The sequence below is a fragment of the Stegostoma tigrinum genome, chromosome 11, assembly GCF_030684315.1.
Source record: "Stegostoma tigrinum isolate sSteTig4 chromosome 11, sSteTig4.hap1, whole genome shotgun sequence".
Lineage (NCBI taxonomy): Eukaryota > Metazoa > Chordata > Chondrichthyes > Orectolobiformes > Stegostomatidae > Stegostoma > Stegostoma tigrinum.
This window is the reverse complement of record NC_081364.1, coordinates 61756823-61828911: the sequence shown is the minus strand read 5'-3', so window position 1 is coordinate 61828911 and position 72089 is coordinate 61756823. Positions and strand designations below refer to the sequence as shown.

General features: G+C 42.6%; 1 protein-coding gene across 1 annotated transcript; it reads left to right on the top strand.

Annotated features, from left to right (window-relative positions):
• The first annotated feature begins 49436 nt into the window (after positions 1-49436).
• nicn1 (nicolin 1) lies at positions 49437-71425 on the top strand. The gene is made up of 7 exons (XM_059649496.1): positions 49437-49587; positions 52858-52994; positions 58341-58526; positions 66084-66203; positions 68963-69025; positions 70391-70495; positions 71145-71425. Exons 2-7 carry the CDS (start codon positions 52863-52865, stop codon positions 71184-71186), a joined length of 648 nt encoding a protein of 215 aa, XP_059505479.1. The 5' UTR covers positions 49437-49587; positions 52858-52862; the 3' UTR covers positions 71187-71425.
• The last annotated feature ends 664 nt before the right edge of the window (positions 71426-72089 follow it).

Genomic DNA, 72089 nt, shown 5'->3' with positions numbered 1-72089 from the left:
CTTTTTGTAGTTCATATTCAAAGCAGGACTTTCCTCTTAATGGCCATGTTCTTGGTACTTAAGATTTTGAGGGTCTGTAATGCTTAACTTTTTAAACTTGTTTTACTACCTTGTAAATAGGTTCTTTTATACCTAGGCATCTTTACAGCTAAGATGGTGCCATGTGTGGCAACGTTGTTCACTTAACTGTGCTATCATCCCTGTATTTGATAACGTGACAAATTCTAAACTTGAAATCGAAGAATCTAATCATCCAGTGAAAACATATGAGTTAAATTAGAAATAAATGTATCACCTGGATGGGTTTGTATCTGCAATAAGGACCTCTCCCCTCCCCCATTGGAGCGAAGATGAAGAACAAATCTGAGAGATCTCAGATAATGGTAATAGATTCTTAACAGTAGGTGATTTTAATTTTCTGAACATTGGCTAGGTCTTAAAGTAGTGTTAAAACTTTGGGTGATGTGAAGAAAGTTTTTTGATATGTAGGGAAGGGCCTAAAGACAGGGCAAGACTAGGAAAATACTTGTGATCTAAGTTCTATTTGATTTAAAATAGTTACGGAAAATGGTAAGAGGCATCTGCAGTTTTTTTTTGTCTAACCAAGTCTGTATCACTGCCAAGTCTCTTCATAGGATACTCACTTTGAATAAAGTTCTCTGCCTCCCTCAGACATGTACTCAGGTAAATTGGTTGGCTGTTGGTTTGTTTGCCGAGCTTAGGGAATGAATTGCAAACGTTTCGTCTCCAGTTGAGAAGACATCAGTGCATAAGTGGATGATTCCTCTGCTGCTCGCCTTTATATAGGTTGCCTAAGAGTAATTAATGTTCTCGATTTTGATTGGTAGATATTTTAGTAACCTAAATCAAGTTTGTGTTATGGTTTGTCAAGTCACCATTTGATTGGCTGTTTGGAGGTTGTTTGAGAATTCGCACAGCGACAATTCCCCAAGACAACACGAAAACAGGAGAATTGTCCTCCCCTATATCAACAATATCCGAGATGACAGCAAGACTATTTCGACAACATGGAGTAACCATTGCCTATCGACCCATGAATACACTCAGGAGCAGACTATCAGAACCCAAAGGGAAACTGGATTTGATGAAAAGTAGTAACATGATCTACCAAATTCAATGCAACAACTGCACCAAGCACTACATTGGTCAAACCGGAAGAAAGCTGTCTACGAGAATCCGTGAACACCAGCTCGCCGCCCGAAGGCACCACCCAATGTCACTGGTATCCGTCCATGAGGACCAAGAGGGACACCAGTTCGACTGGAACAACGTGAAGGTACTGGCACAAGGAAATACCAAACAAGAACGGGAATTTATTGAGGCATGGCACTCATCCGAAAACACAATAAACAAGCACATCAAAATCGATCCAACTGTCACGGACAAGGGAACAACCGTGGAAGAGACCGAACGCTACGAACCCAAGGTGCGCAGAAACAATTCAAACAACCTCCAAAACGGCGACTTGACAAACCATAACACAAACTTGATTTACGTTACTGAAGTATCTACCAACCAAAATCAAGAACATTTACTAAAATATCGACCAAAATGAAGAACATTAACTACTCTTAGGCAAACTATACGAAGGCGAGCACCAGAGGAATCACCCACTTACGCAGTGATGGTGTCTTCTTGACTGGAGACGAAGCGTTTGCAAATCATTTGCCAAGCTCGGCAAACAAACCAACAGCCAATGAACTCAGTGAGCCCCTTTCTTACTGTCACACTGCTGTGACCTCCGCCGTCCTTCAACCAGACCACGACACAAACCTGCTACTACAGCCGTGTGACCTTCCTCAGCTCGTCTTCACCATCTCATTCTGTAACACCTCCAGGTACACTTTAAACCATCACAATTCAGATCCTCCTCCAGAAACAATTCTCTCTGAATTCTCTGCTGAATCCTCTCTGCTATGTGCCAGCACCTCCACTCCCTCCCTCAGCTTAAAGCCTCACCTTTCCCAAACTTGCAGAGGACCTGCTTCATATCTGACTTTAAAAATCTGAAGTTCACAAGAAACTCTCCTCCACTCAAAAGTATCAGATAATTCAACACCCACATCTGCCATTACGCACATGCAGACTTCATCCAGCAGCAAGCCTCTCCAATCTGATACCATTTCTGGTTTGGACACTGCTTCCAGCTCCAGCCCAGCACCCATCAACCGGGATCCACAGGAACTTACCTTCACAATGGAGTTCTCTGATTTCAAACGGCCTTCCCCAGACTGCCTTCACAGCCCAGCCTCCAACCAGATCATACCTGCTGTGTCCAGTTATCACCAACATTCCACCTGCACTCCCTCCCTTTTCCCTGCAGCTCCCGCTACGCCCACATCCAGTCCTGAAAAACAATACCCAAAACATTGGCTGCTTCTTTCCTCCAGATGCTGCCTGGCCTACGTAAGACTGAGCAAAAAAACCCTACCATTTTTAAAGTACTGGATTTTATAAATTCTGTGTTGACAGCAGGCCTAACAAAAGGCCACTGCACAGAGAAAATCCTCTCAGCCATCGCCAGCCGACAGCGAAGACTAGTCAACCAGAGACATCCGCAAGTGCCAACGCCCAGCAGACCACCCCACTGGCCTCAGGAACCTGCCGTCATGTTTTCTCAGGGGTGAGCTGAATTTCATTGAGGCCCTAAAAACGCAACCTAGTAATAAGTTGGGGGGAGGGTTCAGCCAACAGTGAAGGGCATCCAATGTGAGGAAAACAGTAAGGATCCAGGATAAAGACCCTAAGTACTAAGTTCAAACTACTGTTTCAGTGTATTGCCATAAGTTAACCCATACTAAACAAATAGGACAGTTTACTTCTGGCATGTCAAGAGTATTAATTTTCACTGACAATTTGCCTTTTGTTTCTTGTGTTTATTTTGTAGATGTACACATTCCTTTTTTTTTCCAGTAAATATATTCAATCTGGTGTTTTAATAAAGTGGATACCCTTTCACCCCTGAAACGCCTGCCTGATTCATTACTCTACGTTCACGGTCCGAAGTCCACTGTCAGAAGCAGGGACCTGCTCACTGAGTTGGTGGGTTTTTCTATAGACGTTTCGTTGCCCTGCTAGGTGACATCAGTGCGCCTCCAGTGAAATGTTCGTGTTCTGTCCCAATTACTTATATGCCTCTGTTTGTTCCAGTGGTCGGTATCACTTCGGGTTCTGTTTTTCAGTGGTTTGTATATCAGGTCCAGTGCAATGTGTTTGTTGGCGGAGTTCCAGTGGAATGCCAGGCCTCCAGGAATTCCCCGGCATGTCTCGGTCTGGTTTGTGCCATTGTGCATGTGTTGTCCTGCTCAAATTCGTGTCCTTCTCTGTCTGTGTGTACTGGGACCAGTGAGAATCGGTTGTCTCTCTCAATGGTTAGTTGATGTTTTCATGTCCGCATTGTCAGTTTTCTTCCAGTTTGGCTTGTGTAATGTTTCTCAGTCCTTTTATTTTGTACATTGTTAGTTTTATTGGTTTTGGTTAAGGGATCTTTTACGTGCATCAGTAGCTGTCTCAAGGTGGCTGTTGGTTTGTGGGCTACTTTGATACCCAAGGGTCTGAGTGATCTTCTGATATTCTCTCTCGACGTACAGTAGGGTCATGAGTGTGTCTGGCCGTCTTGTGTCTTCTTGTTGCGGTCTGTTGCAGATTAACAGGGGATTGTGCTCTTTTGGGTATCCATTCCCTTTAAAAACTCTATTCAAATCATATGTGCAGTCAAGATGAAGGGTACGTGTCTTTTCCCTACGCTGAGGTGTTTCAAGACTAGAGGGTGTACTTTTAAGGTGAGAAGAGTGAGATTTTAAAAGCAAAGGCAACAATTTTTATTGATCAGTTTGAGAACAGAATGAAGTTTCTGAGGAGTGGTAGATGCGGGTACAGTTGGTACATGGTTAAACATTTGGACAGATACGGGCCAAACACACGCAGGTGGAAATGGGACTAGTTAAGTTTGGAATTATCGAGTTGGACTGAAGGCTCTGTTTCCATGCTGTATGACTGAATTACTCAATGTGAACTGTGGCCTGTTAATGCACATTGACAGACAACTTTGTGGGTCTGTGGATTAAGAACAGAATTCAGAAGAGGATTTACGTAGAGAGAAATCTTCAGATTGTTTGAGAATTTCGTTTTTAGCAGGTTTTCATTCGCCAGGGTGACCAAGGGAATCTTGGAGAACAAAAAGCTGACTACAAACACCAAGATTGCAGTCTACAGCGTGTGCATCCTCAGCACACTGCTTTACGGCGAGAGCTGGAGCCTCTCCTCGGACAACAGCAGTGTCTCAACACTTTCCACCTTCACAGCCTCAAACGCATTCTGGGCATCAAGTGGACCGATTGAGTCACTAACACCGAAGTCCTCACCTGCGCCCAGGTACCCAGCCTCTTCACCCTACTCCAACAACGCCACTTCCGCTGGTTGGGTCACATACATCGTACGCCGGATGGGAGGATCCCGAAAAATGTGCTGTATGGGGAACTGGCAATCGGCAAGACAGCACGAGGGTGATCTCACCTTCGTTTCAAAGACGTCTGCAAAAGAGGCATGAAGTAAATGGACCCGGATGTTGAGAGATGGAAAGACGTTGCAAACGCTCGCTGACGCTGAAGACAGGAACTACGCAGAGGACTGGAGCGAGGAGAGAAGAACCCGTGGCTTGCCGCTGAGGAAAAAGCACGCTCGATGCAAAGACAGCAACACCGGAGGAGAGTGTCTTCAAATGCAGTCGCTGCAACCGAGGCTGTCACTCCCGTGTGGGACTGTACAGCCACAACAGACACTGCGCTATCAGCGGCTGAATCAAACTCTCCAGGCGCAGATCCAGTCTCTCGAGACTGACAGATGCCACACACGTATAAAAGTAAGTCTGCTAAAGCCCTTTAAAAACTTACTATTGAAGAAATGCATAAAGACTGTACTGCGTTGAAATGTTCTATATAGGTTAGACTACACCAGTACTGTTCAAATTTATAAACGTGTATAGAATTAATATGAAACCCCTAACTTTAAATTACTAACCTTTGTGTTTCATGCTAATAATGTCAAGAGATGGAGCAAAAGAAAAACGAAGCCATTTTTTCATGATGATTGTTCATTTTTAAGGGATGAGTATGTTGCAACGTTGTGGAGTAATCATGAACTGGAAAGCAACAAGATAGAAAGTTTGTAAATATAAGAGGGAGAGAGTGTGGTTCCTTTAAGAGGTAAAGTGCTCTTCTGTGCTTAGACACTTACACAGCAAGAAAGGGTCTGTATGTAACTGAAGATGCACTGCCAGCTCTGAAAGATAAACACATTATCAATTGGTTGAGAGATTGGGAACTTAGTTGGAATCAGCCTATTAATTTAAACTAAGCACTCAGCAATTGTAAGACAACTGAATGTGAATCTGATTGTTTCGGCAACCTCGGACCAATGCTTTTGGAGGAAAACTGATGTCATTCAAGGTATATAAGGAGGGGTTTTTTTTTTTGAAAATTGGGGTGCGTGCCATGAGAAATAAGCACCCAGCTCCCAAAGAAATCACTAATCTGTGGAAGGCACCATGGCACTTCTAGCTAAAAGGCCTTTCAGAGAGAAAATATCCCCGATATCTCAATCAGCAAAAGAAAGGTGTTCATAACTTAATAACAGAAGGCAGCCACAGACTTCTGAGAGACTGAAATTTTAATTTATTTTATTACTTAGGTTTATCTAGGTGGGACTGGTGCTAATCTGAACGGCACACCAGTCGAATTATATTAGGGAATAGTCAGTCGTGTGGGAGAAAGCTTGAATACATTTAAAACACGTCTACAGCTGACTGCATATTGCATCAAGTGGAAATATATATCAAGTGGGGAACGGGAAGCTGTGAGGGAGTCAAAGGCAAGGCACACATGAAATACCGAAAGAAAGGAGGTTCTAGAATGAGGGGCTGGTGCTTGAATGAACTTATTGGAAGCCGAGGGGTGTGAGATTTAAGTGTCAAATCGAAAGAATACAAACCCACTGCAGACAATTAGAAGCGGTAGCGTGTTACTGCTTGTACAATAGTCTACATTGGTGATTGTTAGTTTGCTCACTGTTAGGGTTAATTTGTTACTTGTCACTGGCCAGACATTTTCCTTCATGTAACAACTCTCCTTGAGCAGATTATTAAGGCGAAACAAGATTCTCTAGGTGTTTTGGGTTTGATTATTAGAAAGGAATCTCTACTCCTGCGATAACAGATTGGGGGCTTGTCTTTTTGATTAATTAATCAGACTGTTTAAAACTCTTCGCAACAAGTCCAATATAGAAAAAAAACTTCGAAATTGCTGCTGTAATATTACATATACATATTATCAGGAAAACCAGAATCTTTGGGAACTAATGATATGAACTAGGCCTTGTTTAGAAAAGGTACCAATCCCATCTTGCCAAGCGAAATATGTATGGCAGATTCTCCTGACCATCACAGGCTAATCTGCTCTATCAGCTGGGAGCCTGCGTTTGTACTTTTGTTCCGATGACTTCCTTGAGATTTACGGTCACGCTGTAAAACCCTCAGTATTACAACACTGCATAGTAGTTCATTTAAAACAAGATACTGGTTGTGGCAAATGGGAGATCATCGGGGCTCCAAGGAGGGGAAGGAACTGTGGCAAATGCTTGCAGCCAGTAACTTGGCAGGGATGCAGTCGTCGCAAGTTACTGTCACATTCAAAGCCATTTCCAAGGTGGCAGCGGAGTAAGGCTCCCAGGCCTGAACTCATCCAACTCCGACTGCTTTTCTTTTCAAAGCTGTATATGGAGGGAGCGCCGTCATGGAGCAATGGCCCACAGCACGGACTTTGGCCATCGGTGGCATCAAGGAAGCTGCTGGGCAGCATCAGAAAAGCCTCTGGCAGCCCGTGAAGAAGTAGTTAGTGACTGTTGGCGAGACATCAGCACGGAGGTGTGGCTATCAGGTGATTGAGCCCACCACAGGAGACGGGATGGCAATCACACAGCAATGCCGAATTAGAGCCCAGCATGGACCAACTGCAGGCCCGAAGACATAATAGAGGACCGTTTCTACTTCACACTGACTAGAAGCGTAATGTTGAACTTGTAACTATTTAGTACCGAGATACTTTGTAACTAAGATGGCGCTGCGAAGCGGTGACAATGTCAACTTTTCACCGTACCCCTGTACTCAATACGCAACAATAGAACCTAAGCATTAATGCTCTGCAATGGACACAATGTATGCACACAAGGACAAGGCAAACACTATCTACTGGCTTACACAACGTATTACATTTGTTGTATTGTATTTATAAACACTGCTTCAAGTTTTAGAAGTGCCATTTACTCCAATACCACTGATGACAATGTGACATCACAGAAATTGTGGTTAAGTTAGTGAAAGGCTAAGATGGTGCTACTTCCCTGATGGGAAAATTGTATGTCATTATTTATGTTGCCAGGCACTGGGAATAGTTCACAAAGAATGTTAGGTGTACTAACTCCTGAGAAATTACATTAACTGTACTTTCAAAGGCAGGATCAACATATTTGTGTTACATTATCCATCATTGTTAGTGCTCCTGTGTGCGCACATTTCCAAAGATTTGCTAGCAAACCCAGCTATTCTCACTCCCGTTGAGGGAAGAGTGTCAAGACACGGTATGAGGGAGACACTGGGCGAATTTGAGGCATGATTCTTATCTCCCAATGTAACTACACATGACTCAGACAGCTCTCTGTATTTCACGATAAACACACACCATTTAGCTGCTAGGGAACCAGCTGTAAACTACTGCCATCGTATTCACTAATACAAAACAGACCTTGGGCTAGGCTACTCCGTCCAGAGGGATTTGCACACTGACAACAGCACACTTAAGCTTAAGACCAGCTCAAATGAGAAGCAGTGACACTCTGTGCATGGAGGTGAGCGGGGTACAGAGCCCCAATCTGACAGTGGTAAGGCTGAGGGCTGTCTAACAACCAGCACGCTGGAAGTACACTGAACTAGGTGAGGATGTAGCAGATTCTAAAAGGGATTTTGCACATTTCCAGAAACTTGTGGCATGTCCTCATTGGGCAACATTGTCAGTCTACACAGCACGCTTTCCTCCACTGAGACACTGGTGGCTCATCTCGGTGCGGTCACCGACCCGATCTCAATCGCTACCTGGGCTTAAAGGCAGAACCAGTGTGTGTCTAGGTGGTGATCAATTGAGTCATTGCTTGATATCTGCCCTTAACTTTTCAAACCAGGTTTGAGTGGATCACTTTCCCATTTGACATCAGGAGCTAGACATTTGATGGAAAAACACTTGTATTCTTCACATTTGGTGCAATACAATGGCTTTGAATCAAGCTGACTAAATATTGCAGATGATGTTTCAGGGGTTTCCCAGTTCTCAGCATTGCTTGAGCATTTCCTGTAACGGCATTTTGAGTGCAAACCGATGTGAGACTGTTACAGCATCTGCCTCAGCAACACTCCAGCTTTACTCCGTCAACCCTCAGTAACACCTCACATCCCTCTGACCCAGAGAAACAGAATTCAGGCCTTCCTGTTCCTACTGTAAAAAACAATTGAAAAATCATGCAGTCTGAAAGCTCACAGCGTCTCCAAGGTATGCACATTGATGTTGCTTAGAAATGTTGTCACTGGTGTAATGCAGAAAACATTTCAGCAAACAGGCACAAAGAAAGCTCTCACTGCAGATCTGACAGCAACCTACTGATCCAAAAAGGGTAGAATCGCTCCACGGTCATCTAGCCACAGACCACTTCAGTTTGTCTTCAATGCTACCATCTCCACTCCCAGTCATAAACTCCACTCCCCAAATTCAAGCAACAGACTTCACACTGTGAAACTCAAGGTACATGATATTCTGAAAATCATGCATTTGTGACAACTTTTGTACCTTAGTTTGCAAGCTTAGGAACTCAAGTATTACATTAGGATGCTACATAAATGTACTCTGCCCCCTAGCTCCAGTTTAGTGTTCACACTGCCACAGATTTCCAGTGGGATTCTCAACAATGTTCACTGGCTTGGACTAGCATGGGATTCAGGCACTGGAGCCTGCTATCAGTGTTGTTTGATTTTAATGATTTGCAACTGATTGAATCTTTGGGGTCATGGGGCAGGGCATGCACATAGTAGTCACCAAACTTGGTGCTGTACTGTCTGAAGCAGAGATTTAGAAATCCTGTAACCCTAGCATTTTGAGTGAGAGCAGCAGAGTTCAGTCGAACCCAGAAGACTGCAGCTAAAGTAAGGCAGCTTTTTAAAATTACTTACCGGTAGCAGGCAGCGGCGTTTTCTCTTTCACAGGAGGAGGAGCAGCAGCGGAGGAAGCAACGAGGACCAGAGGGGCAGCCGGGAAGGAAAGCAGCGACCATATATATCAGCAACGCGGCTAAACCCGAGACTCTACAACTGTAGTGTCTCCCACCCGCCCTCCTCCTCTAACCTAGTCAATAAGGTTCATTCCAAACTTTCTCCATTGTATGTAAGTTTGTTATTAATTTTATAGCAATTTGAACTATGCTTTCTACTTTAGTACTGAGTGGGTGTTCAAATAAGTGGGGTATGGATGCTAGGGCAGTTGCTTGCTCCTCCTGCAGAATGTGGTAGGTGGGAGACATGGCACATGTCTCCAATGGCTACATCTGCAGGAAGTGCACCCAACTCCAGCTCCTTGAAAACCGTGTTAGGGAAATGGAGCTAGATGAACTACAGATCATTCAGGAGGCAGAGGGGGTAATTGAAAGGAGTTACCACGAGTTGGTCACTAAGGCTCAGGACAAGGATAGACGGTTTATAGTTAGGGGGAGGAAAGGGGACAGACAGACAGTGCAGAGGTCCCCTGTGGGCATTCCCCTCAGCAGTAAGTATACCGTTTTGGATACTGCTGTGGGGGATGACCTACCAGACGAAAGTCATAGCAGTCAGTTCTCTGGCACTGAGCCTAACACTGCGGCAAAGAAGGGAAGGGGGCAGAATAGAAAAGTACTCGTGGTAGGGGACTCGATAGTTAGGGGAAATCGACAGGAGATTTTGTGGTCAGGATCGGGATTCCCGGAAGGTATGTTGCCTCCCTGGTACCAGGGTCTGGGACATCTCCAATCGGGTATATAAGGTTCTAAAAGGGGAGGGTGAACAGCCAGAAATCGTGTTACATATTGGCACTAATGATATAGCCAGAAAAAGGATTGAAGATATAAAAAGTGATTTCAGGGAGTTAGGATGGAAGCTGCAGAGCAGGACGAACAGACTAGTGTTCTCTAGTTTACTACCGGTGCCACGAGATAGTGAGGCGAGGAACAGGGAGCGGGCGCAGGTGAACACGTGGCTGCGCAGCTGGTGTAGGAGGGAGGGCTTCAGATATGTAGATAATTGGGATGCCTTCTGGGGAAGGTGGGACCTGTACAAGAAGGACGGGTTGCATCTCAACTGGAAAGGGACCAAGGTCCTGGGTGGAAGGTTTGCTCGAGTAGTTCGAGAGGGTTTAAACTAGTATGGCAGAGGGGTGGGAACCTGAGCTGTCTCCCGGAGGTGAGAGTTGATGCAGGTGAGGCAGTAGCAAGAGGTAGACCAGCTAGTGGGAAGGATTTTCCTGGGAAGGAACCAAGGGATCAGTTAAAGCGTGTTTGCTTTAATGCAAGGAGTATCAGGAATAAAAGTGATGAACTTAGAGCATGGATCAGTGCCTGGTGCTACGATGTTGTGGCCCTAACAGAGACATGGGTTTCTCAGGGGCAGGAATGGTTGCTGGATGTTCCAGGGTTTAGAGCATTTAAAAAAAATTGCGGGGGGGGGGAAGAGAAGAGGAGGGGGTGTAGCACTACTAACCAGAGAGAGTATCACAGCTACAGAAGCTTCCATTGTCGAGGAAGATCTGCCTAATGAGTCAGTATGGGTGGAAATTAGGAACAGCAAGGGAGCAGTCACCTCATTAGGGGTTTACTACAGGCCCCCCAATAGCAGCAGGGAGATTGAAGAAAGCATAGGTCAGCATATTTGGAAAAGTGTGGATGTAGTAGGGTTGTTGTAATGGGTGACTTTAACTTTCCCAATATTGATTGCAACCTTCTTCGAGCAGAAGTTTTTAATGGAGCTGTTTTTGTAAGGTGTGTTCAGGAGGGTTTCCTAACTCAGTACATTGACAGGCCAACAAGGGGAGAGGCCATAGATCTTGTGGTGGGAGAGCATTTTGGTGATAGTGACCATAACTGCCTCACATTCTACATAGCTATGGAGGAGAGGATTAGGCAAAATGGGAGGATATTTAATTGGGGAAGAGGAAACTATGATGCGATTAGACACGAGTTAGGAAGCATGGACTGGGAGCAATCGTTCCATGGTAAAGGCACTAGGAGACTGTTTAAGAAACAGTTGTTGCGAGTGATGAATAAATATGTCCCTGAGACAGGAAAGGGGTAAGATAAAGGAACCTTGGATGACGAGAGCGGTGGAGCTTCTCGTCAAAAGGAAGAAGGTAGCTTACATAAAGGTGGAGGAAGCTAGGGTCGAGCTCAGCTAGAAAGGATTACAGGCAGGCAAAGGAGGAGCTCAAAAATGGTCTGATGAGAGCTAGGAGGGGGCACGAGAAAGGCTTGGCAGAACGGATTAGGGAGAACACAAAGGCATTTTACGCATGTGAGGAATAAGAGAATGGTCAAAGAAAGAGTAGGGCCAATCAGGGATAGCATAGGGAACTTGTGTGTGGAGTCTGAGGAGGTAGGGAAAGCCCTAGATGAGTTTGTTTGTTTGTCTTTACGAAAGAAACGAACTTTGTAGTGAATGAAACCTTTGAAGAGCAGGTGTGCATGCTGGAATGGATAGAGATAGAGGAAGCTGATGTGCTGAAAATTTTGTCAAACATTAAGAATGACAAGTCGCCAGGCCCGGACCAGATTTGTCCTTGGCTGCTTTGGAAAACGAGAAACGCAATTGCTTCGCCACTTCACTTCAAGAAAGGAAATAGGGAAACCTCCGGCAATTACAGACCAGTAAGTCTCACATCTGTTGTCTGCAAGGTGTTAGAAAGGATTCTGAGGGATAGGATTTATGACCATCTGGAAGAGCATGGCTTGATTAAATGCAGTCAACACAGCTTTGAGGGGGGCAGGTCATGCCTCACAAACCTTAAGAGTTCTTTGAGGATGTGACTAGAAAAGTTGATGAGGGTCGAGCTGTGGATGTGGTGTATATGGACTTCAGTAAGGCATTTGATAAGGTTCCCCACGGTAGGCTCATTCAGAAGGTCGGGAGGAATGGGATACAGGGGAACTTAGCTGTCTGGATACAGAATTGGCTGGCCAACAGAAGACAGCGAGTGGTAGGAGAAAGAAAATATTCTGCCTGGAAGTCAGTGGTGAGTGGTGTTCCACAGGGCTCTGTCCTTGGGCCTTTAATGTTTGAAATTTTTATTACTGACTTGGATGAGGGGATTGAAGGATGGGTCAGCAAATTTGCAGACGACACAAAGGTTGGAGGTGTCGTTGACAGTATAAGGGATGTTGTAGGCTGCAGCGGGACATTGACAGGATGCAGAAATGGGCTGAGAGGTGGCAGATGGAGTTCAACCTGGATAAATGCGAGGTGATGCATTTTGCAAGGTCGAATTTGAAAGCTGAGTACAGGATTAAGGATAGGATTCTTGGCAGTGTGGAGGAACAGAGGGATCTTGGTGTGCAGATACATAGATCCCTTAAAATGGCCACCCAAGTGGACAGGGTTGTTAAGAAAGCATATGGTGTTTTGGCTTTCATTAGCAGGGGTAATGAGTTTAAGAGTAGTGAGATCTTGTTGCAGTCTCCATAAAACTTTCCGCACTTGGAATACCACGTCCAGTTCTGATCGCCCTATTATAGGGAAGATGTGGATGCTTTGGAGAGGGTTCAGAGGAGGTTTACCAGGATGCTGCCTGGACTGGAGGGCTTATCTTATGAAAAGAGGTTGACTGAGCTCGGACTATTTTCATTGGAGAAAAGGAGGAGGAGAGGGGACCTAATTGAAGTATACAAGATAATGAGAGGCATAGATAGAGTTGATAGCCAGAGACTATTTCCCAGGGCAGAAATGGCTAACACGAGGAGTCATAGTTTTAAGCTGGTTGGAGTATAGAGGGGATGTCAGAGGCTGGTTCTTTACACAGAGTTGTGAGAGCATGGAATGTGTTGCCAGCAGTTGTGGAAGGTCATTGGGGACATTTAAGAGACTGCTGGACATGCATACGGTCACAGAAATTTGAGGGTGCATACATGAGGATCAATGGTCAGCACAACATTGTGGGCTAAAAGGCCTGTTCTGTGCTGTGCTGTTCTATGTTCCACGTAACAGTCAACAGTACTTGGTGTGAGAGCTGTTTCAGCTATCGAGGCACTGTCGAAGTGGACAGAGAAATCAAATCCAGGGACACCAACATCCTGGGACAAACTAAGCAGAGACAAACGAGAATTCCTGGAAGCACGGCACTCCACAAAGCAGGCTACTAATAAACACACTGAACTCAACCCCGTATACATTTCACTACAGGGGAAACCTTGAAGTGAGGCAACCCTTCGCAACGGACCTCAGGGGTTAAAAACAAGGCGGGAAAACACACCGGCGCTTCGTCAGAGGCTGCACTGAGGATATTACCAGGCACAGTAACAGAACGTCTGCAGAACAACACGCCAGCTCGATGAGCCAAATCAGCCTCAACACCCACAACCCAAGCTACAGATCTCCTCCAGAACATTACAAATCCAGACCACATGGATTGTGGTGGTGCCTCAGAATAAACTGAATACTAAATCCTTAAGCATCAGGACAGGATAGTGAGCTATCAGTCCCAGTTGAGAGCAGATATGGGAATCAAATGGGCAAGACCAATAGTACAGCACGAGGTAGAGAATGTTGTTCTGATAGAACGACATCCCTACAAGCTTAACCCTCTCAAAGCAGTGCAGGTTCACAAGGAAATGGAAACAATGTTCCAAGAAAACATCCTAGAGACAAAGCAAATGGAATTTGCCAATCATGTTGGTTCGCAAACCTGATGGTACTCAACTTTTATGCAGATTATCAGATCGTCAACATGGTGACAAAATCTGACTCTCAGCTAAATCTAAGGCTGGAGGACTGTGTCGAAGAAGCAGGACAATCCACTTATGTCACAAAGTTTGGTTTACTTTGCTGTTACAGCCAAGTACATTGTGATCCCAAATGCCGTTATCAATTTGAAGCCATGCCCTTGGAATGAAGACCGTACCAGCCACTTTTGAGTGGACTTGTTGCGGGACTGACTGATTATGCCATGTACATAGATGACTGTGGTCTTCGGCCACATGCAGAAAGATCACATACAACATATGGCAGAGCTTCTCAGATTACGGGAGGCAACTTTGTCATTAAGCTGTCAAAATTAGAATTTGCAAAATGCGTAGGAGTGACGTTCTTAGGGCACAACATTGGACATGGACAGATGACACCTTAGGAATGTGAAGTCAAAGGCCTAGAAATTTCCAAAACCAGCTTTCCAGTTTGGGTCGAGTCCACGCACGCAGTAAGGTGCATAGTGGATCTCAGGGAAGTACTGGTTACTCTATATTCTCCTGGATTTGTGGGCCCACCTGTTCACCTCAGGATGTTTGAGGCGCTGTGGCGTTGGTCAAGTCAGTCGGTTTGCAGTTTGTTTCTTGGATCTGGTCGCTCTTGGCTCACGGTTCAATTACAGGCCTGTGTCCTGTACCGCTTGCTCACAAGCTCTCTGAATACTCTTGGATTGCTCCGTATCCTCAGCTTGCTCTCGGAACACAGCCAATCAGATACAACTCACTGCCAAGCAGACAGGGCACTACACAACCTACATGTGCATTGAGAAACAAGCTTAAAAACTCTGCATCATCATCAGTAACCAAGGCACACCCTATATCACCACAGGGAAAAAAAAAATCAATTGGTCTGACTACACCCTGCAACCAGAGGAACAGGAGGTTGTCAACTAAGGCCTCAAATTTCTGCCCCAGAAAAAAAGTGGAGCCCACTTGTCTCATGGCAGAGAGCAATTTATCAGGCAAATGGAGGGTCGAAAAATGCTTCTGCAAACTCCCATGTGGTCAGCAGTGACCCCATTGAGATAACCAACAAACCGTAACACTAGAACCACCAGCCAATTCGATCAAAGATCACACCCATCAACTAAGGCTGGTCAAGATCTTCAGAGCATCATATGTGCGATCAATCCCGTACTTGTGACTTTCTACAGCTTCAAGATACACAAAACCAACAATTTCCAACATCCATCATTTCAGGCGATGCAATCCTGTGTAAGAACCTGTCCAGAACCCACCTGTACAAGGAATCCCGTTCCAGGTTGGAAAACCACTGACTTTTTACAGTAACTCAGCACCCACAGATCATTCCAAACAGGAGAATTTGTAACAACGAATGTTTCAGCATTTTTCACTTGTATCCCGTGACGACAGTATTGCTGCAACAGCTTCAGTACTCAACACAGACAACTGACAGTTCCCAGAGACTTTCATACAACTCTTCCACTTCATCCTTGACTACATCTTCACCTTCAGCAGCCAGCTCCTTGTCCTGACGTTTTGCCATACACCATCTCCAGCCAACACTACATACGCGTACCATCAACATCCTCTTCCTTTGGACTCTTAGCAAACAGCCACTGAAACTACGCTACAATTTCAACAAGTTTCACCCCAAATGGGCCACACTCCACGTTTCATTCTTCGATACACCCATCTCCAAACAGTGCGGACACCCGAGTACTTCAGTCCCAAGTCCATAGATAACTTCATGCTTCACTTCACTAGCCTCTGCCCTAGATGTGTTGAAGAAGCCACTGCACGTGCAAAGATCTACCGACGAGGGTGGTAACTGACCCCCAAAGATACTGAAAAATGCAATTAGAATGGGACACAATACTCATTAACAGGTCTAATGTACCACTGCCAAAAACTCTCAACCCCCCCTCCTCACAAGAGGGGTGCACAATGTAACTGAGTACCCTTCAATGTTCAGTGCTTTCCTGGAGCAGGTACACTTGCCGCGTCCATCACAACCTTCAACTCGACATCGATGAGAAACAGCTCACCATGACCATCCCCCACTCAGCTTACCTCAACAGACTGTTGTTCACAATGAACTGCCGATACTTCAAAAGGAAACCCAAACACCTCATCTTCACCATTCACGTCCAATCCTTGTATACTTTCATTCCCCATGCAGATGGCCTGAAAGCCCTCTACATCTCCCTCACCCACAGGCCCAACCCGTTCCCCCTTCACCGACACCCTCAGCCACCTAACCGGACTAGTCCTTACTTGTAACTTCTCTTTCAATTCCTCCCACTTACGACAGAGCAAGGTGGCAGTCATGGGTACCCCCATGGGCCCAAACCATGTCTGCCTCTTTGTAGGATATATGGAACAGTCCATCTTCTGAACTAACACTGGCCCTAAACCCCATCTCTTCCTCCATTATATCGATGACCGTATCGGCGCTGCCTCATGCTCCCAAGGAGCTTGAACAGTTCATCCACTTTACTAACATTTTCCACACCAAACTCTAGCTCACCTGGACCATCTGATACCTCTGACCTTCTATCTCCATCTCTGATGTCCACCCTAAAACTGGTATCCATTTCAAGTCCCGTCTCCCACAGCTACCTAGCACACAGCTCCTCTCACCCACCCTCCTGCAAGAACGTGATCCCCTATTCCCAATCCCTCCAATTCTGCTGCTCCTGCTCCCAAGACGGGATATTCCACTCTCACATCCCAGATGTCCTATTTCAAAGGCCACAATGACCCCACTTCGGTGATCAATGTGCTCAACCGCATCTCTTCCATTTCCCCATACCTCTGCCCTCCCCGTAGCAGAAAAAATTGTTCTTGTTCTCACACGTCACTGTACTAACTTCCAAGTACAACATATTCTCTACCACCAATCTGATGCCACAATCAAGGATATATTTCCCTCCCCATCCCTATCTGCCTTTCATGGGGACCGCTCTGTCCACAACACCACCTGCTCCACACTCCCCACTAGCCCCACCATACCTGCACGAAGTGCTACACCTGCCCCTACACCACTGGTGCGCCCCCCCCCCAACCAGGCCCTAAGATGACTTTCCACATCAAGATGTTCACCTGCGTATCTGCTAACGTGGTATACTCTACCTGTTCTCAATGTGGCCTCCGCTACATCAGGGAAACCAAACAGGAGGACTGGTGACTGTTTGTCAAGTACGTACAGTTTGCAACAAAATGACATCTTCCAGTCGCAAACCATTTCAACTCCCCCTCCCCACTCCTTAGCTGACATCCATCCTGGGCCGAGTGTCACAACGCCACTGCCAGCAAGCTAGAGAAGCAGCACCTCATATTCCACCTCAGGAGCCTACAGCCAAAAGACCTAAACATGGGCTTTACTCATTTCAAAATCTCCCCACCGTCCTGCCTCATACCATTATCTATCCCTCTCATGCCCACTTCCTTGACCTGATCATCTCTTCCACCTAAACGTTCCTACCACCTCTGACCACTCCTGCCTGCACTCGCCTATCACCATCCCACCTACCGTCTCCAGCCCCCCGCCCTTCTCTATTTTAAAACTCACTTCCCCGTCCCCATTTCTGAAAAAAGGTCCCATCCTGAAACATCAACTTTCTTGCTCCTCTGATGCTACCCGGCTAGCTGTATTCCTCCAAGCGATGTCAGACCATTGACATACATACTCCCACCACACATACCAATTACTACCAACCACTTGGCCAGTATTGCCCACCTCACACCCTGCAGGAAAGGATGCCAAGACATTGTACATCAGCAAGACCATGCAGATAGAGACATCCCAACAACTGTCAAGTCAGCAATATTGCCTCCTCCCAGTCAGGAAACACTGTCGTTAAGGGTATTCAGCTTCTGACCTTCAGCACATGCTTAAGGCAGCCTTCAAGATACATAGAATCGCTGAGGAGAAACTGATAGTGTTCTGCACTCAAGGAAGATCTTAAACTGTAACCTTGGGTTCATCACTCACTAGATGTAACCTCACCACTGGTTTTCATAAAAAAAAGAGATTATCCTGTTTTGACATTACCTTGATTACTTGTGACTATCGCAGCCTAAATTAGTTGGCAGTTTTCAGTTACTTGCTACTTTTGTTAGACCCTTACGTGACTTTTATACCTATTATGCTATTCCAATCAATTGATTTGTCTCTTGCAGTGTTATTTCCGATTACCGTAATTATCTCTACCGTAACTGAATCAGTTCGTGGGTCATCCCTCCACTTTTATTCAGCTGTTGATGTTCTCATTTTTTGTTACTTTCGTTGATATTCTGCATTACCTGGAGTATCTTGCCATTATGTGCCTATATAATTGTGCCCACGTACCTCTCTCCACCTCATCTCAGCAGCTGCAGCGCTCCAGAAGCTCATGATTTTAAATAAACCTGTTGGACTATAACCTCGCACTGTGACTTCTGGCCATGTCCACCCCACCCCTACACCAGCACCTTCATATCATTGCCTGCCCTTGAAAACTTTATTTGGAACCCGAGGGGAGATCAGAGCCTACAATTATTCCAAATGTAGGTCCCATACCTTCACACCAAGTCTGTGTGTTTAATTACGTTTTCCAATGTGTCCTTCTGAAGCCAGTTCGTTTCCTGATGGATGTGGGTGAATTGATTCCCATTGAAGATGCATGTCCAGTATCTCCAAAGGCCCCATGCTGTCTTGTGCTGGGGTAGCCTGAGGCAAATCTGTTAAATTGTTGGTTGATTGCTCTTTTAGGGGTGCAAATTGGGATTCCAGGCTGAAAAGCAGCCCTTGACAAGAGACCTCTATTCTGCTGCCTCTGTTGTGTGTTTGCTGCAGCCTCACTCCACGGATTTGTCTGATATTTTACACGAAGGTATTTGCTCCATCTGAAAATTGAAAATCCATTAGGGTTCTGAGCTACAAGCTCTTGATTTGGGCTTCAGCTGCAGTTATGCATCAATTTTACTAGCATTTCCTTTTGCACTTTTTTTAAAATAAACCTCGCCACCCTGGTTGATCCAGTAAGTCTCACCTTTCAGGAGCAGCATAATCCAATGAAACCCAGCTGACAGAATAGATACTTCCAAGAGTCAAATGTGACAATAACCTGTGGCTACCCTTCTCTCAAACTAATGGAAACTTGCATACTGTTGGGGGCATAGCCAAGTCTTGTGCACCACAACGCGCTCTTCTGCTAAGCGGAGTTTGTCAAGATTCAAGCAAGCAATTCTAATAGGGGACTTCCTAGCCAGGAGCATAGGCAGCAGTTTCTGTACCATGAGCCACACTTCAGGATGGTGTGTTGGTTGACTGGTGGTAGGTCCATGAGCAGTTGCAATAAAACTCTGAAGAAATGGACTAACAGCTGGAGACATTGTTGCATATCAGTACCAACGTGGGTGGAGGAAAAAGGCATGAGGTATGCAATGTCAATTAACGTATTTAGGCAGAGGTTAAGCAGTTATTTCTGGATTGCTTCCAGTACGAAGTGCCATTGAGTATACGAATAGGGGATGAACCTGATGGTCCAGCCAGGCTGGTGGGGGTGGAGATTTAGATTTTTTTGGTCATTGGCTGAGTTCTACGCACCCCCAAAACAAAAATTGTACTAAAAAGGACCGGGTTTACCTGAACCTGAAGGGCATCAACATCCTGGTGGGGACACACTAGACAGACCTGCCGCAACAATTCAGGAGTTGGGATTGGGCCGGGGGTTGAGGTAACAGGTGGTTGACGACAGTTCAGAAAACGGGTTGGATATGAGAAATATAAGGAACATGATCGCTTTGATGAAATCGTACTATGGTCCACCCCATAGTGGCAAGCTGAACAGCAAAATATTTAGGGAGACCTCAAATTATCTGCAATAGGGGATAGTTGTGCATTTTAACTTTGCAAACATAGACTGAACTGCCAGTGTGTTCAGGAGTTAGATGGGGAGGAATTTGATGTGTGTCAATGAAAGTTGTCATCAACATGTAAACATACCCACTAACGAGGAAGCAAAACCTGAGCTTTTCCTGGGAAATAAAGTAGGGCAAGTGACTGAGCACATTGGGAGCAGTGACCATAAATCTGCCAGTTTTGCAACAAGTATCGAATAGCATAGACATTGTCGACCTCTTAATTAGAGTAAAGTCAATTTTGGGAGAATTAGGTGGAATTTTCAGAAGCTGATTTGAGTAGGCTGATCGCAGGTACAGAGACAGTCAAGTGGGAAGCTTTCAAATGCGAGATACTCATTCAGAGACAGTGTATTCACTTTAGAGTGAAAAGCAGGGTTGGTAGGAGTAGGGCACACAATGATGAGAAATTAAGCTTTGGTCAAGTTTGTTCTCATCTTGGATCAAGTGAACCCCCACACTGTATAGGAAGAATAGTGGCATACTTCAAGCAATTAGGAGTTACAACAGTTAAGTGTCTTCACAACAAAGTTTAAGAGAATTCCTTAGAGTCAAAGTATGTTAAGGGCAAAAAAATGTTAACAGGGTCCCTTAAAGATCAACAAGGTTATGTACAGAACTTCAGGAGATATTGGAGTCTGCTTTCCCTTCTAATATAGCCAATGATGTCATTGTCACATGATCAGATTCACAATGTGACGCTCCCAGACAGACTCACAACATGCCCACCATTGTCTGCCTCCTTTTACACAATTTCTTGCAATGGAAACAATTGTAATGATACATCATTCATTAAAATGGAAGTGGTGCCCATTTACCACTTCATAGTCCTTTCGGTGTCTTCTAGCTTACCAATGTTCATTGGAGTGCATTAGAATGAGTAATCCAACATGTTTAGATTAACTCGTAGGTACCCAAGCAGCCATCTTACTAGGCCTCATTTTTGAATTTATGCCTTACTCATTCTGAATGAAATCAAAACCATGCTACACAATCACTTTAGCACATGGAATAAACACGTGACATTGTGCATGAGATTTGTAGATGTGAAATACCTACTGACAACTCCTTTATTCAAGCTTCAAGGAGGTAAGTTTAAGGGAGATATGCATGGAAAGTTCTTTACAGAGGGTGGTGGGTGGCTGGAACGTGTTGCCAGCGGAGGTGGTAGACGCAGACACAGACACGTATATTTGGGCAGGTACATGGACGGGCAGGGTGCACACGGACACAAGACTGTTAGAAAATAGATGATAGGTACATGGACGGGCAGGGTGCACACGGACACAAGACTGTTAGAAAATAGATGATAGGTTAGACAGAGGACCTTGATCGGCGCAGACTTGGAGGGCCGAAGGACCTGTTCCTGTGCTGTAGGTTTCTTTGTTTCATTTGTTTTACTCTGCCTCATAATAAGTCGAAAAACTGATGTCAAAATTTTAACTACTCTGCATTTGAACAATGCCACAGACATGTTTTAATCCAGCTATAACAGAACTAACTTACAGAAATCGGCGGAGATTTCTTTGGGGTGGCGATTATGCTAAGAAACTTATGATCCTATCACTCCTTCAGTTTTTAAAGAATTCCTACAAATAGTCTCTCCACTGCACGTATTCTACAGTTCACCAAGCTTCCTTGCTATATCATGAAAAGCTGTAATTTCAGTTTTTTTCCATGTTCCAAGCAAAACGAGAGCCTAGAGGAACGATATGACAGTTGGTTCCTTTAGGAGACTGACATGAGTCGTGGCTAAAATCAATTCACTAGTTTGAATAGAGCATCCAAACAGAACTATAAGTTGCATTAAAGCTCTAGTGAGGTTGTTTTACAGAATAGACTTTTGAAACACATTCTGCTGTAGGCATGTGGGGTCTTTCCCAGCAGTAAACTGATGTAAACTGTACCGTCCATATTAAGTGTTATTAGTTTAATTCTTACATTTTAAGCAAGACCTAATTTGAAGTTATCAAAGACTTTTTTAATGCATTAGTTTCCTCATTGTTCCTACCTCTGACGTTTAATTTTTCATTTCAGCAATCATCCCTCTATCTAGTTTAGCCAGTTTTTCATCTACTCGAAATGATCACCCATTTTTCAGAGAACCCGGAGAGACTTGGTTGTAATTAATAATTGGGGATTTTGAATTCTCTGTTCTCGAGTCTGAACAAACCATGTATTGACAATCTGTTGCCTTTTGTTTGTACAAGGTCTTGTTTTGCCAAATGGAAAGACGACCTGTGTACAGAAGCTACATGCAGGAACTACAGCCAAAAGGGTACATTAAACAGGCACATTCAAACAAGGTACATGACCAAATACATCAAGCAGCACAAATGGGGAGTATCTGAAAGCAACTCTACACAATACAAAACTACGCTATTGTACCTTCCATTGCTGACCAGCTTGTTCTACGGAGTGCAGCTGTTTCGTTACCATTCCAGACAACATCATTGCGACTTCTAAAAAAAGCATTGGTGGTTTTGCTCGGTTTTGGGTTTTCATTACGACCTGAAAACCCAAGAAGCATCACACACTGAACAGGCATGACCACACCATGCCCATACACTACAAGTTACCCATGAAACTTAGCCGAAATATTTACTGACAACAGATACCCAGTAAGTTTCCCACTCTGGTGCCCACATAACTACACAGTTAGAGAACATGATACAACAAGACACTAGTAATCTACCCTACATCAAGAACATAACGGAAATGACAACCAAACTCCGTAAGACCAAATAGGGTCATAACTGCACACATATTAACACTACATCAAATGCTATCAAAGACTAAAAACCCCACGCCAACAGTAAATAGAACCAAATGTGATATAGACAATTCAGTGCAGTGAGTATAACAGACATTACACTGGACAACTAGGGAGCAAGCTGACAACCAGAAAGCAGAAACACCAGCTGGCAATAATAACACAAACATTTACTTTTCTCAATACACACAAGGGCTATCAGTTCAACTGGACATAGCTGGTAACAGTAACTGATACAAGGTAACTCCCTTACAACATGGTAATAAGAACAGAAGTGACCACTGGAGGCAGTTTCATTGCTAACTGCAAAATAACACGCATGTCAAAGGGAGACTAACACTTGTAGCTGAGTAACATCTCACCGCAATGTTCAAAGATTTTACTAAGAACATGCAAATGAAGCGGTGCCTTTATAGGGGTTCTACCTAATGCAAATGTTAATTTATACAGGGTGATGTCCTTACACAGTCTAGGGAAATTTTAAGATTTATTGGTAAGCACGTGGTCCACTAAAATCCAATTAAACTGCGTTGAAAAATCTAATAGACCGACTTATTACAAATTCTAGAAGAAACAAGCCACTGTTTTCAATCGGGATTTGCGAAGCATGGAAAAGATGTCAAATTAAAAATAAGGGATCATAACCAAGCAGAATGTCGCAAAGCTAGTGCCCAATGAATCTAGGCTAAAAGGTATGACAGGGGCTTGTCAAGGCTGGACTTTTGAACCCATATACGAGAGATTCAGCTACATTGATGTACCAGTTATCAAGGAAAAATGGATGAGAGAATTGGAATTTGCCCAGGTGTCCCACAATACCATAGCAGTCAAATCAACACAACCACAGCAGGTACCAAAGCGTAAGTCCCACTTTACTTCCCCAATTGCTCTCTCTCTGGATGGTCAGGTGGTTTCTGCCTCCTGCTGAGCCTGTCTCCTCTCAAGGGCTCAGTCAATTCCAGAAATTCCCAGAGCGGTCTCTGCAGGTGAGACCTCTCATCATTTTCTATAATTTGAGCCATGGTTTTGGCCCATTGGGGAGACACTCAATAGTTTGATTCACATCGCTTAGACAATGTGGTAACATTAGTTTCTTTGTGCACCAGAACCCACTGCTTTTCTGTCTGGGCTCTTTAATGGTTATGTCTGGGCTCTTTAATGGTTAAGTTGTTGGGGGTATTAGGAAGCTGGATAGCGTGTGGCGTATAAGGCAGGAAGCTAACACGTGGTTGCTGTTAAGAGATTTGTGATTTGTCCACAATGTATTTACAAGTTGTCAGTACAGACAGCCTTGAAAAATGTTAAGTACGGCAGGCAGAACAGCAATCTTATTTTGATAATAAAGTGTGAAGCTGGATGAACACAGCAGGCCAAGCAGCATCTCCGGGCAGGTCATGCCTCACAAACCTTATCAAGTTCTTTGAGGTTGTGACTAGAAACGTTGACGAGAATCGAGCTGTGGATGTGGTGTATATGGACTTCAGCAATGCATTTGATAAGGTTCCCCATGGGTAGGCTCATTCAGATGGTCAGGAGGAATGGGATACAGGGGAACTTAGCTGTCTGGATACAGAATTGGCTGGCCAACAGAAGACAGCGAGTGGTAGGAGGAAGAAAATATTCTGCCTGGAAGTCAGTGGTGAGTGGTGTTCCACAGGGCTCTGTCCTTGGGCCTTTAATGTTTGAAATTTTTATTACTGACTTGGATGAGGGGATTGAAGGATGGGTCAGCAAATTTGCAGACAACACAAAGGTTGGAGGTGTCGTTGACAGCATAGAGGGCTGTTGTAGGCTGCAGCGGGACATTGACAGGATGCAGAGATGGGCTGAGAGGTGGCAGATGGAGATAAACCTGGATAAATGCGAGGTGATGCATTTTGCAAGGTCGAATTTGAAAGTTGAGTACAGGATTAAGGATAGGATTCTTGGCAGTATGGATTAACAGAGGGATCTTGGTGTGCAGATACATAGATCCCTTAAAATGGCCACCCAACTGGACAGGGTTGTTAAGAAAGCATATGGTGTTTTGGCTTTCATTAGCAGGGGGATTGAGTTTAAGAGTCGTGAGATCTTGTTGCAGGCTCTATAAAACTTTGGTTAGACCGCACTTGGAATACTGCGTCCAGTTCTGATCGCCCTATTATAGGGAAGATGTGGATGCTTTGGAGAGGGTTCAGAGGTGGTTTACCAGGATGCTGCCTGGACTGGAGGGCTTATCTTATTAAAGAGAGATTGACTGAGTGCAGACTTTTTTCATGGGAGAAAAGGAGGAGGAGAGGGGACCTAATTGAGGTATACAAGATAATGAGAGGCATAGATAGAGTTGATAGCCAGAGACTATTTCCCAGGGCAGAAATGGCTAACATGAGGAGTCATAGTTTTAAGCTGGTTGGAGGAATGTATAGAGGGGATGTCAGAGGTGGGTTCTTTACAGAGTTGAGAGAGCATGGAATGCGTTGCCAGCAGCTGTGGAAGCAAGGTCATTGGGGACATTTAAGAGACTGCTGGACATGCATATGGTCACAGAAATCTGAAGGTGCATACATAAGGATCAATGGTCGGCACAACATTGTGGGCTAAAGGGCCTGTTCTGTGCCGTACTGTTCTATGTTCTAATACAAAAGCTGAAACATCAGCTTTTGTGCTCCTGAAATGCTGCTTGGCCTGCTGTGTTCATCCAGCTTCACACTATTATCTTGGATTCTCCAGCATCTGCAGTTCCCATTAACTCAGGTCTTAATTTGATGTTATGACGAGTTTGAAGTAGGCCAATTAATGTAAAACTAAACTCCATAATTCAAAGCCAATTGAGTTAAAAATTGGTGCCAACAACCTAAAACCAATCATGTTGCAAAAATCCTGATGTCATTATGGGTATAAAAGTCAAGGGTACTTTGAAAAATCAGCACTAGCCAACTGCCATTTGAAAGACAGTAATCCAGAGTCATTTCAGCACTGAGAAAGCACATCTAATGAGTCAAGTTACCATGGTATTTTAGCTCAAAAGATTGACCAAATTATAGAAATATCCCAGACAGCAGAATTAACGGAGTTTGTGAAGAAAGCACATATGACACAAAGAATCCAGAACACAGGCTGTGAGAACTTGGAATGATTTAAATATAGTAGTGGGACTTGCCTTTAATTAAACAGCATTCCAGTAGAGTTTACACCAGTTAGGAAGCAGTTAGTAGTATAGCATGAAACTGTCAGTTCAAGTAATTTTGTTCATTTGTCCATTGTGTTAAATTGTTTCTTGTTATTTGTGAAGTGGAGATCAGAGATTCTCTATTTTAACCTTCCTTTGAACAGGTTACAAGGGAGGTGGCGAGCTCTTTTGGGGTTAACATTATTAGAAAGAATCCTGCACTGTCATGACAATTAGTTATCAGGAAGGGTTCGGCCATTTGTCATCTAGTACTGTTCAGACTAGTTGTAAAGCTTTACATTACGCTAACATCATTAGCACCTGACTACCGGTGTTTGCACTGTGTCTGGTGTGTGGGCAATATCCTTTGCATTCAGTTAATGATTTATTTGGTGGACAAGCTGGAGGTCAGCTTTGTACGCTGAGACCGATTTTACTGTCTCCAGATGAATGGTAATCCCAAAGGTACAGAAACACTTGACAATTGAGACAAGAGAACAACAAGAGATGTTAATTTAGAACCATAATCAGCAAACTGCATTATACCACTGGTGATGTTGAGAGCTAAACTGCACAGGCTTGAAAGTTACAGCCTCAGAATGAGCAAAGGGGACATGCATTTTTTTAAAAACATCAAACATTTAAGCCAAGTCATTGATAATCGCCTACACAATTAGAAGCCATAACTTAAGAGGTAGTAACTAAAAATGTGAACCATTATTTTTGAGCTTGCAGAATTGCTATCGCAACTTTGCCCCAAATCTCAGAACCATTTTTAAACTTATTGTACAATTTATTATACCATAAGAGTTGAAACAAGGAGGTTGGTTAGGTCTCTAACAGTGGACATTTACCCGAAGAGACCACTGATCACAATATCAGCCTAATATAGGAATAGCTCCTCTAGCACGCAGCAAACTGTGCAGAGGCTGACATTATTGCTATTAATTATCAATAACACAGCTTGCATAGGAATATTGGTGGGCTCTCTAGACTATCTCTGCCAATTAAGTCAACTACACAAGTCTTTTTGTAGACATTTCCAATTTCAAACAGGTGGAGAACATTCTAGCAACCTAAAAGGTTCATGAGAACTAGTCCGCTATTGTCAGAAAAGGATGTAGTGCTGTGAGGCAAGATCATAGGAACATCCCAGAACTGAAGCCACATTGGATCCAAGTTAGAATCATCTGTATTAGCAGCGTGTCTTAAACGGAAGAGAATCATTCGAGATGGTGGCCAAGTACGATGCACCAAACAGAGCTCATCTGTTCCTTTGTTTCCCATTGCCCTCTCTTTTTAGCCACCTGTTTTGATGGTTTGAGATGTAGAGTGGGCTGCAGCAGAGATGCTGCCAGTGGTTTGAGTCCAGCTGAGACTATACATGCAAGTCCCCAGAGCTGATCTACTGCAAACCCTTTACAGGAAAGCTGTAAGGCTTACCTTTTGGAACTTAGTCTAGCCTTTCAGACCTTTATTTCTCCATTTTGTATCCAAGACCTGTACCAGGGCATTTTGTACCACAATGGCAGGCCATGTCAAGCAATATTATAACTTTCACTGTACTCCTGTATGTGTACACACATGACAAGAGTATTTGAAATTATTCTTCTATTCCAAGGAAATGTTTGTTAGATCAGTTACACAGAGGTCTCTGCTCTGACGGTGCCACAAAAGCATCAGCCACAACTATTTTTGGTAGCTCAACTTCAAAATTGAGAAGGCAAGATTGTATTTGGCCTGGCAAATTTGCACAACGCAACTCCATTACTATTATATCCAGAAAAAGCCTAGTCAACCAATCCATATTGATTGACCTTTCAAAGGGCTAGGTACAATATATATCAGCCTCCATGAAAAACATTGAAAAGCTTTAAGTTATAATTGTTAAGACATCAGATAAAACCATTAAAAATTGTTTGAGGGGTTTGGCCATCCAGAACTTTTAGTAGAAACGGTCCAGCTTTTATCACTAGTACGTACTGACCATCAGAAAAGGAATTCAACATGTCCCATCAGCTCCTTACTCCACCAACCAGTCCAGCAGGATTCGTTCTGACAATAAAAATTCCTTACAGAAAGGCAACTCAGGAACAAGATCACTTTCCACCATACGGAGCCAATACTTGTTAACATTATCAGGACACAACTCAACAGATGACAAAGTTCCTCTGGCATGGTTCATGGTGAAGTATCAGTTGGACACCGTTTAATTTGCTAAAACCACCCATGACAAAAAGGCATTCAAGCAACACAATCACATTTTCCACCACAGTAGCAGAGCAGAGGGCACCACGGAAAGCTAACAGGCTGACACCTCACTCAAATAAAAATAGAAACGGCACAGGGACCTGTGATCTGATTGGCTGTTAGGAAATCTGCCCGAGATTTAAAACATGAAGACACTCCACAACTTCGTGAAATAACTGAATCAGGCATTAACTACCCTACACAAGTTTCACGATGCTTGGGACAAAGGAGACTGCAACAATCAGAGCGTAAGTTCGAAAAGAAAGTAGTAAAATTGCATGAGAAAATCAAATGCAGATGATTACAAAATTCTAAAACGGACAATGAGTATTAAGGCACTTTAACTGAATGCCGGTCGCTTTTGAAACAAAAGCTGATGAACTTGTGCAAATCAATACAAAGGAGTATGAATTGGTAGCTAATATAGGAACGTGTTGCAGGGTGATGACAAACACAAATATCCAAGGATAGGCAGGAGATGGGGTCGCTCTCTTAAAATGAGATTGGGGCAATTGTGAGAAATGCTATAGAATCGAAGGAGCAAAATGTTGAATCCATCTAGGTGGAGATTAGGAATAGTGAAGGGAACAAAGTCACTGGTGGGATGAGTCCCTAGGCCATCCAGTAATAATGCTAGTGCAACAGGCAGTAAATCAAGAAATATCTAACATGTAATAATGGAACAACAGTAGTCATGGGGACTTTAACTTGCAGGTTGATTGGACAAGAGAGTTGGTAAGGACGATCTTCAGCAGTTCATCGAATTCCTCGTGATAAATTTCTTGGTACAGCATGTAGATGAACCTACAAGGTAATGTGCCGTCTTAGACCTAGCCCTGCATAATGAGGCAGGTAAAATTAACAGTCCCATAGTTAGGGATCCTCTCGCAGCATGAGCAAAGTACCGTTGAATTTCAGATACAAATGGAGGATAAAACCAGAGTAGTATTATGCGTCAAGAGAGATTATAATGGGACAAACGAGTTGACTAAACTGGATTGGGAACATAAGTTGTATGGGAGAACAGTTCAAAAACAATATTCTCTACAAAAACAAGAATATCAAGGGTAGCAAGTGCCAGCCTCGGGTAAAGTCACCAAGAGTAGTGGGATCAGAAGAAGATTGGGAAAACTCATGAGACTGGGAAGATTCATGAGGCAAGCAATAAAGAAGATGGATTTATGAATGAAAATGGAACAGAATATAACAAGAAAGTTTTTATAAAATATATAAAATGGAAAAGGGTGGCTGAAGTGGACATAGGAACCTTGGAAGATGAGATGGGGAAATTAATATTAGATAACACAATGACCGAGGCCTTGAATATTTTGTATCAGTCTTCACACTGGTAAACATGCCTCAACAAACAAAAATATATTAAGGATATGATAGGAGGCGAAAACCTCAATTCAACTGTTATCGCTAAGGTGTAATGATAAGCAAACTAGAGAATCCATTATTATGAAATTAGATCAAGTATCGCATAGGTGGCTATCAAGTAACGGGAAGATGTTCCCCAGATTATTTATAACAGCCACACAATTGAGAACCGGGGTCGCTCTCGACAAAAACACGAAGATCACAGGGAGCTTGTGGAACTGTTGATTATAAATGCCGAGTTAACTGCGGCAACCCAGAAACTCTGAATCATATCTTGCAGAGTTGTACAGTCACACATGACGCACGCTGTGCATGACATATTAGTCGTGAAACAACTAGTGTAACAGCTGCATCAAGTGACTGAGGCCGAAGTAATGGTGGAGCCCAGTTGTGCGGCGCATATGGATGAAGGACGTGTCCACTTAGTCCTGTACCTCGATCTGTGCCTTCCCATCTCTGAGAGAGTCCTACTAGGCCCAATGTCCTACTCCTGTTTCTCTCTCATGAACTTCTGAGAAGGCCTCTGTATCTTTGTAGTTTCACTGGGCTAGCATCCTCGGCAGCGAACAGTTTAGAATGAACAAAACAAAAAGTTACTTGTCTTAAATCAAACACATATTCCCTAAAGGAAAAGTACTGAATATTGCAGCACAAACTGGCCTGAGATCAACTCCTAGCTACCACATTAATTGAAAAACCCACAACTACCTGTAACCAAATAAAAGCCTGGATACAACCGAAGCCCTAAGTTACTCAAAATCTGATACAGACAATACCATAGTTAAAAATTTCACAACACTGCAAACGCAGTTGTCTTTGAAAAATGTATTTTGCACAAAACCCAATACATCACACATTAAAATAAATCCATCCTGTGACTGGCTGACCTGTGCTTTGTCTAGCTGTTCTCAACTGCTCACATGTATGGCACGGAGGCAGGTTTTACAGTCAGGCCAAAGAACGCGCTTGTGGATAGCATCAGATACTTTTAACTTCCAGTTCTTGTTGCTGGATATGCATCATCTGAGATTGCATCGTAGTGACTGGTAGGTGAGAATGCAAAGCAGAAATTGGGATATAGTGGTGGTGAGGCTGTATTAGTTTCTGTATTTCTATGACATTTCTGCAGTTGCTACAACGTAGTGGCATCACCCCCACTCTCCATGAAGCGTTCAGGGTCCTAGGTGATTTCTAGGACATACCCTTGCACGGGCTCAATCTAACCCATCTAGGTCTGCCTGCTCCAATGGGCGTACATGGCAGTAGTCCTCCTTCACTTACACCCTATAAGCAAGATCCCAGAAAAAGTATTGTGGATGTATTACATTGGTGTCCATGACGTAGTACTGCCAATCTTTCCCTCTCTGATAGTTGTAAAAGGCCCTGTCTCTGCATTTGCTATAGGCACCATTAATCCATCCCTATAGCAGGGATGTCTCCAACTTCAGTTAGTTACTGCCCAGTAGATTCAGACTTTTCACTGTCAAGTGTCTCCCTACAACTGGTTGCATTTCCAGTTCAACATATCTTTTAATGTAGTTGAGGCTACATCCTAGCCAGCCTATCATCCAACCTTGATCCATGCAAGGTGATTGTTTTATGGTGCCATCACTACTGCCCTGTTTTAATTCTAATCTCCATCGCTGACACTGCCTTCCCAATCTTTCTCAGCCTCCCCAGCTTCCACTGTTGGTTCCTATTTTTCTTGAGCTGCTTCATCTTCTGACTCATGTTCCTTATAACTAAGAACATAGCACTGCAACTTTTGATATTGACTCCTAGAACGTCGCTTAATATCTCACTCCTATGAGGGGTATCATGTTCCTTATCTTGCGGCGCATGTAGCAACTGCAACATACGATACAGGTTCTGCTCTAACCTGATGTTGTGTTGGAACCAACAATCACGATATAGAAATAAGGGGGCCAACTGGAAAAGTGGGTTTGGGGCTGACCATTATCACCTTCAGTTGTACGTGGGGTTGCAGGGTTAGGGAGACACAGAATTGATGGCTGTGGTTGATTGTCTTCCGGCTGTTTTTTGGGGCTTTGCGTCAGAAACACATCCAATGTTTGCAGCTTTGCCTTTTTTCTTTCATGAAGAAGTTGTTCAAAAGACGCCAAGTAAGACTTTGTTCCATGAACTGGTGCCCTGCTGCATTCTACGGTGCAATCATTGTCCTCTAAGGGCTGCAACTGCTTAATTCCCTTAGGATACAGCACAACAGAAGTGGAAAGCTCTTGTGGTGCTGCATTCTAGACTTCATCTCCAGCTTCCACGTCCCCCTCACAGTAACAAGCTGTTGCAGATCAGCTATACAGAGATCTTCAGTGAACCTCAAGCAGCTCTTCAACATTCTCAATCTCCACTTCAAATCCAATTGCTTTGCAATATCAGCAGTCTTCTTCGATTCTTGGGAACTCCTCTTGACGGATAAAAAGCTTTTCAAACCCTTAAATAATAATCTGGGAGAAGCTTCCACCAAAGTGCAGGTAAACACCCCCAGACCCCCACAATATTGTCAACTGCATTCGATGTTAAGATGCACTTACAAAATTGAAGAGCACTCCTTATCCCACAGTGCGTCCACAGCCTCTTAAAACGTTCACCTTAATATCAAATTTAAAACAGCTATTGGACCCTGGGGTCCACGGGTTTGGTGTTTTCAGAATGCTCACGAACGATACCAGCTGGGTAAAGGCATGTTGAAACCTGACTTTTCTCCTGCAATACTTTGCAAACAAAATCTTCCAAAACATCAATGTCAGAATAAATTTGCCCCAAAATACAAGTTTTTCTTGCTTTACCTGAAAGTAGACATCCAGAGACAGTTTACAGGAACCTACTAAGGCACACTGGTTGGCAGAGTGCTACACTACCACTGGCTTAAGCTTTAAGTCTCCACTAGCATTGGCACCCTACAGCATGGTCCTTTTGCCACCTTAAAGCCTCAGCAACGTGTGTCATTCATAAAAAGTTACAGCATTCACTTCCAGTATTGAGCCCGTCTCGTCCAAATTTATCAAGTTGTAGCCTTCTTGGTCAATTTTCTTGTCAGACGACGGGAGGAAATGCCATCACAACGCTTCTCATCTGCACTGACAGCTTCACTACCCATGTACTTATGGAAATGATAGTTCTTCCAATGAACAAACTGTTAGCCACTGCTAGCACTAAAGGCAGGCACATCGGCAGGATTTTTGGCTCGTTTTGTTAGATCTTCACAAATTGATGAGCCTCTCTTACGGAGAGAAAAGGTGGTCCCCTACTTGCTTTTACATTTGTAGTTCTATCCGCGCCCTCAAAAGCAACTGTCTCAAGTTCCTTCGTCTGTGATCTCTCAGATTTGCTAGCACTTGGACGTGTTCCAGTGACCTAACATGCTTTAATCTTGTCTGCAATTAAACTTTTAAGCTGCACTAACGGTGCAGGAAAGACTCCTTTATTCTTGTTCCATGAAAATGCAACATCTAGCTTCTCTTCCAGTGTCATAACCTCTTATGTTCACCTCCTGCTATCTTATCACTGGGACACACTCAGTTTTGTGCATGGATGACATGGCAAAATTGGCAGAAAACAAAACAAAATCACTGATGTCTGTACAAGACACTCTTTGCGCACTAACGTTGTGTATTCAGGACAAAGCCCGTAAAAACATGTTATGTCCAAGCACCAATGGAATCATGTTATAGACCACAAGTTCGTGTTTTAGAAATAGCAGTCCCCTATTTGTCAGTCGTCATAACCAGTTCACATTGCCTGAACACATTACAGCAGAACCAACACTTTATGATGTCTTCAACTAGGCCCCAAACAATACTCCCAATATTAGAACACCCCAGGCATTGACGAGCACAAATAAAAACTTTACGCTACATACTGTACAATCGCTGTCCTGGTTCAGCGTTACTCCAGTAAGTGGTCCCCATTCGTTCCAGACAACGCGATTCTTTAGACATTGAGGAGGATGAGGATGTGGAGGAGTCATGGCAAAGCAACATCCCAAAATAACTGTAATACTGACACCTCATAATACCCACACAGCACAACTTTTCCCCCTTGAATATTTCATTAAGAGCAACAAAGGAACCTAGTGCACTTGTCTATCTTTTCAATATGCATTTACAAGATGTACCTGCAATGCACTGTACACAACGCATCTTTGCCTAGATACATTTGCCATGCATACCATTATTCCAATCTCTGTTCCCAGCTAGACATGTCACATCCAGCACATTATTTAGGGCCCATAATCCAGTAAATCTCTCTCGTCAATTTGTACCTTCCCATTCCTTCTTCCCAGCAATTATGCTAAGCCATTATGTTGCACTGCAGAGTCAATACAGCCCCATTATTCCTGTTTTGACACGTCTATAGTTCAGGGTAGAAGGGGGACATGGTGGTCACGTAACATTGAATCATTTGTTTATTCCCCTTTGACCATGGATTGTTTCCTGCATGGATCTCATGTCCTGGATAATCTAGAGATTGTTAATTCATAGCCTTATTGCTTCCATCTCCACATTGGAAATGGAAAAAGACAATAACCTGTGCTCTACTGATAAGTCATCTAACAATATTCCATATCCCACGTATCACCAACATTGTTGCAGACCTTGGGAATCAGGAGTGTTTTACAATTTATCCGTCTTCTTCTAGTATGACCCCATGTACTATGTGGTGTCTATTACATGTTCTCTCTCAGGTTCTTTCATTTGTAATTCCTTTCAGATGTATCATGACTAACAACATGGTGCACACCGTCACACACACCATTTCTAAGGCTAACCTTGCCCAGTTTGGGTGACTTTGTCCTTGGTCTGTGCAGTGCTGCTTTGTAAAATTTTGCAGCAATGGTGGCAGCTTTATCCTTTAATCCTGCTTTTAAGTTTCATTTTTATAAAAGTAACTTATTCAGGAAGGAAACAGAAAAGTCAAAGTCTGGACCAGAGTCTACAGTTGGGAGTCAAAGCCTCGAGAGTTCAAGCGCAGCATGGTCTCAGGAGTCTAGATGCTGGAATGGGCTGATGTAGGAAGACTGTAAATAGAGTGAGTGCTTTTTATCCTTTTAATTCTTGTGCTGGACCTCAATCTTGCAGTTTTGTACCAAACACTGACGTACCTAGGCATCTTGTCCCGAAGATAGTACCAAGTCACTGCATTGCAAAATTTTGTCTGCATTGAGTGCAAACTACAATAAAGCTAATTCTAATTTGACGTCTCTCACTGCTTGTTAATGCTTTACCTTGTAGCACAAGTACCACAAAAAAAATAGGTTACAGCCTATATATTCACAGGCCAACTCAGCTCCTCCTCCTATTATTCTTGGGGGAGTTTCACTGTCCCTGAATTAATCCACGGCCACTGTCATTAATTCATTTTAAAGTGTTAGACCAGTTGACTAACTTAGGAAGGTCCGCAGTCTCACCAAATGCAAAGGATCCCACTGATCCATCAACTTTCCTGTTTCTGACGTGGCTTTACCTTTGTTATTTTCAATGTGTTTTCTATTCTGTACGTCCACAACGACTCACCAGTCATGCACCGTAGAAGACAATTGTCTTAAGACAATTATATTGTGATTTGGCAACTGCTCTTCCCAACAGATAAACTAACATCACCAACACAGCCAAGCACATCTCAAACTAACTGTCCATCTATCAAGTCCATATCTACATTTAACTCTGCCTAGCAAAGTTGCTAACACTATCAAAGACTCTTGGCCAGCCCAATTACAATTGTTCCATCAAGAGGATCTTCGAATTTGCATGTGAATGATTTGGACAGCTTCTTCCTCATTGTTTAGTCAGACTTCTGATCAGACCTCTATTTCTCACTCTGCGACTGTAACAGCACGTGCTGCACCCTGTATAGTACAATCTGCCGATATAGCATGCAACACAGCATCTTGCCCTGTATCTCCATTAGTGGTAATATGAAAATTAATCATGCCTACCATCCCTCAGCATTGAAGTTCTGCCACATATGGACACATCGTGGGTGACTATAGATTTACTTCAGTAACACTTCTTGGTTAATTGTCTCTTCTCTCATCTGAAGTAATTTGTTGGATAAATCATGGAAATATTTCTTGGACTAAGATGTCCTTGCTACCACATTGGCACAGTAGACCTTTGTTGGCAAAGGCTTTGACACACCAGTATATTGATCTACGATTGCTATACAATATTTCCTTCTCCCACTGTTGTTTTGAGACACTTGGGTGTAATCTCTGAAGGTTCACCCAAGGCCCATTTGGATAGTTAGTGTGCCGTCCAGACCTTTACTGGTTTACCCAGGTTGTGCTGTGCACATATAAATGCAGTCAACAATGCTTGGCCACAGATTGGGCAACTTTTATTCTGGATTTCTGCAGTGCAAATTATGGCTCCTGTGTTTCTTTTTCCACCTTGGAGAACCCATATGCTGTATGTCCATTATTGATATAGACACCAGATGCAGTGATTTAAGAGCCTTTTTCATTGAAATGAAACTAGATATGACTTTTGTTCTAGATTCCCACTAATTGAAGAGGAGAACAATCGTGAACAGCACAGACAGCTCAAGGCAAATTTGTGTTGTCAATTACTCAAATACAGACCACCTTTGTTGTGGTATGTTGCAATATGACAGTGGAGTTGGGTGGTCTAGCAGGAACTGGTCCAGTCTGCTCGTTCTTCTCCGTCCCGCCCTCAGAGCTTTTTTTTTTCCTGATTCTTTCGATTCCAGGCCTCCCCAAGCTGGTGCAGCGGCCTCCCAGTGTAGCATCCTGACCTTCCCCCGCAAAAGATCTCCTGGCAAAACTAATTTCCTGGCCTCCCAAAGCTGAATCTGGCTATGGTATGTCACTGGTGCTGTGCACAGCAAGTGCAGGCTGGAAGCTATATTCCAGGACTGTCAGAAATACTACATCTTTATTTTTGTAACAGTGAACATTTTATTTCTCTACTGCGTTAAGATCTGCTAACTAAAAAAAGCTATGCCTAAGTACTTTTGTATCTAAGTCACCACTTAATTGGTGACGTATAAACTTTTCACAACACTGATTGAATATAGATTGATTCAGGGTGTTCTATTCGTTGCACTACTTGCTATTCATTTGTGTAAGGCGGCATTTTCACCACATGCCCAGTATTGCAGTTATAAATACTGGGGAAGCAGACCATGTCAATTATTTTTCAGTCTGAGAGTGAGACTGGAAAGCACAGCAGGTCAGACAGTATCAGGAGAGCAAAGTCAATGCTTCAGTCTGAAACATTGGGCATTCCTGTCTTCTGCAGTCTCACTTGCTGTGCTTTTCCAGCTCTTATTTATGGACTCTGGCTTCTAGCATCTGCAGTCCTCATAGAACCAAGAATTGGAGACATTCTTAACTAGATAAAAGTAAACATATTGTTTGAAGTGGTGCCTCAGCCAGATACTGCAAGTGAACTAATAACTATACAGTACCAAGTGGATCATGTCATTTCTTAGCATCCCTTGTGCACTTTTAAAAGCTTGCTAGTCCAAGATGATGTAGGACTGGGCAATCAGGACAGTGGGAGATGAACGGGATGAGTTGGTACCTGGCACCGACGTACCAACAACGCTGACGGTGCCCACTGTAAGCTACATTCCCTTCAGTTGCAAGCAATGGCAATTAGCTGAAACAACACCCATGGGTGGGCAATGTGTCAATTTTGAAGTGCAACATCTTTGGAACCATGTCTCACTGACATCTTCAATTCACTGTCCACTTGCAACAACAGCCTCAGTAATGTCAGCAGTAATGACTTTAGAATTCACTGCTGACAAAGAATAATGAGTTACTTGTGCGATTTCCCAGCGTGCTGCGGGAGGTGGACACCCTTTGCCATCTGTCATTACATGTCAATGATCAGTCCCATGCTAGAGACAACCGTAATGACTTACTGCACACGCACCACAGAGGACAGTTCCAATTGTGGGATTCATCAACGGGGTGCTCTGTTCTGTCAATGTTCACATGACGTGACCAGCTTTGTCATTTCCTGGAGCTATGTGCTAGTACACTGGCAGCTGCCCACTTGGCCAATGTGTACACTATGCAGTTTCCAGTGATCATCTAAACAGTTCATAAATACCGCCACGCTTCCCACCTCCACCAACATTTGGATGAAAACATCGTGTGTTTAAATCATTCACACATCTCCAGTTATATATGTCCACGAGAATCTTGTGTACCTGATGTGTTTAACAACTCAGGTGTCTAGCAGGCTGATTATTGCAAGACCAAGGCATAGTCATCCACTTTCTAAGTTAACTGTGTATACAGCAACTTGAACATGAATTCAGGAGGTTTGAACAAGAGATTAGGCAGAGAAACAGATGCAGATAAGTAACTTGATACTGGCATGAGAGTGGAGGCTGAGAAGACACCATATAGTGCACAAGTGGGAAAACCAGACTTTAGCCTCAAGTGTTGCAGGGAAATATATACATTCCCTACCAAAATTTCAGCATAAGAATTGTACAGTGATAGTCTGTTGCTTGAGATTGTAGCAAAGCAAATTTATTGATTCAACTTGATTGGACACAGCCCATGACATTAATACATCACTTTTGGTGAAGGTTTTCCTCGATTATAATACTTTTGGAAGATTATTGTTAGTTTAGTAGTATAGGCATAATTTGCAAACTTAGGGGGAAACAGCCTATGCAAATCTACATAAAATCTGAAGATTTTAACTGATCAGTTGGGGCGTCATGAAATGTCATACACAAAGCTTTCACACGTCTAAACCCAAGTTGAAGATCAGAAGGCTCCATTAACAAATGAACTGATCCACAAAAATCCTTCATCCTTTCCCTCTACCAAAACAGGCAAGGTAAATCAGGGTGAAGAAGGGATTACAATAAAAAGTTGCTGAAGGTAGTGGGGAGATATAGGTTCAAGCAATAATATTATAGCTAAGTAGCAAACAGCTTCACAATAGAAAGCCCACGCTTACTGAGGCTCTTCAGACACAGAAGCTCAAGGTTAAAGTAGAAATATCACTGAAAAGATCAGTAGATTGAAAATGAACAATGAGTGCAGCAGCTGTGAATAAAGATAGGTGAGAAAAAAGGGCTGAATTTCACGTTCTTCTGGTTATGAGACAATTTTTTGTTTGCAAGGTTTCCACATCTTACCTGGTTTGCCGCATTAGTTGCTAATTCTAACCCATACACTTCCATTTAAGATATGCTCCAGCCAGAGATTGACCCCTCCGCCCATTTCTTCGTCCTCTCTTCTGAAGATTCTTTTCAACTGTCTCAGACACCCAGACCCCCGCCATTTGAAATGGGAATGCGGTGGCTGGGAGGGAGGGGGATGCATTTGGGTGGTATGTCAGGAGCCAGACTAAAATGAAAGCCACCCCCCCCACCCCGTGCTAGTATGTTCCTGAGAAAGCTTGGAGCAAGACTGATGCTTGTCTTTTTTTTCTGACCTAGTTATGGTGTACAAATGCAGTGCAACTTTTCTTTCATTCCTCTGCTCTAAGAACACTGCACCTCACATGCTCCGAAGTGTTTGGTGACACCATTGCACTAGCTAAATCTTCTGAAGGCATACCTAGTTGCCTTTAATACCTGGAAGCAACAACTTTGTAACTTTTCACTTGACTCATTCAAGTACGTAACAATGACTTGAACTAATTTTAATCTGGTTTTCACATTACCAAAGGACTGTACCCAAAAAAAGTGTCACTCAGCAAAAACCTGCACTGAAACCTTGTTTTTTGTCAGCTGCTCACAAGGAGTGCTGGAATTAAGCAGGGGCTCTGCAGATAGCAAGGAGTCTGTCACACTACCTCATGCCCTTTCCAACCATACATGCTAGCATCACCAGCTGTGCCACCCATTTGGGTCTAACCCAGTCACCCATCTTACATCAGTGCAGAACATATTGTACAACTCGGGAAAGCAACGCTCCTGTCAAGCAAAGAATTCTTGCTCTTGGGGGACACAACATCCACATCCCAGCAAGTACCATTCCTCAATTTCCCAGAAATACTTAACATGAATCTATCTCCCCCCCAGAAAAACTTAAGCAAGGAGGATAAGACAAGTCAGCGCTAGGTCCCCTCAGGTTACCTCTGACATCACCCCAACACAGATACCAGAGTAAGCTTATTCCTGTCAGCATGGGATCAGAGGCTGTCAAGGACTACACATGAATGGCAAGCTGTTCTGACACAAACAGCCCAGGCTGCTGGCACTCTGACAACTGCCAGTGGCTGGCTACCCGCTGAAACCCATTTACACAACCCAAGGGCATGGCAGTGATTGGAAACACTGGTTAGACAAGTCCAGCTGCCCTGCCCTCACATGGACAAACAGGAAATACCAAAAAGGAGCTATCTAGCCAGTGATCCAACTGCACACAGGATACTGAGGTGGTGGCTTATCCCTTCACCCTCCGACCCTTGGCGTATCTAAGTCTTCCAGCAGGCCCCTTCGTTAGCAAGAAGACAGCACACTGAAAGGACATAGGAGTCAAGGCTTAATGTTGGACGAATAGTTCAGAAAAGCCTTTATGACTGCATGCAGGACCCACCCACTGTAGCATGACCGCCTACCAAGTACAGGCTCAACAACAAGCAGTTAAATCTGTAAGTAAAAGGAGGGACCAGCATTGGAAAACCAGACCCTGCAGCTTTGAACAAGCTGCCGATGGGTAGAGCATACAACCAGGAAGCACCACTGAGCTGCTTTTTACAAATGGTTAAGTTGTTAAACCAACCTATTCCTCCCATTCTGACCAGTCAAACAGGGGTTCGTCATCACCATACCATTACTCTGCATCGGGGTAAATGAAATGGTTCACCCGTAACAAACCCCCACTGGAATACAGCCAACCTACAGAACTTGGAAGTTCTCAACCTCAATCGCCTTTAAGCCAAAACCAATTACACCCTACAAGCATTATCAATTGCAATATGCAGCAAATGCCTGTATATGGCTCTCAGAATTTAGACCAGACTATCAACACATTCACAAAGCCACGTGAGATCATGAGTCTTGCCCCAACACCCGAAAGACTAAGGCCCTCCGCCAACCTGACCTGGCGTTGGGGATCCATCGATCAAGGTCCACAGAGATGTCATTAGAAAATGTTGGCCACCACCAATACCCGAGTGTCAGTCAAAACAGCTCCTCCAGTGTGCTAGCACAGCCTTCAGCACCCTCATGAAAAAGTGTTCAAAAACATCTGATGACATCAACATCAGAGTTTACAGCGCTGTGGTGGTTCCTGTGCTTCTATTACGGCTCAAACAGTGCACCAGCACACACAAGGCAATGGGTCAGTACCACAAACATCACAGGGTTTTGCATAAGCAATCTGCTAGGCAGACAGACCAAGTATTAGCACCCTTAACCAGGTCAACATCCCCAGCAGCAAGGAACTGATCGTTCTTGAGTGGCTATGACAGGCCCTGCATTTTCTGTGCATGACGGCACCACCACTCCTCCAAAGCAGGTGCCTCCACTCCTAGCTGTGGAAGCTCAGGCAGACAGAGAAAGCACTTCAGGTGATATCAAGGCCTCACTGGTAAAGTGCATTTCCACAAACACCTGGGAATCACTGGCCCAAAGGCTCTTGCAGGTGGAGGAGCAATGTCCAAAAAGGCTTTGGAGTAGCAAGACTTCTCAGGGCAAAAAAGCCAGACAACAAACTACAGAAGGGGTGTGCTACCACAGCTATGTCCCACCCACCCTTTCCTGTGTCCTCCACCTGTATTACGTGACAGAATCCGCTGTGACAGACCAGACTGTATAGCCACCTACAGACTCACTGAAGTGAAGTCATCAGCAGCAAGGAACTGTCAAATCATTAGTTAATGTCAACACGGACATCTGTTCACTCCCAGGAAAACCTGAGGGTGAAAAGGGTAGAAAACTTTTAATGTTAATTATACAACTCAGTATAGACTGGTTTCTGTTCAAGTATCACTGAGTTAAGCCCACTCCCTCCTCCTCCAATAGGCACGCCACACTTGGGAACTAGAGGAATCAGCATCAGTACCCCCCCGCTACACAGCAGGTCAAAACTAAGAGGAGAGTTGTCAACCTTACACCCTTGTAACAGATACAAAAGAATAAGTTACAATCCAGAAGGAAAACAAGGGGCCAGACCTGTAAAGACAGACCCTGCAAGTCTAGTGTAAGGGGTCAACAGCTAGAGCTGGAGCAGTGAAGACGGAGAACAGATTGCTCCTAAAAAGGAGTACCCAGTGTGCAGGGGACCATGGGGACACTGTTTAAAGCCAAAAAAACAGAACTGTGACTGCAGCAAGAAAGTTTGAAAGGCAAATTGTTTCAACAGGCAACAAGCTCATCAGTCTAGTTGGTAAGACTTTCATGACCCGAGCACCCAGAAGATCAAACCAACCCAACTTATTAACTCTTTCCAAGGCTTCAGCTTTTTCATTATACAATTCCTGTTGAACTTAGTCCAGCCACTGGCCTACCATCTTTTTCTTTTTACCCTAATATCTAACATCCACCAGTAGCCAGTGGTGGCATGATGGCTCCTGAGCCCGTGTATTCCAACCCAGCTATACCTTTCCCTCTCTCATTTATCCTCTCGTGTTGTTGGGAAACCAGAGGATCATTGGTAGCAGCAGTGTCAGGATCAAGGGTCCATGGCTTCATTCAGCCTGGAGCCTGGACTCAACAGCTCAGGTCTCAGGCCACAGTGGAACCTGGTGCCCGGAGTTGTTGAGAGCTCACAGCAGGGACTCTACAAATGGCAGAGAGAGGGGCCCACCATTGTCTCTGCTTGAAAGTCTGAAATTATTTTCCTAAATTTATTTGTAAGATTTCATACCTAGGTGCCGTTAAGTGGTTACTTTGAACTTTTCACTGAACTCACAAGAGTACATGTGACAATAAATCCAATGTCTGTCAGGTTCAACAGTCTGCTTGAGAAGGTAGTGGATTGCAGCCTGACAGCTGGGTCAATCATGAATTCTTACAGTTAACTTCATAAGACTTCAGACATTACAGACCCACGGTTCTGCACTTTTGTCAGTGTGTGTTAAGTAAAAAGACACTGTCCCCATTTGGGCTTCTTGGGAATCTGAAACATTGACACTACCAACTGGGCATGAAGCCATTAACAATTGGCTCGTGAGTCTGACGAATAAACCTCTTCCAATTAAGAGGTTACTACATCCTGAATTTTCAAATTGAAGTGTTATGTATCATGCAGGATACTTGGTTCAATAGTATCATTCTGAAATACATAGAAACATAGTACAAAAATCTCAATGTGCAGTAATGCTTTCCACTTCAGTAAAGTTTGAAAGAAGCTCAACTTAAAGTGGCTGTGAGCTCACTTCAATTGCAGGGGAGGAGAAGTTATGGAAAAGAGGAGCTTTCAAAACTGCCATAAAGATGCTTGTTGCCAGACTGGGTATTTTTTTTTTCAGATTCCGGGAGGAGGAGTTATGGAAAAAGTTGATATTCATGTCAGATTTATTCCCAGTACTTAAGAATTCCAGAGGAGGAGAAGTTATGGAAAAGCTGATGTTCACGTTTAAGTGGCCTGGAGAACAACTGAGTTACTGTTCGAAGAACACCAGACTTAGCAGTGCTGGAGCTATTATCTTCCAGACTGGTAGCAAGTTAGATGTTGAATTAGTAAAAGATACGACCTAGGTTAACCAGATGATTATGTCTCTGGCAGTCAGCTGATGAATCGACTTGAACCTAAACTATTCTCCATCCCAACCAATAGTTTAATGGTAAAGAACTCCCAAGTGTTTATACCAAATTCTGAAACAGCCATATAGCTGCTTCACACAAAGTATGAATGGTGGGGCTGCCTAACAGACATGACCCCACCCCCTCGTTTGTTTAAGATGTCATACTGCAAGTCTCGGCTTACAGGACAGGTCACAACTTGGTCCTGGCTGCTGTTTTAACCTGGCTTAGGCTTTAAACTATCTCGACTGTCGCTCTTAACCAGTCTCCGCTGTTTTCTGGAGCTGGTCACAAGCTTGTAGACTTGCTGCTTTGCTCCTTGGAGTTCTCTCCAGTTAACCAATCATGAATATTGAAGACTGTCTGGAAAGAATAAATAGATGTTTCTGCAAGTCTGAAGCTGCTTCCATCAACTGGATAGAGGTTTGTTCTTTTCCTCTTGCATTTCAGTGCAGTCAACAGCAGCAGTGTGAATGATCCCTTGATCCTTGGGATGGTCAGTTAGTCTTGCAAATTGTGAACAGGCCCTGGTCTGAGAGATTTGTAAGTCTCCTGGCTACGGCAGCAGTTGTGTATTGACGGTGGTGAGGCTGCTTTAGGCAAAAGTGACATTATGGGTCTGGTTAGCAGTGGTGGGGGCTGTTCAGCATGCTTCCTCCTTGCTGTTACAGACTCAGGGAAGCTTTGGCAGGTGTGGAGTAAGGCACGTCCCGCAGCCACTTGATCAAGATGACATGGTCAGAACAATATTGTCTTCAGTTTATGTATGATTTAAGTAAAATAAAAAAATGGCACTATTATGGCAACTTAATACATGTAATTGTGAAACTACAGTAGAATGTATCAATAAATTACCATACTACACCCCCAGACCTTGTCCTCACTGTCCATTCCCAGAACACAGATCAACTCATTTATCCAAAAAGGAACTTCCGCCAAGTATGGTTGTAGTCTCCCAAGAACATACTCCTGTCATTAACCCATCCACAGGCTTCAGCTTCCTGCTTTCCTTACGACAACATGCTGCCCCCTGAATTCAGTGCCTAAATCTGAGAGCTAACCACTGACCTATGTAATGCTCTGGACAGTGACAAGCTATCTGCCTATATCTACAAGCGTGAGGTAGAAGTGCAGAGTTCGCAAATGCTAAGAAAGGATCTCCCTTCAGCTAAAGCAAACAGACTGCAGCATACGACATGCACTAAAGATCCCTGAACTCCAACATTAAGTCCCCCAGTGGCTGAAATGCTGAGTATTTGTCCTAAGATCAGGCACACCTTGAAAGGCTGATTTGGCAATGGCCAGACCGTGGACCGTATGTCGAGGGCGGTATTCACAGGGCACAGCAGTGTATAGCTGTTAAGGACGGCAGAACAAAGGCACTGTCAGCCACCAGGTAACTGCTCCGACCTTCGCATCAGGGATTATCATCTAGATTATCTGGCAGGCCTGGAAGCATGAATGAGGACCTACTTTGAAACAAGACAAAATTACCTGATTACAAGGTTTGAGTACACATAGTAAGGCAAACAGCATATAGATACACCGGAGACTTGAGTAGAGAATACCAGTTGGAGTATAATCCAGACAAATGAAAGTGATATGTTTTGGAAGATCTAATGCAAGTGTCAAGTATACAGTGCAAGTGGCAGAATTTTTATTATGTCACAAAGAAGAGCCCAAGTGTACAGATCCACCATTCCCTCCAAGCAGCAATACTGAAGGTTAAAAAGTGGTTATGTAGAAAGCTTGCCTTCAATCAAAGCAGCTGTATAGAACTTGTTCAGTGAAGCCACACTGGAATATTGTGCATAGTTCTAGTCCCCACACTGTCAGACAAATGAAAAGACTTTGAGGTGCTGACAGAAATAGAAACAACAGCTCTGCAGGATATTGCTTGGCTAGTAGAGTAGTGATTGGACAAACTTGGTTTGCTTTTACTTAACAGCGGCAAAGGGATGACCTGATAGGAGATTGAGAGGCATGGATAGTCAGTGTTTTAACCAAGGTAACGATGTCGATAACTGACTAGGAGTTGTTGAATTAAGTTCAAAGAATTTTGTTTTAAAAAACAAAGTTAGACGGAAGAGGCGACTTTTCTTTTGTAAAAGGCAGTCGTCATTAAGTGCATAGAATGCAATGCCTGAAATGTGAAGACAGATACAACAATATTTAAAAGACATCTTTCCAGACACATGAATACGTTGAATAAAAGGGGCATTCGCCATATGGAGAAGGTTTTCATTTAGAAAAGGCATTTTCATTTAAAAAAGGTATCATGAATCTGTGCATATTTGTTGGGCCAAGAGCCTGTTACTATGTTGTACTATTCTTGGTCCTTACATGCATGCTTTTACAGCAGCTAAATATTGAATTAAGTTAATCCTTTGAGCTGTTGCCCAAGTTAGACAAAGCTATAAATAAATAAGCTGGCAACATGTTTTGGCACTCAGGCCAATGACGATGCTGTTGTGACAGCGTTTAGTACACCAAAGACAGTTTGGGATTAGGACAACTCAAGATCTGTAATGAAACCACCAATTCCAGGGAACCTTCTATGGAGAGGACCATTTGAAACTCTTACAGATCAAAGGCTATAAAATGAATTAGATTTTAAATAAAACTACAGGGGAGTAATTACAGCGCACTTGCACAACTAGCAAATAACTGAATTGAGAGGCCAAGCCGAATTCGTTAGAATCCATCATCCAAGTAATCAGTTTGCCTAAGGATTTATAAACCTGATGAAGCATTTCAAAAACATCTGAAGGATATACACCTCATTTGGAAGATTACACCTGCTGCTTACGAAGGGCAGATGAGCTTCAGTATCAAGTTGTAGCACGTCATATCTCTGCAACTGTGAAGGCCTCAAGAAAAGTCAATATTGAGTATTGATGTGGCATCTAATGGCCAAGATTTTGCAGCAAGTTTTAAGAGAACGAGACACAGCTATACACACACACACACACACACACAAAGATCTCTACCTGCCCAACACACATATATGATACCAGATGTAAGTTCAGATGTGAGCATGCATACAAGTTGTCAGACCCCCTGGGGGAAAAAGCTGTCTCTGCTCTGCAGAAAAAAAATCTCAAAGTCAAAAGCTTCGACTTTTAATTATTAAGTCAGATCCTTTTGGGAGCATGCACTGGTCTCCACATGCCTCCTGTGAACAAGAAGCAAGTATCTGGCCAAGGATATGATTGAGAAGCAACATTCTGATCAGCAAACGGATCATCTCAGCAGGCTGTGGACAAGGAGGGGTAAACCAGCTTCCAGTGTCTTTGTCTCCACCAGATTATCTTTCTTCCTATCTCCATGGGAGAACTGTTCTAAGTGGGTTAGTTTTACATTGTTAGACCCAAATAATCAACTGGTCATCTTCCACCAGTATACATTTATTTTCAATATGCATTCTTCAAATTATGAAACCTAATCTGTGCTGTCAACCTGTGTCTAAAGTCAACTTATAAGTCAGGTAATGCTGCGTGCTTTAAAGCTTTTATGATCCCAGGAATAGAAAGGCTTGATTTCCAGCACACTACCTACTACTGCATCCAAGGTCAAGGTGTAGTAGAATACTCCATTTACCTGGACAAATGCAGTTCCAACAACACTCAAAACTGGTCACCATCCAAGGCAACTTAGCCCACTCAAATGGCACAATGAACTTTGAAGATGGTGGATACCCTTCAATGTTTCACCATCTAAATATTAACTTCAGCAGTTCACCAGCATTTCTTTGAACGACCTTCCACAACCTCTCGAGATATGGCTTTCAGGTTGCAATATTCAACAAATATACTTTCAGCTGTTCTTTTTTGAAAAAGAATCCATTCACTTCCCGAGGACATTTGAGTCGTGCTTGAGATTTATTAACCTTTCATCAATCATCCCCAACTATGACTCGAATTCTTGTCTGTTACTTTTGTTTGCAAACAGATGAATCTCTCCCAAGTGCAACAGGTAATGCATGGGAGTTATTCAGGTAGTCTTGCCCAAACACCAACTCCAAGAAGTCTCCAAGTTTCTACTCATGGATCTGCCATCAAATTTTGGGGATTTTGAAAAAAATTACCCTTCACACCAAAGATTGGGCAGCCAACTAAGTTACTGAATTAGTGTCAAATCTTCCTATTGCTAATGGTGTCCTGAACAAGTGCATGTTCATATTGCTGTATTAAGATTGCACATATCTGCATTAATCCAAATCTTTTCACGTAAGAGATGTGTAATGTAGTCTAAGAACTTTTTTGGTAACCTGCTAATTTGTAAGACTGCAATCTTTTAACTATACATTCCAGATATTTAAAGTGACAAAATGCCTAAAGAACACAAATGTGCAATTCCACATTGCACTGTTAGGGCATGAGATTAGTTAAGAAAGCCACTACTTTTTGTCTGTATTCATTTGGCTTCCATAGCATGACTGCATTAACTTTGACTTGCTTCTTTTACTGCAGCACCCTCCAAAAATATTTGTGAATTCACCACCAACTCACTAGGTCTCTGTTAGAGTCTTCTGCCAAGTTTAAACTTTATTTTTGTTTCATAATTCACAGGCTAAATATTCCTTTTGAATAAATAGTTCAACAGTTGATAGTTTGATAACATCTCAAAAGGTAGCCCATATGATTTATTTTGCATTGCAGGACTGTTGAACAGTCAAGCATGGACTACATTTCTTTAAACACCACAGTACTTTGTAGAAACTGGAACATAAGTCACAGAATTGCTTTTTAACGTTCGTGGTCTAGAAGATTAAGTGGATGAGTTGGAATTAACACTTGAACAATTAAGTTCAAGAAATAACAAGTACCTTGAGTTAACACATTACAGGTAACTAACTTTGGAGTTTGCCAAAAATTAGATATACACCAAAATAGAAATGTTAGAAATCCAAAGGGAAATGAAAGCAAAGGATCAGAAAAATATTTGAACAAATAATTAGTGGTTAGGCAGATTAGCACTATTTGTCAGAATTTTCAACTTTGCAAAACACTGAAAACATTGGAGATTACTTTCACAGTCATGTTGCATTTACTAAACAACTGCATTAAAAAGCACTGTTTTCAACATCCATGAGTCACTGGTCCCTATGATTCACCATTTCCAAGGCATTTCATGTTTTGAATAGGCTTTTTGGCTGATCGACTTACCAACAAGCACATCAAAAGCTGCAACTGATTCAGTTTTTGCTTTGTAATGATGGCTGAAGAGTGAAGAGTTGGTAAACTGGTAAAACACTAAAATTTACCACCTCAAAAAGGTTCAACAGCATTAAGCTGAAACAGAATAGGATGAGCCAGCTTCAGAATACCAGCTCCAGTGCTGTTAGATAGGAGATTGCAAGAAATAACCTCCAGAAAAGCCTCAAGATCCTGTCAACTCTTGACAAAATACTATAACACTCAAATCTATCAGGGCTTGCAGTTATCATTCCAAATAATGTCTTCCCATTTAAGGTTTACATTTTCAGATGCTACTGGGACATCCTAACTTTTTTTTAAAAAGATGAAACAGCCATCTGGTACATTTTATGCCTTTGTAAGCAAACTTGAGTAAGATTAGCCACCAGGCATTATCCCTTCATGCCTCAGGTGTTGATATTCAATTTCAGAGCTTCTACAGCCTACGCTACTGTTTCCCATAAGCATTTGTCACCTGCTAGTCATCTGACTTTTACATAGATTGCCTATGCAGTTATAGCGTTCAGATTAATTTTTTTCACAGCGTTATTGAATGGTGGTCGGTTAAGCATAGCACGAACAAATGCTGGTTTCAGGCAAGCTTTCTAAGTCTCTCTAAACTGAAGCCAACTTGTAAAATATCTCGAGAAGCGCGCGAAGAAAAACTGCAGCCTCAGTTGAACTGGCTCGATGGCATCGGAAAACGCCAATTGCCTCATTTATTTAGTTAAATTGGTGCCACAACACGCCATTGCGTGATTGACTTTCTTTCAGGTTTGAAATTAATCTCCCTGAAGCTGATGGCGTATTTGAAAACAGCGGTTGCTCGCCATAGCCACACCCAACCGCACCACCTTTCGCTTGTAAGCGCGGGGCTGGGCGAGCCCTCTATTTATACGCAGCACACCACGTGATCTACATCACGTGCAGCAGCGCGCCTTTTCCAACGGACCAGCCCCACGTGACCCACACCGAAAACACCTGGCGTTGACGTCACCGCGCAGGGCGGATACACACGTAACCCCGCCCCGGCAGGGACCACGTGGTTTGTAGCCATGGTCGTGCTCTGTTTCGACCTTATTTGCTTCTTTAATACAGCAATCCAGGTTCAGTTCATGTAATATTGGAAAGTAGTTGCTATATCTTATTCCGAAATTTGTAAAGTGGCGGTAAGGATATGTATTTTATTTAAAATGAAGCCCTATCATGTTCTAAATATATAATTACTGTCGGAATGAGGTGGGTTTTGGGTCCAATCAATTCAGAGCTATATTATCATTATTAGCCTGTTTTGTTCTGGGATTTTTTTAAAAATTAAGGTTTGTTACTATTATATAATTTATTACCGACAATTTCTGATGACTAGATACAAAGTGGAGATTCCTGTGCCTGATACCAGCAATGTTTGACCAAATCCTTTACGTAGTTGATATACCATATGTTTTAGTTCGTTTTCTTGCACGTACAAAGCTGGACACATTGTAAGGAAAGATGTGGAAAGGATGTGTGGTCCCTGAGCCTTCATCTCTGAAAGTCACTGTGTGGAAATGTGAATACTGGGAGTATTGGATAAGATTGGTTGCAAACTGAACTTATTCCATGCAAAAAGCTGGCAATAGGACTGGTGAATTCCAAGATAACAAAGTGTGAAGCTGGATGAACACAGCAGGCCAACCAGCATCTCAGGAGCACAAAAGCTGACGTTTCGGGCCTAGACCGGTCAGACTGGTGAATCTCTGCCAGTTTGCCAAATGGTTGTAAAGACCACTACCGTAATTGCTGATGGAAGTAGGAAGAAAAATACACAGTGCGTCTTTTCTGATGAAGGGCATACCTTCTATCTGCCTTTGTGTTTATCTGCCACAAAGTTGTTTTTAACCAACGTTAAAAGTGCCTGGAACTCTGAGGAGCCATCCTTCCAGACACCCTCTTGCTGCCAATAAACGTATCATAGGTTAAAAATAAAGCTGATGCAAGAATGTGCTATGCAATTCAGTAAGGGACATACACCTCTGTTTCACCTTTTTGTGAGAAGATTTTGAATGGGAATCTCTCCAAAGAAGGGAGAAAAATTGACTATGTAATATAAAGTATGGAATAGCGTGTTGGGAATTGACAGCAACAGTACCTGGTACACTCCAGCAATGACAAAACAATGTAAATGCAGTCATTCACCTTTCAAAGGTAACATATCAACAATCTTCCATCCCAAGGACAATCTCATAACAGGACAAGCTGCCTAAGGATTAGTCACAACCCTGTCATTTCAAATCTTTAACACGCATTTTTAGACTATTTCCATTCAAAAGCTTTGAATGTTATTTTTATAATTGTTGATGGAGCCAACTAAAGCACAAGCAGAAACGTTATGACAATGTGAGATGTTAAACACTTTAGACCATTCCTACCGAACTGTTGTACGAAGGAGCATGATTACTTTGAACACTAAAGTTCATTTCCTCCTCTAATCCCAATCCCAACAATATAAAGCGATGTCCCTCCATTTTGTTTTGTTTCAGCAAATAACGTACATTTTAAATGCATGATACAAGTTATTCAAGTGATAGAATGTTAGAGGTGCAAGCCTTACGTCGTGAATGGTGTTTATAAACCAGATTGTACTGTGGTGCAATCATTCTTCAGACAAGGCATCACAGCTCTGCGTAATATTTTCTGCTATTACGGCCCACAGAAAAGATGATGCCTGTATCGTAATTCCCCTCGACATCTCCTGATTTCCCTTTTCCTTTGTGCCTGCTACTCTTGTCCAAAGATCTGAGTAAAGTGCACAAGGGTCAAGCAAATCATGGAGTGACCTAAAGATAGGAAGGGTCTGAAGAAGAGTCTCGGCCTGAAATGTCCCTGCTCTTCTGATGCTGCTTGGCCTGCTGTGTTCATCCAGCTCCACACCTTGTTATCACAGAAAGGAAATATTTCTGTTTAAATAGAGGAACAGAAAATGCTGGAAATACTTCCGTGGAATTCTTTTTGTCAAGCAAGAAATGGAGTTAAATGTTTCAGTTTGATGATTTTTCATTGTAAGTGGGAAAATTGGAAAAGTGATAGGTTTTAAGCAGGTAAGGGTGGGAAATATAACAAAAACAATGGTTTATTATGGAAGACCTAACACCAACCTGCTCCTTACTTTAAAACCATTACATTTCTGCTTTATCATATTTCTGATGTAGGGTCATTACATTAGTTCTGTTTCTGTTTCCATGAATTCTGCTAGTTATTCTGATTATGCAACACCTGCCCACATACCACCTCCCCACCTCCATCCAGCCCGAAACTGCCCTTCCAAGTGAGTCAGGGCTTCACTTGCGTCTCCTCCAACGTGGTCTATTGCATTCAGTGCTCCTGATGTGGTCTTTTCTACATTGGTGAGACTGGATGACTGTTTTGCCGAGCATTTCCGTCTTGCCCGTAACGGCCAAACTAACTTCGTGGTCACCGCCCATTTCAGCTCCCCATCCCACTCACCCTCCAACATGTCCATCCTCTGCCTCCTCCAGTGTCACAGCACCTTCTGCCTGGGGACCTTCAGGCCAGCGGACTCAATACTCAGTTCTCCAGTTTCAAATAACCTTGTCATCCATTTCCTCCTACCTCCTCTGTTCCATTCCACCTTCTGATCCTCCCAGTCACCAACCAATTCATCCCACCCATTGACCAACTAGGTTGTACCTATTACCAGTGTCCATCTATCACCACCATTCCACCTCCACCCCTTCCCCGCACTTTATCTGCAGCTCCACCTACCCCGACATCCAGTCCTGAAGAAGGGTATTATCTGAAACGTTGACTGCTCCTTACCTCCAGATACTGCAGGGCCTGCTGTGTTCTACTGGCCTCCTGTTTGTCTACTTTGGATTCTACAATGTTTTTGTTTCTAATGTATATAAAACATAATATTCCAATATTATATAATATAATATTCCGAGTTGGGCAGCATGGTGGCTCAGTGGTTAGCACTGCAGCCTCACAGCACCAGGGACCTGGGTTCGATTCCCACCTCAGGGCAACTGTGTGTGGAGTTTACACATTCTCTCCATGTCTGCGTGGGTTTCCTCCGGGTGCTCCAGTTTCCTCCCACAGTCCAAAGATGTGCAGGCTAGGTGGATCAGCCATGCTAAATTGCCCGTAGTGTTCAGGGGTGTGTGGGTTAAAGGGGGATGGGCCTGGGTGGGACGCTTCAAGGGGCGGTGTGGACTTGTTGGGCCGAAGGGCCTGTTTCCACACTGTAGAGAATCTAATCTAATCTAATATTGAATAATCTTTCATAAAAGACTAGAGGCTTCAAGTTCTAATTATGAGTTTGTTCTAATTCAAGTAATTTGAAATCATTAGACGCTATCCAATTGTAATGTCAATCTTCCATTATTTCACAAATCTCATTTGGCTTCATCTAACACCATTCTCCTGTTTTATGCACGCAGCTAAAATGGCAGATGAAAGTATAGCATGTATAATCAAAAGCCCAATTGCACTACAGACTGGCGATGTGAGAACAGACTTGGCAAAACCTGGAGTGTATGTAATTGAGGTGACTTTTCCGAGGGAAAGAATCATAAATGTACGTGAGTCTTTTACTTTTCAAACAATTATTACTGGACAAAATGGAAATATTACTACATATTAATGTGTACAAGCAACATACTGCATTGAATGTCCGATTTCAGGTTGTGACAGTTAAGCAGATATCTAGATAAACTAAAGAAATAGCACATGCTTGGGAGGAAGTAAGCTTTAGAGTATTTTGAAAGACAGACTGAATAGTTTAGAGAGGAAATTTGACAACAGCTTTTGGGCAAAAATATGGACAATGCATGAAAGGCCAGATGCAAAGAATTCAGAAATGTGAAGGGGCAGGAAGGTTTGGAGGAAGTGGGAAAAGATTGATTATTTGTGTAAATTTGAGGCAAAAAATATTCAATGTTTTTTCTCCAGCATGGCCGCTTGGTGTACATTAGCCTGCAGAAACATTACAAAATGAGTATAGAATGACACAGGTTCACAAGCACAGAAACAGGGCATTTCACACAAGTCCATGCTGTGTTTATATTCTAATTAGGCACCCTTCAGTCTTTCCTTGCTTAAGCCTATTGTTGTAACCTAATTTTTCATTCTTCCTCATATGCATATCCAGCTTTCCCCAAAATGGAAGTACACTGTGTATCACATTGTTGCCAATGGGTGAAGCCATTTTTTCTGGGAAGATGTTCTCCCTTGTGGGAGGGGCTTCATCTAGGGGATACAGTTTAAAAATAAGAGGTCACCCATTTAGGATGGACATAAAGAGAATTTTGTTCAGGATCATGAATCTGTGGAACTCTTCTCCAGAGCAAGTTGAAGGCAGTGACGTTGGATGTTTTTAAAACAGGTGAACAGATCCTTAACTGAAAATTAAATAAAGTCACCACAGCCCCAGAAGCTGTTCTCTTGTTAGAGAGAGAAAATTGGTGGTGAGTTTAACCTGACGGTCAGCACATCTCAGGCATAGTTGAGGAAGTAGGGCCTTCATGGTAACTTCAGCCAGTATTGAAACCATGCTACTGGCATCATTCTGCGTTGCAAACCAGCCGCCAGCCAACTGAACTGCTCTGTCATTAGAGAATGATGAGAGCTTTAAATTAAGGTTTACCAAGCCTCAGGCAAAGGGAGTTTGAGAAGGAGAGACCTTATGGCAACCTCGGTTAGTGCAGCAATTTAATGCACGCCATTGGTTCATCTTCCATCACAAAGCAGCCATCCAGACAACTGAGCAGTTTGTAATCTGGTTGAATTGTATAATGTAAGTCTCAGTTTACAGTGCAGATCATTTGCTAAGACTATAGAGGCTGCAGCAACATACCTTGAATAATGTGCTGTGTGCATGGTCAGGAGTTCCAATACACCAACTACACGAGAATTTTCCAGCAAGTTTAAACTTCTGATAGGCAATTAACATCCATCTGGAAGCCTCCAATAAATTCTCTAATTTGGAGTTAAGGTGGAGACTTCTACTTACCTGGATCATTACCAAGGAAATGTTGGAGGGATTAAAATCTGCTGTAACTTCTGGGTAACTATAAAATTGACAACCACTTGACTCACTCTTGACCGCTGTTCCCCACCATCAGATTTCTGAATACCCCATTTCCAACTCTTTGCCCATTTACCTAACACCCACCCAACACGTTTATTTTGTACACTTACCATCTCCCTGTAACTCTTCAGTAAGATTTTGAGACCGTTTACATTTGTTTACTTAGTGAAATGCTGTAGTTAATGTTATTAAAACGATGGCTTGGCTTCCCCCAATGATCCCCACATTACAATAATTCAACTGGACTGAATCTTCACTGCAGATTTCATAAGCCTCTAGCATTAGAACTTGGACACAGAAATGCAGACCATAAATTCAAGGGGAAAAGCTAGATGAGAATACAGCAATGCAACATTGATTGCTGGTCTGAAGAGATTCTGCTAACGTGTTGCTGCGGGTGGAGTAAATCCATTGTTTACCAAATTAATTTTGTTATGCCCTTTTTACTTGTGAAAATTAAAGAATCTTAAACCGTTCCAGATTTGGAAATCTGATGTAGGAGGTCGGACATCAGATTTCTAGGACGTTGAGCCAGTTTGGAAAAGGTGGGATCTGTACAAGCCAAACAAGAAACATGGGAATCTGGGGGCAAATGCTGAGCAGGGAATCCAGAGGTAGAAAATTAGTGAGTGACACAGAAAGACAGAGGAAGCAGACATTATAAAATATACAGCACAGGAATTTGTCAGTATGAATATGTATATCTGAAAAGCAAAGAGTAAAGCGAATAAATCCGAGGAGATGGGGATGCAGAGAGACATGCAGTAGCATATCATTGCTATAATGGAAATTTGGTTTAGAGACACGAGGCTGGTAGCTCAGCATGCCTGGATATTTTAAGATAGGATACTGGAGGGGATTTTTTTTTAGAAAAGTATAGCAGATATTTTCAAGATAACCTGTTCAGAGGTATTATTACACACCTCTGGAGCAGGTGGGTCTCCTGGCTTTGAGATAGGGATATTATCACTGCACCACAAAAGCCCTAAGTGGGGCTTAGCATTATTGACTGAAGATTTCGTTACAGCTGTGAGGACAAATGTAATGTAAAATTAAGCATCAATTGAGACAGTATGGGTTGATCTGTGAAACAAGAAGGGACAGACACACTGTTGAGCATGTACTTTTGACTCCCAAGTATTGCCAGGGAGTTAGAGAAGCAAACATGTAGGAAAATTTGACTGCAGAAATAATAGAATGACTTCAACTATCTAAATATCAACTGGGATACAAATTGTGTGAGTGGCACAAAGGAAGCACAACTTTTGATAAAAACCAAAAGAGCTGCAGATGCTGTAAATCAAGAATAAAAACAAAGTTGCTGGAAAAACTCAGCAGGTCTAGAAGCATCTGTGACGGAGAAAACACAGTTAATGTTTTGGGTCCGACGACCCTTCCATAGAATAGGAAGAATTCCTCAGAACACAACTCTTGAACTGCATCAAGAACTCTTTCAGCCAGCACATGAGCCCAATGAAAGAGAGAGAGCAATTCTAGATCTAGTTTTAGAAAATGAAACTAATTAGATGGATGTATTTGCAGTGGATCACTATTTTTGGAGATAGCGAACATAATACAGCAAACTTTGTTTAACTGGCACCTTATGAACTCACATTAACACCCGTGGGCTATCCGGCACTTTCAATAAATTAGCAAAAAAATTATATTTCTGAAATGCCAGAAGCTTATTGTATAATCGCAATCTCCCCAATGTCCCCAAGTAGTCAGTTGAGGGTGCAAGTGAGAAGGCTCTCTGCTGATAAGTATTATTTAATACAAAGTTATTTATGCTGTGAATAAAGTATAACTGTGATGAATATACCCACTGCATTACATTTCTATGACTTACTGTTGCATTCTTATCTTGATATGTGGACCTTTTGATCAACCAGCACACTCCTGATCCAATAGGTGCCAATTAATAAAATGTCTGCTGTACAGTTAGAATTGGCATTATTGTAGAAATAGGCAAAGTTTAGAATAAGTTCAAAGTTTGAGAAAGGCAAATCTTTCAAAATTGAGAAATAATATGACCCAAGGTGGACTTGAAGGCTACTTGAAAGCCAGTGACAATTCAGTGGAGGCATTCAAAAGCCAAGATTCTGGGGTACATTGAAGACTTGTCCATACGAAGAAAATAGGTAGTATTGCCAAATCTAGAGTCCCCTGGTCATCGAGAGGAGTTGATGGCCTAGTGGTATTATCACAAGACTGTTAATCCAGAGATTCAGGTAATTTTCTGGGGGCCTGGGTTTGAATCCCACCATGGCAGATGGTGGAATTTGAGTTCAATAAAAATCTGGAATTAAGAGTCTAATGAGGATCATGATCCTATTGTCGGTTGTCAGAAAAACCCATCCGTTTCACTAATGTCCTTTGGAGACTGAAACTGCCATCTTTACCCAGGCCCAGCCTACATGTGACTCTAGACCCACAGCAATGTTGTTGACTCTTAACTGCCCTGTGGGCAATAAGCGCTGGCCTAGCCAGTGACACCCGTATCTCAAGAACGAATAAAAAAAAATGCATGCAACGTAAGATAAATCAGAATAATAGAGTTTATGACAATCTCAGTAAGTAATACTTCAGGAGATGTAGAGAAGCATAGAAAGTACAGAGGTAAAATGAAAAGGAAATTAGGAAAATAAAGAACATGAAAAAAGAATTGGCTGGAAAGATCTGCACATATTGTACCATTATTCGAAAAGGTTATGAGGGATGGGCCAAATAATTATAGGCCAGTCAGTTTGACTTTGATGGTGGGCACATTACTAGAATCAACACAAGAAATAGGATTAACTGTTACCTGGAAAGCCGTGGATTAGTCAGGGATAGTCAGCATGGTTTTATGAAGAAAAATTTGTGTCTTATAAGCTAACTTGAATCTTTTTAGGAAGTAATAAGGAGGATTGACGAGGGTAGTGCACTGGGTGTTCCCTACATAGATGACTTGTAAGGCGTTTGACCATGTCCCAAAAAATTAAAAGTCCACTGTTACAGGGGAATATGGGAATTAAGAGGGATAGAAGAAGTGAGAGACCTTGGATGCATGACCTCAGATCCCTGAAGGTGGAAGGACAGGTAGATAATTTGGTTAAGAAGGCATATGGGATGCTTTTATTCATTATCCGTGGTATTGGATGTAATGCTGGAACTATAGAAGACACTGAATAGGCCAAAGCTAGAATTTTCTGTATGGTTTTTGGCGACCACATTACAGGAAGGACATAATTGTTTCATAGTCAGTACAGAGGAGATTTACAAGAATGTAACCAAGGCTCAAAAATTGCAAGTAAGATTGGAAAGGCTGGGGTTATTTTCCTTAGAATAGAAGTGGATGAGGGAGTGTTTTAATTGACGTGTATATAATAATAAGGGGTTTGGGTGGAGTGGACAGAGGAGACCAGCTTGCCTTACTAGAGAGGTCAGTTTACCAGGGGACACAGATTTAAAGTGTTGGGAGAAGGATTAGAGGGGACTTGAAAAACCTTTTCACTCAGGGTTGTGCGTATCTGGCATTTGCTGCCAAGATTGGTGGTTGGGCAGGAAACCCATGAGTCATTTAAAGGTACCTGGACCAACACCAGGAGTACTGTAACCTCCGAGGCAACAGACCAATTGCTGAAAAATAAGATTAGTCTGGGCAGCTAGTTTATTCAGCCGGAGCAGAAACAATGGGCTGATTGGCCTTTTTCTGTGTGTGAGTTTTCTATGATTATATTTTTCATTTATTGAGTTGTTTTTATTAACTTTTTCCTGTATGTTTATCTCCTTTATTGGAAGAACTTGTCATTCAGCTGACTCGACACTAATATATTGCTCTTCATTAACCAGCTTCAGTCAATTACATTTAAGAATTATTACACTGCATTCTTAACTGTACGCCTTCAAAGACGACTGAACTCAGAGTCTGACCGAAAGCAGTTGAAATGGAAGACTTGCATCCGGAACATGTGCTTGATGCCTAATCCCCACACTGAGAATGGATCACAGGATTACTTCTCCATCTACAGAGATCAGGTTGGGTTCCAGTGTAAATATGTTTGGTTTAACAAACTGAATATTCTCATTGTTTAGCTTTTTGGCACTTAAACTACTGCACATCAAAAGGCACATAAATGCAAAATCAGTTGTTGGTGCAGATTAGTCTATTATTAGTTTATTATTTGCTATTCCACAGGCTAGGCCCATATCCTCCGGAGTTTAGAACAGTCAGATACAGCTGAATTGAAACATACAAGATCCTGAAGGGAGTTGACAGGGTGGATGTCAAATGGATGTTTACTTTTGTAGGAGAATCTATACTTAAGGGTCACAGTTTAAAAATAAGAGTGCCAATTTAAAACAGGTAAAGAAACATTTTTGTTTATTGAGGAATTTGGAATTCCCTTCTTCAAATGGGAATGATGCAGATTCTTTAAATATTTTTAAGGCACAGGCTGATGGATTTTTGATTACCACAGAGGATGAAGGATTAGCGGGAATGTAGAGTTGAGGTTAAAATCAAATCAGCCACGGTCTCATTTAACAGTGATGCAGGCTCAAAGGGCCACACAGCCTACTCTCGATCCTTGTTTGTATGTTCAATGTGATAGTTTTCAATTTCCCAAAGACACCTGTTCTGCAGAATCTTTGAATGATCCTGCCATTTTTGTATTAGAATATGAGCACTGATTGCACATCCATTTGGCATCAGAATAAGATTACTTCAGTGTGTCTCACCTAAGGCTCTTATAATTGGATGGTGAAGTAGATTTTAGGGCCAGATCCTAAAGGTGGATATAATGAATAAGAAGTTAACACCAAGATTGTTTCCTTTCTTTTTTGTTAATGCTTTTGGATAGGTTTACAAGCTGGTTTGTCAGACAGATGTGTTACGTTCATATTTACCAACTATCTTTATTTGGATTGGACAGCTTCTCTTTTGATCCCAGCCTGTTCCATTTATGCAAAAACATGAAATGGTCATCAAAAGGAACCTCTAAAGTGAAAGAACTGATATAATTTTAACAGAACCAGATCACTTATGCTGTTGGGTGCTTAGTCTGTACTGGCAAGTGACCAGAGCAACGTGATTAGTTCATTTTATGTCCTGTCCTGTCTACTCAGAGGACAGAATTTCTCAAATTCTCGAGGAAGATATTTGATACCATGGCTGGTGATTAAACATTGCAGTTAATATCTGAATAAAACTTCCTAAGACCATATTTGGACCATAATAAATGGCCTGCAAAGCAGATCCAAGAAATTAGTCAGACTCTTTCTAAAAAAAACCTACAAAGACTAGTTTTTCAAGTTTAGAAGAAGCAATAAGTCAACTTGTTTTTGTTAGCAAATATTGTGCAGAGAATTTCATCAAACAGTTAATGGTTGAAATACCTTGCAAAGTGAGGGGAAAACTGAATCGAGACGTAGTTTGAGATAAAGCTTTGAATTTTGATTTTAATTTCGGGAAGTTTCAACACATCAAGGTGTAGGATGGAACATCTGATACATCCTGAGAAAGTCATAAATTAGGACAGATGCAAACTCTAGCTCCTTTCTAGTAATTTTACGAAATGTATTAACTTCAATTTCAGAGCACCATTATAAAATTTATTTGCACTCCACCAGCCATTCTTGTGGTCTCAGAGTGAGATTATCAGTTAAATAGCAAACTTGCAAAGATTACTTTTTCTTTCTCTGCTATCAGTTCTGGGTGTGTTGCAGTAACTGCAGATAGAATTGATGACTTAAATAACTGGATATTTACTTTGGATTTGTACTTTAATCTGGTTCAGTTTAGAGCGCTGTGCTGTATTGATAAATCTAGTACCAGAATGAGTTGTACAATGTGCGCAGTGCAGAAGAAGGCCTGTCATTTCTGTGCAGGCTGTCTAATTGTAACTCACTTGGTTCCACTGCTCTGCCTTTTCCCTGTAACCCTGTGCTCTTTCTTCTGATAATTATCCAGTTCTCTTTTGAAAACCACAATTGAATCTGCTTCTATCGCCCTGTCCTAATCACCTGCCTAACTAAGTTTTACCTCGTGGTTTTTGCTAATCATCTCGAATTGGTGTTCACTGCATCAGCCTACGTATCTGCTCTGTCTACTACGCTCATAATTTTGAACACCTGTATCAAATCTCTTCTCAGCCTTCTTTAAGGAGAACAGTCCCAGCTTCATCAATCAATCCTGACCGACTTGTAGTCTTGAACTTGTCCTTCTACCTTCTATTGAAGGAGCGTGTCATATTTTATCTCAAGAGGGTTGGAATATAAAAGCAGCGATGTGCTTCTGAGGCTTTATGAAGCTCTAGTTAGGCCCCATTTAGAATACTGTGTCCAACTTTGGGCTCCACACCTCAGGAAGGACATACTGGCCCTGGAGCGTGTCCAGCGGAGATTCACACAGATGATCCCTGGAATGGTAGGTTTAATGTATGATGAACAACTGAGGATCCTGGGATTGTATTCATTAGAGTTTAGAAGGTTGAGGGGAGATCTAATAGAAACTTACAAGATAATGTATGGCCTAGAAAGGGTGGACGCTGGTAAGTTGTTTCCGTTAGGCGGGGAGACTAGGACCTGTGGGCACAGCCTTAGAATTAGAGGGAGTAAATTTAAAACTGAAATGAGGAGACATTTCTTCAGCCAAAGAGTGGTGGGCTCGTGGAATTCATTGCCACGGAGAGCAGTGGAGGCTGGGACGTTAGATACCTTCAAGGCAGAGATCGACAAATTCTTGATCTCACAAGGAATCAAGGGCTACGGGGAGAGTGCAGGGAAGTGGAGTTGAAGTGGCCATTAGCCATGATTAAATGGCGGAGTGGACTCGATGGGCCGAATGGCCTTACTTCCACTCCTATGTCTTATGGTCTTATTTGCAATTCTCCAGTCTTACATCCAATCTATCTTATATCCAAGGAGAAGAGGAAGATTTATGGCTAGAGATTCATTAAATTTCCATCAAGGCAGCAGGTGGAATTTAAATTTGGTAAGTAAAATCTAGCCAGTGCCAGTTCTCATAATAAAACAAAAATTCCATAGACCACACCCACCAGTGATTGGGAAATAGAGGTGAGGAAGTAGACCTGTGAGTCCTCGATATTGACTTGAACACCATGTCTTCTCAAAATATCAAGTCAAAAAGGGCTGATATCACTCCCTGCTCCAATCCCTGACTAATGAATCCGTTCTTCTCCATATTAAGCAGATTTTGGAGGAAACACTGAAGGTGGCAAGGGCACAGAATGTATCTTGGGTGGGAAAACTTCATTGCCGAGCACTGAGAGTGGCTCAGTAACACTGTGAGTGACAAACTGGCCAAGTCTTAACAGACAGCTGCCGGTTTGGGTTTGCAGCAGATGATGTGGAAATCAACGAGACAGAAAATCGTACCTGGTCTCATCCCAAACTATCTATCACAGATGCCTCTGTTCATGACAGCAATTATACCTGTCATAATCCTTTTGGAGGCCAAGTCTTGTGTTCACATTAAGGATATATATTTGTGCCACTGCCACCATGCTGAATTGGAAAAACTTCAAACAGATATAGCAACGTTAACTAAGCATCCAAGAGGCACTGTGGGCCATTGGTTGCAGTAGAATTGTACTCCAACGGAATCTGAAACCCCTTGGCTTAGCATATCTCCCGCTCTACCTTCACCAAAAAGTCAACAGACCACGCTTAGTTCATTAAAGAGTATAGGATGGCGTGCCAAGAGCAGTATCAGGCATACCTAAAAAGAGGTTTTAATTGTGTGAAACAACAGGGGAAGATTCTGCAAATATCCTCCTCATCAACGAGCATGGCACATCAGTGCAAAAGACTAGGCTAAAGCATTTGCAACCATCATCAGATAGAGGTGTCAAGCGATGATCCATCTCAGCCTCCTTTGGAAGTTCCCAGCATCACAGATGACAGTCTCTAGTCAATTTAATTCAGTCTACCTGAAATCAAAAACAAGTGACAACACTCGACATTGCAAAGACTGTGGACTTTGACAACATTCCCATAATAAGACTTGCACTCCAGAATTAATTAAGCTGTTCTAGTTTAGTTACAACAATGACAACATTGGCATCTATCCTGCAATCTGGCATGTTGTCAAGCTATATCCTGACCAAAAAAAGCAGGACAAATTCCACCCAACCAATTACTATTCCATCAGTTTACTCTTGACAATTGGTAAAGTTTTTTGGAGGTTGTCACAGTGGTACCATTAAGTGGCACTTCCTTGGCAATTACCTGCTCATTGGCCTTCAGTTTGGGTACAACCAGAGCCATTTACCTCATAATCTAAGTACAACCTTGGTCCAAATGTGGGCAATAGGACTGAACTCCAGATGGTTAAGCAGGAAGACTACTATCGACATCAAGGCAGCATTTGATTGAGTATGGTATCAGAAGCTCTGACAAAACTAGACTCACTGGGATTCATAAAAATCTGTCTGGTTGGAATCATACCTAGCACAAAGTAAGGTGGTTATCTTTTGTTTGAGACCAACATTTCTACCCCAGGACATCACTGCAGAATACCGTCTCAAGCCCAACCACCTCTAACTGCTTCATCAACGACCTTGCTGCCAGCATAAGGTCAGAAGTCAGGTTTTGTGAAGGGAAGGTCGTGCCTCACAAACCTTATTGAGTTCTTTGAGAAGGTGACCAAACAGGTAGATGAGAATAAACTGGCTGATGTGGTGTATATGGATTTCAGCAAGGTGTTCAATAAGGTTCCCCACAATAGGCTATTGTACAAAATGCGGAGGAATGGAATTGTGGGAGATATAGCAGTTTGGATCGGAAATTGGCTTGCTGAAAGAAGACAGAGGGTGGTAGTTGATGGGAAATGTTCATCCTGGAGACCAGTTACTAGTGGTGTACCGCAAGGGTTGGTGTTGGGTCCACTGCTGTTTGTCATTTTTATAAATGACCTGGATGAGGGCGTAGAAGGATGGGTTAGTAAATTTGCAGATGACACGAAGGTGGGTGGAGTTGTGGATAGTGACGAAGGATGCTATAGGTTGCAGAGAGACATAGATAAGCTGCAGAGCTGGGCTGAGAGGTGGCAAATGGAGTTTAATGCAGACAAGTGTGAGGTGATGCACTTTGGTAGGAGTAACCGGAAGGCAAAGTACAGGGCTAATGGTAAGATTCTTGGTAGTGTAGATGAGCAGAGAGATCTCGGTGTCCATGTACACAGATCCTTGAAAGTTGCCACCCAGGTTGACAGGGCTGTTAAGAAGGCGTACAGTGTTTTAGCTTTTATTAACAGAGGGATCGGGTTCCGGAACCAAGAGGTTATGGTGAAGCTGTACAAAACTCTGGTGCGGCAGCACTTGGAGTATTGTGTACAGTTCTGGTCACCGCATTATAAGAAGGATGTGGAAGCTTTGGAAAGGGTGCAGAGGAGATTTACTAGGATGTTGCCTGGTATGGAGGGAAGGTCTTACGAGGAAAGGCTGAGGGACTTGAGGCTGTTTTCATTAGAGAGAAGAAGGTTGAGAGGTGACTTAATTGAAACATATAAAATAATCAGAGGGTTAGATAGGTTGGATAGGGAGAGCCTTTTTCCTAGGATGGTGATGGCGAGAACGAGGGGGCATAGCTTTAAATTGAGGGGTGAAAGATATAGGACAGATGTCAGAGGTAGTTTCTTTACTCAGAGTAGTAAGGCAATGGAACGCTTTACCTGCAACGGTAGTAGATTCGCCAACTTTAGGTACATTTAAGTCGTCATTGGATAAGCATATGGACGTACATGGAATAGTGTAGGTTAGATGGGCTTGAAATCGGTATGACAGGTCGGCACAACATCAAGGGCCGAAGGGCCTGTACTGTACTGTAATGTTCTATGTTCGCTGATGTACCATGTCAGCACCATTCACAACTCCTCAGATACTGAAGCTACCCATGTTCAAATGCAGAAGACCTGAACAATATCAGGCAGAGGGTGACATGTGGCAAGTTACATTCATGCCACACGTATGCTAACCAGTGACCCTTTCCAACAGAAGAGGATTTAACCACCTAACCCTAACATTCAGTAGCATTACCTTCTCTGAATCCTGCACTATTAACATCCTTGGTGTTACTATTGACCAGAAACTGAACTGGACCAGTCATATAAATATTGTAGTTCAAGGGCAGGTCAGAGGCTGGAAATTCTGTGGTGAATAACTTGCCTCCTGACTCCTCAAAGCCAGTTCTGAGGAAGGGTCACCAGACTTGAAACGTTAACTCTGATTTTTTTTCTTCACAGATGCTGCCAGACCTGCTGAGCTTTTCCAGCAACTTCTGTTTTTGTACAGATTAGGAGTGTGATAGAATATTCATTCTTTGCTTGGATGAGTGCAGTTCCAACAGCTCAAGAAGCTCAACATCACTTGGGACAAAGCAACCCACTTAATTGACACCCTTTCCACAACCTTCAAAATACAGTCCCTACAACAGAAATGTAGTGACAGCAGTTTGAATCATCTACATGGTATGGCTTCTCTACTGATGGGCTGCCCGGTGTTTTGGTTGTGTTCAGAGGTGTAATCTCAAAATGCCTCTTGCTTCCAGCTCTTGAAAGTTGCTGTTAACTTGGAACTGCTATTAGCAACAATGGACAAAGCAATATATCACTGATATTTCCCTTATGTTACTATGATCCTAACTGATGTTATTACTGAGTATTTCAGATCCCAGACTCCAACTGGATTGTTGTTTTATTTTAGCAAGGTGGTCTTTCACTGAAACACACACATGCAAGTTTAGTAATGTGTTAAGTTTTGCAAAATAAGTGAAGATAAAATAGAAGAAACCAAACCGCACAAAATTTTAAGGATTTCAAAATACACAAAGTACAATTCCAATAATCCCGACATCATTTCTTTCCAGCACGCACAACAGAGAGGTTGGCCTTCTCTTTCCCACCAGATTGCTTGATTTAGCTATTGCTTCAGAGTCCCAACCTGGAGAATCTGATAGCCTCTTCCTGAATCCTTCATACAACTTGGCTTAGACTTTCTCAGTTTTAAATAACTCCTTTGGGATTTTAACCAAATACTTCTTGTATGAAACTTCTAAACTAAACTCATTACCCAGAGGTAACCTCTTTTTAAACAGTCTCAAACCTAACTCACTTTCTCATGAGCAGCTGTTTTACATATCCAGCAACAGCAAAGATGTCTTTAAACTTTCCTGAAGTGAAACTAAAAAGCTTTTTTTTTCCCCAAGCAATGGGTGTTTTCAAAATGCCTCAAAATTTCACAATCTTCTATCTTAAAGTCTAATGCATTATACTATTTGTTTTGTTTGAATGTAATGATCTAGGAAGTTTCTCTCTAATAGTGTTTTTTTTAAATACGACATGACTACAGAAATTCTTTCAAATTAGTCATTAAACTCCTTCAGATACACAGAAAATCCATATGCCACTTGTTCAAAGTTCAAAAGTCCAAAAATAGATGGTATTCAGATATTTAAAACCACACAGTTTGGATCACAATGTTACTGGAATTACTGTGCATAAAACAATGGGATTTTATCAGGTGCTGGCAAGCATTTAAAATGACTGACACTTTCTGTATTGGGCTTTAACCGTAGATGCTGTTTGAGCCTGATGGTGTAGTGACAGTGCGTCTGATCCTGCGGCAGCCATCTCCGGTTTGGCTGAACTTTACAATAGAGGACATCAAAGTGTACGAATGTGACCACGATAAGGATGTAAGTAGCAGTACTAAGCATCACTCTCAAGTCGGGCATGTGGAAATATTTAAAACCTTCGGGACAACTCATAACATGGAGCATGTTAATGTGGAAATTGTAACCGTTCTAATGTTCAGGCTGCACTTAATTAGATTAGATTAGATTCCCTACAGTGTGGAAACAGGCCCTTTGGCCCAACAAGTCCACACTGCCCTTTGGAGCATCCCATCCAAACCCACCCCCTATAACCCCCACACCACTGAACACTATGGGCAATTCAGCATGGCCAATCCACCGAGCCTGCAAATCTTTGGGCTGTGGGAGGAAACTGGAGCACCTGGAGGAAACCCACGCAGACACGGGGAGAATGTGCAAACTCTGCACAGACAGTTGCCCAAGGCTGGAATTGAACCTGGGTCCCTGGTGCTGTGAGAATGCAGTGCTAACCACTGAGCCACCGTGCCGTCCCCAAATGATTGAAAGATTCTGGATGTGAGTTTGCTCGCTGAGCTGGAAGGTTACTTTTCAGACGTTTCATCACCATTCTAGGTAACATCATCAGTGAGCCTCTGGTGAAGCGCTGGTGTTATGTCCTGCTTTCCATTGAAATGTTTAGGTTTCCTTGGGTTGGTGATGTCATTTCCTGCGTTGGCGATGTCATTTCCTGTTCTTTTTCTCAGAGGATGGTAGATGGGCTCCAAATCAATGTGTTTGTTGATGGAGTTCCGGTTGGAATGCCATGCTTCTAAGAATTCTCGTGCGTGTCTCTGTTTGGCTCTTCTCAGCAGCATTAGAAACAACACTGAAAGACAACGAACTCACAGAAGAAACCCAGCAAACCACCAGACAAACAGTCGCACCAACATTAAGCAGGAAAAAGGAAGGAAACACACTCAATACACAAGAAAGGAAAGCACTAAAAGGACTCAAAAAAGATAAAAACATCGTACAGACAAAGTACGCTTGAGTCATTTTAAACCAAACAGACTACATTGAGAAAGCGAACCCACTACTTGCAGATACCGACACTTACCGACAGGTGGCGATAGACCCAACCCCACAACCAGAGAACCAAATCACAGCCTTACTCAAAAAACTCCAAAAGTCTGGAGAATTAAACAAGAGAGACTTCCAAAAAATGAAACCAGATGGATCCAACGCACCACGCTTCTACGGACTACCAAAATTCACAAACCAGGAGCCCCCCTCAGACCCATAGTGTCGCTACCTGGAACACCAACCTACAGATTAGCCAAGGAACTACACCAAAGACTAAAACACCTAGTAGAAGACTCACGCCACTCCATTCACTCCACCCAAAAATTCCTGAACACCAAGGACACCAAGATAGAAGAGGATGAAATAATGGTCTCCTTTGACGTAACAGCCCTGTTCACATCCATGAACATCAACCTGGCCAAAGAAACACTGCCTACACTATGAGAAGAACCGAAGACACATACACCAGACACCACCAACCTCATCAGCATGGACATCATCATCAAGCTAATGGACCTATGCCTCACCACCCACTTCCCTTTCAATAACAAAACCTACAGACAAACCAACGGAACACCCATGGGATCTCCGATATCAGGGTTCTTAGCAGAGGCAGTAATGCAGAGACTCGAACAAACAGCTCTGCCAACCATCCAACCCAAACTTTGGGTCCGCTACGTGGATGACACCTTTGTCATCACTAAACAAAACAAATTAGAGGAAACCTTCAAGACCATCAATAATACCCTTACTGGCATAACATTCACAAAAGAGGAGGAAAACAACAACAAACTGCCATTCCTAGATGTCACAGTAGAGCGAACAGCCAATGGGGAACTTCAAACCAGCATCTACAGGAAAACAACACATACGGACCAAATACCGAACTACAGGAGCAACCATCCCAACACCCACAAACGGAGCTGCATTAGAACATTATTTCAACGAGCCACCACACACTGCAGCACAGAGGAACTATGAAGAGCAGAAGAAAATCACCTATACAGCGTATTTAAAAAGAATGGGTACCCTATGAACACAGTCCGCCGATTTCTCAGCAACAAACCCAAACAAACAGACCAAACGGGCCCAGAAACCATAAACACTCTCCCCTACATCGAAGACATCTCAGAAATGACTGCCAGACTACTCGGACCACTTGGCATCAGGGTAGCCCACAAACCCACCAACACACTAAAACAGCAGCTAATGAACTTAAAAGACCCTATACAGACAACAAGCAAAACAAACATCATTTACAAAATATCTTGCAAGAACTGTGACAAACACTACATTGGACAAACTGGCAGAAAGCTAGCCACCAGGATACATGAACATCAACTAGCCACAAAACGACATGACCCACTATCACTCGTATCCTTACACACAGATGAGGAAGGACACCACTTTGATTGGGACAACACATCCATCCTCGGACAAGCCAAACAGAGACACGCATGAGAATTCCTAGAAGCATGGCATTCCAACCGGAACTCCATCAACAAACACATTTATTTGGAGCCAATCTACCATCCCCTGAGAAAAAGCACAGGAAATGACATCACCAACCCAAGGAAACCTAAACAGATAAATAGAAAGCGGGACATAACACCAGCGCTTCGTCGGAGGCTCACTGATCATGTTACCTAGAATGGTGACGCAACGTCTGAAAACTAACCTTCCAGCTCAGCGAGCAAACTCATATCCAGAACCTCAACCTGAGCTACAAATCTTCTCAAAACTCGCTAGATTAAAAGATTAATTATTTCTCTTTGCAGAAAGTACAGGGACCGTGGCTTTCTCAACTCACTCCTCAAGACCGACCTTTGAACTTAAGTGAGGTGAGTATGATGCAGACTTTTACAGCTTGAGATACAACACATCCATGTAGCATTGGAAATTGAAAAGTCTCTGCTTCTAAATGCTGACCTGTTTCTCCTCTATTCAAATATCCTTGAATCCCTGCTGTTTATTTCTTTCACTTGTGTTTTTTTTAATGTACTCCTAGGGTTTAGCAATATATTTCTCCTGTTTTTCTGTTATCTGAATCTGCAGTGATTCTTATGATAGGACAAATGGCCTCTTGCAGCATAATTACTCAGTTTCTTTTAGGGTGTAGGACTCATTTTCAGATGGATTAATATTCAGAAACTGACATCTAACTTGCATAGTACTCAATATGTCTGCACGGACTATTTGAGTACTGTGTACAGTTTTGGTCAAATTATTAAAGGAAGGATGTAACTGCATTGGAGGCATTGCAGAAAAGTTTTACAGATTAATACGTAGAATTGCGGGTGTGTCTTGAGGAAAGGTTGCACGGGGTATGCTTGTATCTACCAGAATTTAGAATAGAGAGAGATGACTTGATTAAAATGTATAAAATCGTGAAGGGTCTTGACAGGGAAGATGCAGAGAGGATGTTTCTTATGGGAACATCTAGAATTGGGTCACTGTTTTAAAAATCAGGGGTGGCGCATTTAAAACTGAGATTTGGTGATTTTGCTTCACTTTAAGGGTCATGCAGAACACTATCGACATCAAGCTAGATTTGCAAATATCTCTGGAGCACTGCTTTATTCTTCCACTAACTGAGACATGAGAAAGAGAGATGGTCTTCGATTTTTGTGCAATCTTTATTTTAGACACTTCTATGGCAGCACGAAGGATTGTTTCTAGCAATCCAAAGTCAGTTGTTAAGGATGCTGTCAGAATCTCTTCCGGGACCTTCTTTTTTCCATTTTAATTGTTTCATAGGATGTGTATGTGTCACTGCAAGGCCAGCATTTGTTGCCCATCCCTGATCGCCTTTAAATGAGGGAAAATAAAAGTCGACCACTTTGCTAAGGGTCTGTAGTCACATGTCAGCCCTAGATAAAGGACATTAGTGAACCAGTTGTTGTCACAACCCCATTAATAAAATAAGATTTATATTCCAAATATGAATTCTATCAGCTGCCGTGGTACATGAGGTAAGGCAGTTCAGTGTAACTTGTGGGAATGAGGGCATCGTAGCAGGAAAATGAGTGTTAGTGGCAACACTTGAGGTCAGAAGAGTCCATTTTAAACTGGAGAACTGTGATAAAGAACCTTGTCAGCATCAAATGGTGTGAGAGGTATTACTAGAAAAGATTATGTATGTGGAGGATAAGGTACAGTTATTGCATGCTGTTCACTCTATTTCAACAATAAATATCCTTTCACAGGGGTTACCAGATCCTGAGGTTGTAGCTTCCAGTGTTCAGCAGATGTGGGTTTTGACTGAAATGGTCAGGAACAATCCAGCAAGTACACGGGTTGGGCGGTTTGATGTAAGTACTGTTATCACCATCTCAATGTATGTTTACAACAGGTAAACGGAAAGTGAACAATGGAAATGAAAGTTTATAATGCAAATGAATTCACATTTGCTTTGTCTAAATATGCAGCCTCACATTTCTACACTTTTTTTAAGAAGTAAACCCTAGCTCAGAGGGAAGTGTGATGATCTGATGTGACACTGATCTGTGAACCTCATTCTGTGCTGGGCTAACTAATCTCTGCTGCCATGTTGCTTTAGGACAGTTACAAGTTATCTCAATGTTTCTGGACAATGAAGGAAGAAAATCAGATGTTCTCACTCCCGATCAGCACACCTAATTCGTCTTGTGGTGTTTGACAGAATCACTTAAGTGCGCAGTCCCTAATAAATATCGCTCCTAATCACTATCCAGTAAGGCCTGCTGATAGTCCTTTCGTGTCGATGTTGAATTGGGGATATGCTCTGATAGCCTCTGCAGTTCTCCTTCAATGGAGTTTGGACCCTTACAAGAAGTAGGGCCTCAGGGAAAGTACTGCAACGGGATTAACATGTAGTTCGGTAAATAAGGAGAGATTATTGAATTTTTATGCTTAGAAAGGCAAGGAATTAAGACACCAACAGAACAGTCTCACTGTATTTTATGTACCTTCTATCCCCAGGTGGATGGTTCCTACGATGTCAACCTGCTATCCTATACCTGAGTGGCTGATCTTACATTACTGTTCCTGCTGAGAGGACCAGAGGATACAAAACTCCTTGTTTGTGACTGCATGCAAGTCTACATAAAATGCACTTGATGCCCTGACAGAAAACTGTGGTAAAGCCAGAGTTACAGCACCTGCAGTTCTTTCAGTTTTTATTTAGTTTTCTGCTATTTGTCTGAGTGGGACCAGACTTAGTTCAAACTGTTCAGTATAAACACCACTAATGTTTTATATGTACAAAGTTAATAAATGTAATATATTGTTATTGTAAAAACATTATTATGCTTCTCAAGTTTTTCAGATTAGCTGCATCTAATAGCTGGCATCAGACTTTGTTTTGCATAATGTCAGCACTCAGTAACTGTTACTTTTTACCTGCCTTCAAAAAAATGAAAGCTAAAATAACCAAAACAACAGAAAGGCTGAAGAGAAATGACTGAAGAACTAAAATGAAAATGCTCACTCAATATTGCATCAAATATTTGATTGTGACTTTGAAGGACTGCAGAGATTAGCCAAAAATCCACATTTACACTCGTGTAAAGGTTGCAACTCTTTGCCATAACCGGGCCAAAGTTGTTTGCACCATCTGGGCAATGTCCAAATCTGGCTAGCAGATTCCTTGCACATTTCTTGAGGTTTACTGTAGTGGAGATGGTGGGCTAGGTTTATTTTAATGGTGCAAGACTTCATGATAAGTCTGTGATCAAACACTATTGTAGCTAATAATGAAAAATTAAACAGAACAGACAGGGGAACTAAGCATGTGAGAACATGTAAGTAACAGTGATCTTCAAAATAGGCTTGTAAACAAAGATTTTAAAAGGATATAGGTAAAATAAAGACCAAAGTAATAAAAACAGAAAATGAAAAAAGACTTAATATTTCAGGTTAATAAAA

Coding starts and splice junctions, on each gene's coding strand:
- nicn1 (XM_059649496.1), top strand. CDS start 52,863: ATGGCAGATGAAAGTATAGCATGTATAATCAAAAGCCCAATTGCACTA. Junction 66,204..68,962: donor AATGTGACCACGATAAGGAT/GTAAGTAGCAGT, acceptor TTCTCTTTGCAG/AAAGTACAGGGACCGTGGCT. Junction 69,026..70,390: donor GACCTTTGAACTTAAGTGAG/GTGAGTATGATG, acceptor ATCCTTTCACAG/GGGTTACCAGATCCTGAGGT.